The 70,886-nt window shown below is 48.3% G+C and overlaps 3 protein-coding genes across 4 annotated transcripts; 2 read left to right on the top strand and 1 right to left on the bottom strand.

Moving 5' to 3' along the window:
- The first annotated feature begins 41,693 nt into the window (after window positions 1-41,693).
- LOC109759148 (chloroplastic import inner membrane translocase subunit HP30-2) lies at window positions 41,694-45,514 on the top strand. Its single transcript, XM_020317982.4, has 6 exons — window positions 41,694-42,142; window positions 42,659-42,774; window positions 44,318-44,444; window positions 44,758-44,912; window positions 45,042-45,104; window positions 45,184-45,514. Exons 1-6 carry the CDS (start codon window positions 41,813-41,815, stop codon window positions 45,209-45,211), a joined length of 819 nt encoding a protein of 272 aa, XP_020173571.1. The 5' UTR covers window positions 41,694-41,812; the 3' UTR covers window positions 45,212-45,514.
- Window positions 45,515-49,837: 4,323 nt separating this feature from the next.
- On the bottom strand, window positions 49,838-55,215 carry LOC109759149 (chaperone protein ClpD2, chloroplastic). Its single transcript, XM_020317983.4, has 12 exons — window positions 54,071-55,215; window positions 53,609-53,778; window positions 53,287-53,516; window positions 53,074-53,182; window positions 52,855-52,985; window positions 52,473-52,574; window positions 52,110-52,391; window positions 51,896-52,017; window positions 51,510-51,804; window positions 51,185-51,418; window positions 50,684-50,917; window positions 49,838-50,376 (listed from the first exon to the last, which is right to left on the bottom strand). The coding sequence occupies exons 1-12, from the start codon at window positions 54,688-54,690 to the stop codon at window positions 50,065-50,067; spliced, it is 2,841 nt and encodes a 946-aa protein (XP_020173572.1). The 5' UTR covers window positions 54,691-55,215; the 3' UTR covers window positions 49,838-50,064.
- Window positions 55,216-57,344: 2,129 nt separating this feature from the next.
- Window positions 57,345-59,982, top strand: LOC109759150 (uncharacterized). 2 transcript variants are annotated; one of them, XM_073508607.1, is made up of 5 exons: window positions 57,345-57,501; window positions 57,589-57,808; window positions 58,059-58,268; window positions 58,380-59,095; window positions 59,279-59,982. In XM_073508607.1, exons 1-3 carry the CDS (start codon window positions 57,443-57,445, stop codon window positions 58,125-58,127), a joined length of 348 nt encoding a protein of 115 aa, XP_073364708.1. In that variant the 5' UTR covers window positions 57,345-57,442; the 3' UTR covers window positions 58,128-58,268; window positions 58,380-59,095; window positions 59,279-59,982. The 2 variants fall into 2 exon arrangements, with proteins under 2 accessions (XP_073364708.1, XP_073364707.1); XM_073508606.1 differs by having other exon boundaries at window positions 59,274-59,982.
- Window positions 59,983-70,886: the final 10,904 nt, after the last annotated feature.

Here is a 70,886-nt window from a genome sequence, read left to right as displayed (position 1 = left end):
CATATGAATGTGGAGAAGAAAGTCCTCAATCCACACGGTCGGGTTCGTAGTACCGTCGTATGGCTCGATATTTACGGGTTTAAACCCCTCTGGGAATTGGTGCTGCATCACCTTGTCTATGAAGCACATTGGGTGAGCGGCGCCCCTTCGGGCTACATCGCGTCGAACCTCGGAATCCATCCTTGCCCGGCGTTGATCACGAACTCTATCATTTCGGTCAAGCCATGCTTGGTATCCGTTTCTTCTTTTGGGAGGGTAATCTCTTGATCCGTAATGGACCTTGATTGACCCGCTCCAGCGGCCATGTCATGTCGCAGATCGTATTGATATGCTGGTTGTGCCGCCTCCTTGCCTTTATGGCGAGGGGGGCAGGTGGGTATTCAGGCTCTCCAGCCGGCCTGTCTCTTCCTCTAGGGGGGTGGTCGGGCTGGTCGCCTTGAGTTCGTCTAGGCGGTACGGGCTCGAGGGCCTCGTCGTCGAACTAAGGCAACAGTTTGTGCTTGGGGTAGCTCTTTGTCCGTCGTTCATAGCCGTACCCTTCTTCAGCTTCTAGGACTTTCGTCCATCTATCGTTGAGGGTGTCTTGTTCGGCATTTATTTGTTGCTGCTTCTTCTTCAAGCTTCGCGTGGTAGCTATTAGCTGTTGCTTAAATCGCTTTTGTCCCAATGGATCTTCTGGGACGATAACGCCCTCAGGTCCAAGGTTGGCCTCCTCTTCGGAGAGGGGCATATAATTGTTGTCTTTGGAATCATTGGGGGTCCTCGGGAGTATGCTGACTCTCATGCCCCTCTAAGCCATCTGATTGGTGTTCTGGGGTGGGGTCACCGAGGTCTTCTGCATTGTCTGGGGTGTCGCCGTCTACGGTGCCCGTGTTGCTTTCCCTGCTTCGTCGCCCCTTGGAACGTCGGCGTTGCCTCCGGCGCTTGCGGGGCTCCTCCCCAGGTTTATTATCCCTTTTGGGGGTGCCGTCCCCATTGGCGCCATCACCGTCGTCCTTGGGGGTGTCCACCATGTAGATGTTGTAGGTGGATGTGGCCGTCCATCAGCCAGTGACGGGAGGGGCCGTGGCCTCGCCGTCGTCGTCCATGTCACCAGCCTCCTCGGAGGCATAGTCCAGCATGTCAGTTAAGTCTTCGACCATGGCTATTAAGTGGGTGGTGGGTGGGGCGTAAAATTCCCTATGGCCTGCCTCAAGGCTCCGCTGAGCATGAGCCGAGGACTGGCCATCGATAATTGTCATCATCTAGATCCGGTCCAGCGCCTTGTTGAATAAGGCTAGGTTGGCCGGATCGGAGTATGAGGCCTCTTTGGAGTTGACCTTTGTTGTGACGGTGGAGCGGGGCACGAGTCCGGCCAAGGTCGAACCCTGGTCTTTGGACACCACACCAGTGTCAGGGCTCGAAGCCGAATCCATAGTGAGGAGGGCGAATCCAGCTAGGGTTGGCTCCCCATCTTCGGACACCGAAATCCCCTGAAGTCTTGTGACCAAATCTGAAATAGGGAGGAAGGGTTCGGACGGGATCGACTCCTGGTCTTCGGACGTAGGTAGTGCTTCTGAGCTCGAAGCCGGTAGCGCGGTAGGGGCTGATCCGGAGATTGGACCAGCAAGAGGCCCCAAAGTCAATGCTTCAGAGGCCACGGTTGTTAGAGGTATGGCTGAGAAGCCAGTGAAGATCAGATCGCCCCGAGCGTCAGTGACATACTCGAGGTTACCAAACCTGATCCGTTGCTTAGGGGCGAAATTATCGACCTGGTTGAGATGACCGGTCGAATCAGCGTGTAGGACAATGTTGCCGAACGCGAAAAGTTGCCCGGGGACGAAGATATCCCTGGTGTTGATGCCATCTTCGATGATCAGGCAAGCCATCGGCCTTTCAACGATCCGACAATGGTACTCTCAATGAAAGCACCAATGTCGGTGTCAAAACCGGCAGATCTCGGGTAGGGGGTCCCGAACTGTGGACCTTAGATTGATGGGGAACAAGGGATGCAGAACACAAGATTTACCCAGGTTTGGGCCCCCTCTAAGAGGTAATACCCTACGTCCTGCTTGATTATATTGCTTGTGTATATGGGGGTTATAGAGTTGATCTACCTCAAGCAAGGTTGTCAGAATCGCGATTCTATTGTACGATTCTATGACTTTACGATCCAAACTAACCCCTCTGATTCTATGATTTTGGTCTCTAGAATTTACATTTCTATGATCCTGATAGTGAAGATTCTACGATTTGCGATCCTTGTTGGGGAACGCAGTATTTCAAAAAAAATCCTACGATCACGCAAGATCTATCTAGGAGATGCATAGCAACAAGCGGGGAGAGTGTTGAAGGAAATATGCCCTAGAGGCAATAATAAAGTTGTTATTTATATTTCCTTATATCATGATAAATGTTTATTATTCATGCTAGAATTGTATTAACCGGAAACTTGGTACATGTGTGAATACATAGACAAAACAAAGTGTCCCTAGTATGCCTCTACTTGACTAGCTCGTTAATCAAAGAAGGTTAAGTTTCCTGACCATAGACATGTGTTGTCATTTGAGGAACGGGATCACATCATTAGAGAATGATGTGATGGACAAGACCCATCCGTTAGCTTAGCATAATGATCGTATAGTTTTATTGCTATTGCTTTCTTCATGACTTATACATGTTCCTCTGACTATGAGATTATGCAACTCCCGAATACCGGAGGAACACCTTGTGTGCTATCAAACGTCACAACATAACTGGGTGATTATAAAGATGCTCTACAGGTGTCTCCGATGGTGTTTGTTGAGTTGGCATAGATCGAGATTAGGATTTGTCACTCCGTGTATCAGAGAGGTATCTCTGGGCCCTCTCGGTAATGATCATCACTATAAGCCTTGCACGCAATGTGACTAATGAGTTAGTTGCGGGATGATGCATTACGGAATGAGTAAAGAGACTTGTTGGTAACGAGATTGAACTAGGTATGAGGATACCGACGATCGAATCTCGGGCAAGTAACATACCGATGACAAAGGGAACAACATGTGTTGTTATGCGGTTTCACCGATAAAGATCTTCGTAGAATATGTAGGAGGCAATATCAGCATCCAGGTTCCGCTGTTGGTTATTGACCGGAGATGTGGCTCGGTCATGTCTACATAGTTCTCGAACCCTTAGGGTCCGCACGCTTAACGTTCGATGATGATTTGTATTATGAGTTATGTGATTTGATGTACCGAAGGTTGTTCGGAGTCCCGGATGAGATCACAGACATGACGAGGAGTCTCGAAATGGTCGAGATGTAAAGATCGATATATTGGAAGGCTATATTCGGACATCGCAAAGGTTCCCAGTGATTCGGGTATTTTTTGGAGTACCAGAGAGTTACGGGAATTCGCTGGGGGGAGTAGTGGGCCTTAATGGGCCATACGGGAAAGGAGAGAAGGGCCTCAAGGGGTGGCCGCGTGCCCCCCCATGGCAAGTCCGAATTGGACTAGGGAGGGGGCGGCACCCCCCCCCTCTCTTTCCTTCTCCCTCTCCTACTCCTTCCCTCTCTCCCCTCTTAGAAAAGGAAGGGGACTCCAACTAGGATTGGGAATCCTAGTTGGACTCCCCCTATAGGCGCGCCCCTCCTAGGCCGGCCTCCTCTTCCTCCCTCCTTTATATACGTGGCCAGGGGGCACCCCAATAGCACAACAGACAATCTGTTAGCCGTGTGCGGTGCCCCCCTCCACAGTTACACACCTCGGTCATATCGTCATAGTGCTTAGGCGAAGCCCTGCGCCGGTAGCTTCATCATCATCGTCGCCACGCTGTCGTGCTGACAGAACTCTCCCTCGGCCTCAACTGGATCAAGAGTACGAGGGACGTCATCGAGCTGAACGTGTGCTGAACACGGAGGTGCCGTACGTTCGGTGCTAGGATCGGTCGGATTGTGAAGACGTACGACTACATCAACCACGTTGATATAACGCTTCCGCTTTCGGTCTACGAGGGTATGTGGACCCAAACTTTAAGAAACAACAACTTGGGTTTCTTGCCAAACCACAGTTCATAAGGTGTCGTCTCAACGGATTTAGATGATGCCCTATTTAACGTGAATGCAGCCATCTCTAAAGCATAACCCCAAAACGATAGCGGTAAATCAGTAAGAGGCATCATAGATCGCACCATATCTAATAAAATGCGATTACGCCGTTCGGACACACCATTACGCTCTAGTGTTCCGGGTGGCATGAGTTGCGAAACTATTCCGCATTGTTTCAAATGAAGACCAAATTTGTGACTCAAATATTCTCCTCCACGATCAGATCGCAGAAACTTTATATTCTTGTTACGATGATTTTCCACCTCACTCTGAAATTCTTTGAACTTTTCAAATGTTTCAGACTTATGTTTTATCAAGTAGATATACCCATATCTGCTCAAATCATCTGTGAAGGTCAGAAAATAACGATACCCGCCGCGAGCCTCAATATTCATCAGACCGCATACATTAGTATGTATTATTTCCAATAAATCTGTTGCTCGCTCCATTGTTCCGGAGAACGGAGTTTTATTCATCTTTCCCATGAGGCATGGTTCGCAAGTACTAAGTGATTCATAATCAAGTGATTCCAAAAGTCCATCAGTATGGAGTTTCTTCATGCGCTTTACACCAATATGACCCAAACGGCAGTGCCACAAATAAGTTGCACTATCATTATCAACTCTGCATCTTTTGGCTTCAATATTATGAATATGTGTATCACTACTATCGAGATTCAACAAAAATAGACCACTCTTCAAGGGTGCATGACCATAAAAGATATTACTCATATAAATAGAACAACCATTATTCTCACATTTAAATGAATAACCGTCTTGCATCAAACAAGATCCAGATATAATGTTCATGCTTAACGCAGGCACCAAATAACAATTATTCAGGTCTAAAACTAACCCCAAAGGTAGATGTAGAGATAGCGTGCTGACGGCGATCACATCGACTTTGGAACCATTTCCCACGCGCATCGTCACCTCGTCCTTAGCCAATCTTCGCTTAATCTGTAGTCCCTATTTCGAGTTGCAAATATTAGCAATAGAACCAGTATCAAATACCCAGGTACTACTGCGAGCATTAGTAAGGTACGCATCAATAACATGTATATCACATATACCTTTGTTCACCTTGCCATCCTTCTTATCCCCCAAATACTTGGGGCAGTTCCGCTTCCAGTGATAAGTCCCTTTGCAGTAGAAGCACTCAGTCTCAGGCTTAGGTCCAGACTTGGGCTTCTTCACTTGAGCAGCAAATTGCTTGTCGCTCTTCTTGAAGTTCCCCTTCTTCTTGAAACTGGTGGTCTTGTTGACCATCAACACTTGATGCTCCTTCTTGATTTCTACCTCCACAGCCTTTAGCATTGCGAAGAGATCGGGAATTGTCTTATCCATCCCTTGCATATTATAGTTCATCATGAAGCTTTTATAGCTTGGTGGCAGTGATTGAAGAACTCTGTCAATGACACTATCAACCGGAAGATTAACTCCCAGCTGAGTCAAGTGATTATGATACCCAGACATTTTGAGTATATGTTCACTGACAAAACTATTCTCCTCCATTTTGCAGCTGTAGAACTTATTGGAGACATCATATCTCTCAATCCGGGCATTTGCTTGAAATATTAACTTCAACTCCTGGAACATCTCATATGCTCCATGACGTCCGAAACGTCGTTGAAGTCCCGGTTCTAAGCCGTAAAGCATGGCACACTGAACTATCGAGTAGTCATCAGCTTTGCTCTGCCAGGCGTTCACAACGTCCGGCGTTGCTCCTGTAGCGGGTCTTGCACCTAGCGGTGCTTCCAGGACGTAATTCTTCTGTGCAGCAATGAGGATAATCCTCAAGTTACGGACCCAGTCCGTGTAGTTTCTACCATCATCTTTCAACTTAGCTTTCTCTAGGAACGCATTAAAATTCAAAGGAACAGTAGCACGGGCCATTGATCTACAATAACATAGACATGCAAATTACTATCAGGTACAAAGCTCATGATAAATTAAAGTTCAATTAATCATATTACTTAAGAACTCCCACTTAGATAGACATCCCTCTAATCATCTAAGTGATCACGTGATCCAAATCAACTAAACCATGTCCGATCATCACGTGAGATGGAGTAGTTTTCAATGGTGAACATCACTATGATGATCATATCTACTATATGATTCACGCTCGACCTTTCGGTCTCAGTGTTCCGAGGCCATATCTGCATATGCTAGGCTCGTTAAGTTTAACCCGGGTATTCTGCATGTGCAAAACTGGCTTGCACCCGTTGTATGTGAACGTAGAGCTTATCACACCCGATCATCACGTGGTGTCTCGGCATGACGAACTGTCGCAACGGTGCGTACTCAGGGAGAACACTTATACCTTGAAATTTAGTGAGAGATCATCTTATAATGCTACCGCCGAACTAAGCAAAATAAGATGCATAAAGGATAAACATCACATGCAATCAATATAAGTGATATGATATGGCCATCATCATCTTGTGCCTTTGATCTCCATCTCCAAAGCACCGTCATGATCACCATCGTCACAGGCTTGACACCTTGATCTCCATCGAAGCATCGTTGTCATCTTGCCAACTATTACTATCACGACTATCGCTACCGCTTAGTGATAAAGTAAAGCAATTACATGGCGATTGCATTTCATACAATAAAGCAACAACCAAAAGGCTCCTGCCAGTTGTTGATAACTGTTACAAAACATGATCATCTCATACAACAATTTATATATCATCACGTCTTGACCATATCACATCATAACATACCCTGCAAAAACAAGTTAGAGGTCCTCTACTTGTGTTATACTCGTGCAGTATGACTATTATCGCCCACAACTCTTTGTGTTCTTCTTGTGCATATAACATCTACGCATAGACCTGGCTCGGATGCCACTGTTGGGGAACACAGTATTTCAAAAAAAATCCTACGATCACGCAAGATCTATCTAGGAGATGCATAGCAGTTTTTTACTAAGTGTGGTGAAAACAAGTTTCACAGATCGCGGTGAATATTTTGGATCAAAATGGTCGACTAAAAGGAAAAGTTTCTAGACCTAAAACAGATGCAGAAGAAGTTCATAAGTTCGAATGGAGCCTTTATGCAATGAGAAGGGATCTATGTACATTGGAAACGGGCGTGAAACAACTACCGCAACAGCTCTATAGTCTAAAGATCAAGAAAGGTGGTAAAAATGAAATCTACCGAGAACTCGCAAGGAATGGCGACAAACATGGGAAGAACAGCAAGAACCCTAACACGGATCTATTCTACGGAGTAACAACGGCTTACAGGTACTGGAGAGTTGCGGAGGTCGCCGCCGTTTATCTGGTCACGTCAGGTTGATGCAGCGGCCTGAGTCGGTGAAGACAGTAAGACCCGCGGCGGCGGTGGCGGCGGCGATGGAGCTCGAGCGGGAGAACAGTGGCGAGAGGAGGAAGACGAGTGGCTGGAGGCTCATCGGGCCGGGCTATTTATAAGGTGAGGCTCATAAGTGGGCGCGAGAAACGAGGAGGTCACGGCGCGGTTATCTCACCATAAAAACGCCTCGATTTTCGGGACGGCAATTAAAGATAAGATCCGTTGCGGATATGGTGGAGTAAAAAATGGACTTAATGGAAGATGACGTCACGGCGGGTTACCCGGAATCCAGAAGATGACGTCACGACGGGTTATAGCCGTCACGCAATTGTAAGCCGGAGATTTTCTGTCGAAAGGATTGAAGATTGACATGAGCCGGCTCAAATCAATCTGGGGCCTAATGTTGAGGATATAAACCTTAGAGTCACCCGCCCAGAGGGGCCGGGTTACTCATAATGGTCATCGCCTGAAGCCCGGCGCCAAGCTTGAAGACGGCGGGCCAAAGATGGGCTTAAGACCCGGAGATGGCTTAAGGCCCGTAATTACAACCGCCATTATGGTAGAACTTGTAGTGTAAGGCAAGAATAGTTGAGAGTCCGAGCCGGACACTCTTATGAGCCGGCCGGGACTCTGAGAGCTGCAGGGCGTCAACCTCTCTATATAAAGGGACGACCCAGCGGCAGTTTAAGGACAAGTAAGATCTCATCGAGAGCCAGGCATAGCAATCAAGCTACCTGGCCATCGAAATCATAAGCAATACCACCTCAACTGGACGTAGGCTTTTACCTTCACCGTAAGGGGCCGAACCAGTATAACCCTCGTGTTCCTTGTCCCGTTTAACCCCTTCTAGCTTCCTAGTTGCGATGGCTCCACGATTAAGTCCTAGCTCAAGGACATCTGCCGTGACAATTCCACGACCGTTGGCGCCCACCGTGGGGCCAACGCACGATGGATTTGAGTTCTTGAAGGGAAGCTTCGAAGGGCTCAAGGGATACGCTGTGGGCCGGATGACCAAGAGTCATCGCGGCAAGCTCTACATCGACGATGCAAACTGGGGCCCCGACGCCGGCTCAATTGAGTACGGCTACCGGGTCCCCTTCGGCGGAATTCATGTCTTCATTGGCAAGATTGGTGAGTCGGACCCTGAGCCGGATCTCTGCGCCGATCTCATCGAGACGGCTCAGCGTGCACGATCCGCCCGGGCCCTACCTGCCTTGAAGCATGCTTTTGTGGGATGTATCCATGGAGGGCTCTCTGATGGATCTGGATCTGGTGATGAGATGGCCGCCGGCTCTGACGGCGAGTCGTCCACAGATGAATCAAACTCATTGTATCAACTTCAAGATGGCAGGCTCATGGGTTGTTCCGATGGTGACAGTATTCCGGACCCGTTTGAGCCGCCGAGCCAGGTTGGAATCTTCATGGCTGGTGCACAGCCTGTTCAGAACCCTACCGCTGGGTCAGGAAACCCGGTACCCTCGCTGGCTCAGGTGGTGATGGATCTCACGGATAAGATGACGGCCCTGTTGACCGCCACGGTTGACCCGGCGGATCAAGCTCAGCATGACGCGGAGGTGGCGCAGTTAAAGTTAGATCTAGTGAAAGCCAAGGAGGATCTGGCGGCGGAAGGGATCAGGATGGCTGCGGAGAGGGCGGCTCTCGACGCCCAGACTCAGTTGATTCAGGCGCAGTCCTTCCGGCTCACGATGGATCAGAACGCGTCCAATGAGGTCATGAGGAGGAGGCATCAAAAGGCCCAATCTCGACTCCCTCCGGTCTATGATCCTCGAAACCTCTTCAACACGCCAGGTGCAGGGTCTAGTAACCCGCCGGGAATCATAGGGCCCGGGCCTGGGACCCCTGTTCAGCCACAAGTGATGGGGCCTCCCCGGGTGAACCCTGCCCCGCCTCAGTATGTGCCAATACCATCGGGTCATTATGCTAACCCGCTGGAGAACATGGTCGCCGCAGCAGCACGGCTGGCGGCTCTCCCAATTGACGGCGACTCTCCAATGGCTATTGAAACCCGCCGGGTCAGAGAGCTCCTTCAGACAGCACTGGCGCAGCAAGAGGCGTACTCTTACAGCTGGGACAGGATCCACTCAATCCCTCATCCAGGCCGGAGCCCGAGTTATAGCAGACACATGGTCTCAGCGACCGGCTCAAGTAATATCCGACGCCATGACCCGCCCCCTGGCCATGGCCCGGCTCATAACAGAGCCTTTCACGCAACAGACTAAGACAGAGCGCGGCAAGAGGTAGAGCAGGTGCCTCAGTTGACAGCTTACCAGACACCCCCGGCTTATCCAACGACTTCCGTCGACGTAGGTATCCCTACAAGGACTGGAGGTGTCCCTTGTTTAGTGCCGGCTCTCCGCAATGAACGTCTACCCAAGGACTTCAAAGGGCCTAGGAAAGTGCCTAATTACACGGCTGATCTACAACCCGGAGCCTGGATCGAGAGTTACGAGATGGCCATGGAATTGCTGGAGGTCAGTGAAGCGGCAATGGCCAAATACTTCACCATGATGTTAGATGGGACTGCCCGCACTTGGTTGAAAGGGCTACCACCGAATTCCATCGGGTCTTGGGCTGAGCTGAAAGCCCGGTTCATCCAAAACTTCAAAGATACCTGTAGGCAGTCTATGTCAATTGTGGATTTGACTAACTGTAAACAGCAGGAGGGTGAGTCTACGACACGTTGGGTTCGCCGGGTCAAAGAGATCATACATTCATCGGATAAGATGGATGCCGGCTCTGCAGTTTTAATGTTGGAGCAGAATTGTCGTTTCCTGCCCCTGAAGATGAAACTCGGGCGGCTTAAGCGCGACTGCAATGATATGGGTACGCTGATGGCGGCCCTCGTCAAGTACGCCGATTCTGATAGTACCAAGGACCCCGCTTCAGATGATGAAAGGACAGGGAAGGGAAAGAAGAACGGCAATGGCAAGGGTCCTCAGCATAACCCGGGGAACCAAGGAGGTGGCAAGCGTAAGGCCGACGGCAGCCTAGAGTTCGTGGCCAACGCCAGCTCACAGGGTAATAACCAGCGACGCAAGGGGAGGCCACCTCCCCGAGCCGGCGGGTCAGGCCCGACGCTGGAGCAGCTGTTGAATGAGCCTTGTCCGAGGCATGGCTCTAGGGAGAAGCCAGCTACTCATCTATGGAAGGATTGCGCAATCATGAAGGCCTTCAAAAATTCCAATGCCTTTAATGAAAACAATGGCCCGGGCGGCGGCTCAGGCGCTGGCGGTTTTCATGGCCCGGGCGGCGGCTCAAATTCTAATCCACAGAACGGTCAAGGGGGCTTTAATCAGCAGTCTGGCCAGGGTCATCAATAGCAGCAGGGGGGTTATCAAACCAATCCAAAGCAGCTTAATGGTGGACAGTATCATGTATTTACCACCAGCCTGTGTAAGCGAGATCAGAAGCTTCATAAGAGGGCTGTGAATGCTGTTGAGCCGGCGGTTCCACGCTATTTAAGATGGTCTGAGCAGCCTATCGTGTGGAGTAGGGAGGATCACCCTCCCCAGGTTGATAATCCGGGTCACTTGGCCTTGGTGGTGGCTCCTCAGGTGGGAGGATATAAGTTCACTAAGGTGCTCATGGATGGAGGCAGCAGCATCAACATCCTCTATTATGAGACTTTCCGTCGTATGGGGTTGATTGATAAGAACCTCAGCCAGTCAAACACTATTTTCCATGGTGTGGTGCCTGGTAAGTCGGCTTATCCAGTTGGCAAGATCGAGTTGGAAGTGGCCTTTGGAGACGAGTACAACTACAGGGTGGAAAAATTGACCTTTGAGGTGGTCAAGATAAGAAGTCCGTATCATGCCATATTTGGGCGGCCGGCTTACGCCAAGTTCATGGCACGGCCGTGTTACATGTATTTACAACTCAAAATGCCGGGTCATAATGGGACCATTACGATTCATGGCAGCCGCAAGGTGGCCTTGGAGTGTGAGGAAGGCGATGCGGCTTATGCAGAATCTGTTTGTGCAATAGAGGAGTTGAAATTTTACAAGGACAATGTTGACCCAACAAATATGACCTCTCTGAAAAAGCCAACTACGGAGCATGAGCCGGCAATGAAATTTAAGTCGGCTGATGAGACTAAACTTGTTGATTTCGTTCCGGGTGATTCATCTCAGCAGTTTAGCATCAGTGCCAATCTGGATCCAAAATAGGAAAGCGCGCTCATCGAGTTCATCCGTGAGAATAGGGACATTTTTGCATGGAAACCTTGTGACATGCCAGGTGTACCTAGAAAACTCGCTGAGCACACTCTCAATGTTGATCCGAAATTTAAGCCGGTCAGGCAATTCTTTCGGCGGTTTAATGAAGAGAGGCGGAAAGCCATTGGTGAAGAGGTGGCCCGGCTCTTGGCGGCCGGGTTTATTGTTGAAGTCTTTCACCCAGAGTGGTTAGCGAACCCGGTGCTCGTGCTCAAGAAGAATGGCACCTGGCGGATGTGTGTGGACTACACGAACTTAAACAAGGCATGCCCGGCTGATCCTTTTGCCCTTCCCCGTATTGATCAAATCATTGATGCTACGGCGGGTTGCGAGCGCTTAAGTTTCTTGGATGCTTATTCTGGATACCATCAGATTAAAATGGCAGTTAAGGACCAGGAGAAGACGGCGTTCATCACTCCCTTTGGAGCCTTCTGCTATGTGTCTATGCCCTTTGGACTCAAGAGTGCACAGGCGACTTATCAGCGTTGCGTGCAGAATTGTCTTCATAACCAGATTGGGCGCAATGTTCATGCCTATGTGGATGATATTGTGGTTAAATCCAGAGAGAAGGAAACCTTGATAGATGATCTGAGAGAAACCTTTGATAATCTCCGGGTCTACAAGATGATGCTTAACCCGGCCAAGTGTGTTTTTGGTGTTCCTGCAGGCAAGCTCTTGGGTTTCCTGGTTTCTAACAGAGGCATTGAAGCTAACCCGGAGAAGATCAAGGCAATCACCTCTCTGGCTAAGCCGGCATGCATAAACGACGTCCAGCGCCTGGCGGGTCGTATTGCTGCTTTAAGACGGTTTATAAGCCGTTTGGGTGAGAAGGCCATGCCCTTGTACCAGTTGATGAAGAAAACTGATGACTTTGTATGGAATAATGCTGCTAATACTGCTTTTGAGGATTTGAAGAGACAGCTGGCAGAGCCCCCAGTCCTTGCTGCTCCGGTTGACAAGGAGCCTTTATTACTGTATGTAGCTGCTAACACACGGGCCGTCAGTGTGGCTGTGGTGGTGGAGCGCAAGGAAGAGGGTAAGGAGCATCTGGTTCAGCGGCCGGTTTACTACGTCAGTGAAGTGCTCATCGTGTCCAAACAGCGGTATCCTCATTGGCAGAAGCTTGTTTATGGTGTGTTCATGGCAAGCCGGAAGCTTAAGCACTATTTTCAGGGTCACCCTATCACTGTGGTTAGTTCTGCCCCCCTTGGAGATATCATCCAAAACAAAGAGGCTACAGGGAGAGTGGCTAAGTGGGCTATAGAACTTGGGCCTCATGGTCTAAAATATGTGCCACGCACTGCTGTTAAATCTCAAGCTTTGGTGGATTTCATCAACGATTGGATAGAGTTACAAGTACCCGAGGAAAATCCGGATAATACATATTGGACTATTCACTTCGATGGGTCCAGGCAATTGGAGGGCTCGGGGGCTGGAGTTGTATTGGCTTCCCCTAAAGGTGACAAGTTTCATTATGTGCTACGGTTGATGTTTCCTTGCACTAACAATGCGGCTGAGTATGAAGCCTTGCTCCATGGTCTTCGGATGGCTAAGCAGATGAGCCTGAGCCAGGTAAGGTGCTTCGGCGACTCAGATTTAGTGGCTCAACAAGTATCAGGCAAGTGGGATTCCAAGGACCCCCTCATGGCGGCTTATCGCCGTGAAGTTGATGCCATTGCTGGACACTTTCAGGGTTACCAAGTAGAGCACATCGATCGCAGGAAGAACGAGGCGGCTGATGCTTTAAGCCGGCTGGGCTCTCAGCGAAAACTGGTGCCGCCTAATACTTTTCTGGACGTCCTGCATAACCCTTCTGTTAAGTTGCCTACAGAGGAAGATTTGGCCGTCCCTGACCCGGAGGCACAATTGGTGGCGGCTCTCCACATCATCCCGGACTGGACAGTGCCCTATCTGGCTTACATGACCCGGGGAGACTTGCCTGAGGATGAAACTTTGGCCAGACAATAACCCGGCGATCTAAGTCAATGGTTGTTATCAATGGTGAGCTGCATCGCCGCAGTGTTACGGGAGCGTTCCAGCGTTGTGTTTCCCCTGAGGAAGGTCAAGAAATCTTGTGTGAGATTCACGAAGGGGATTGTGGCCATCATGTCGGCTCAAAATCTCTTGTGGCCAAGGCTTTTCGTCATGGTTTTTACTGGCTGACGGCTCATGCTGATGCGGAGGACTTGGTCAGTAAATGTGATGGTTGCTAGAGGTTCTCGCGACGGGCTCATGTGCCGGCTCAGGAGCTGAGGATGATCCCAATTACTTGGCCATTTGCGGTCTGGGGGCTTGATATGGTTGGGCCTTTTAAAAGGTCCAAGGATAAGAAGACTCACCTTTTGGTGGCAGTTGACAAGTTCACAAAGTGGGTTGAAGCAGAGCCAGTTAGTAAGTGTGACGCAGCCACGGCGGTTCAGTTCATGAAAAAGGTGATCTTCCGCTTTGGCTTTTCGCACAGCATTATAACTGACAATGGCACCAATCTCTCCAAAGGCGCCATGGAAGAGTTTTGTCAACGCGAGCATATCCGACTTGATGTTTCCTCAGTGGCTCATCCTCAATCCAATGGTCAAGCTGAGAGAGCTAATCAGGAGATTCTGAAGGGTATCAAGCCCCGGCTTTTGGTCCCTTTGCAACGGACGCCGGGTTGTTGGGTGGAGGAGTTGCCCTCCGTGTTATGGAGCATCAACACTACTCCTAACAGGTCTACAGGTTTTACGCCTTTCTTCATGGTTTATGGAGCAGAAGCAGTCCTCCCCAGTGACATCCGTCATGACTCACCTCGCGTGGCGGCTTACGTTGAGGCGGATAATGAACAGGCGCGCCAAGATGCTCTTGACTTGTTGGATGAACAGCGTGATGTGGCAGCAGCCCGTTCAGCGATTTACCAACAAGACCTGCGTCGTTATCATAGCCGCCGGGTTAAATCCCGGGTCTTCCAGGAAGGCGATCTCGTGCTCCGGCTCATCCAGGATCAAACAGATGCACACAAGTTGTCCCCGCCTTGGGAAGGACCCTTTGTGGTCAGCAAGAACTTGCTCAACGGGTCATATTACCTCATTGACATTCGTGAGCACAAAGATTCACCTAAGTCGGAGGAGGAGACCCGTCGGCCGTGGAACATAGCTCAGCTTCGGCCTTATTACACTTGAGCCACTGGCTCTCATAATGTACATATTTCTATAAGCCATGTATATATTATGATAAGCAATAAAGCAGGACCTCTGTCCTTTTTCTCCTCCAAAGGTAAATGTGTTGTTTCCATTACAAGATCACATGGTAACTTGGAGGTGGATCCGGCTTATGATCGTATTCGAATCTAGCCGTACGCAATATAATCACTTGGGGGCTTCCTGTTCAAACATAGGTCGTATTCGAACCAAAGAGAACATAGCTGTCGATACCCATTTGATTGGCAAAGTGCCGAGCTCATTGGGGAGTTTTCTTTGATCATATTTGAATCAGGGCTCAACCCCCTTTGGGAACCGACGTGGATCGTATTCGAATCAGCGTCGTTAAACAACTCTCAAGGTCATTTGGGGGCTTCCTGTTCAAACATGGGTCGTATTCGAACCAAAGAGAACATAGCTGTCGGTACCCTCTTGATCGGCATCGCCAAACCCGCTGGGGATTATATGATCGCATTCGAATCTTAGCTTAACCCCTTTGGGACGGGTCTCTGGTCATATTCGAACCAGAAGCCCCTGAGTTTTGATTTTCTGATTTACAACAAGTTCTTCTGGTTATATCAGCAGTGTACACGGCGGTTCTTATTCCGCCGGCTTAATTTTGATTCACAGTGCGAGTCGTGCACAATCAGCATTGTCAAGACTGGTAAGCCGGAGTTGAGGTATCAACCTTATTATCCGGATTATATAAACCGGATGTGTTCTTGAAGGCATGTAAGTGTGTTATTACGGTTATATCAAGGATATAATTGAGGACCGGTCTTTCATGACTTAGATTCGTATTCCGGGTTATATATATGAGACTATGCTTCTCAGTGCGGTAAGCCGCCTAGAGACTTGTGATTTGTTTTTCTATGCAGGATAGTTAAAGACAGCTATTTGAGCTTAAGGAAAATGAATGATCAATTATGACCCGGAAGAATATAAGGATGCAACTTCAATGGACTTAAGCATTCAACACGTGCACGATGGCACGACAAAGTTAAAATGTTGGTCCTATTCTATTACAAGACTCCCCGAGTCCAAAAGGGTGAAGCATTGTTTAACAAGCCGCCTAAAGAGTCAAGATGCTTGCCGGGTCGAAGCTTCCGGCTCATCCCTCTCCGCTCCTCCGGCTGTTCCCAAGACCTGGAAGGTTGACGATTTCCAGTCAATGCCGCTCAAAGCTTCAAACTGAGCTTCCTCGTCAATAACCCGGCCGGGTCAATTTCCGGGGCAAAGGTGTGCTTACGAGTCGGCGGGACTAAGCTGATGGCTTCATAACGCGGAGTGGGGATCCTCTGATTCTCTGCATCGTAGCCCGGCTGGTACTTGGTCAGATCAGTATCATTCCCAATCAGGGTGGCCACCGGGCGCATGATCTTCACACAGGCAGCAAAGTCTTTTTGGTCGAAAGGGGTGCCGTCTTCCTTCAAGCTGGGGTAACCAAGTGCAATGTCCGCCGGGTCTAGCTCTGGAAGGAAAGCCTTGGCCCGGCTCAGAGCAGCTATGGCTCCGGCTCTTGCAGAGGCTCGTCGCAGCTCTTGGACACGCTGAGGAAGAACGGCAAGCCGGCGAAGAACTTCCGCCAGGTGAGTCGGAACCTCATTGGATAGGGCCACCACGGCCAAAGCACGCTGTGACCCGGTGTAGAGTTGCTCCACCAGGGTGTACACGGCCTTCAGCTTGGTCAGCACGTTCTGATTGAGGTTGGCGCTTCTAGGGCCTGTTTAACAGAGTAAGATAAGCCGCCGACAATGATGGGACTTATAAGACAAAGATTATAAACTTGACGAAAGCCGGTGGAATGACTTACCGAAGATTGCGGCGACCATCTGTGACACGTGGCGCTTTAAGCCGGAGAGTTCGGCGGTTCTCTCCGTCAGAGCCTTCTCCGCCTGTTCGGCCCGGCTCACCAGAGTAGCCTTCTCTTCGGCCCAAGTCTTCCTTTCAGCTTCAAAGTTCTTCTTCAGCTTCTCTTGAGCAGCAATACTGGACTCAAATTTGGCGTTGGCCTTTCGGGTCTCAGTTTCCTGCGTCCTCAGGCGGTTCTTCAGATTAGAGATATCAGCCTCAAATTTCTTGCAAGCAGCTTGCACAGTTTCAGGGTTATAGTATGAACAGTTATTATGCAATTTTAAAGTCCCAAGCGCTTTCCAAGCAAAGACACTTGGCACTTGGGGGCTAATGCATGTCGAAAGTCTCTATCTACAAATTACAGGTTCATGGAAGTAAGCCGGAAGTTAAGTCTACAACATATTCTATCATAAGTAGTAGACTTGGGGGCTAGAGTATGGTAAAGAGGATTATGTAGTAAGCAGTAGAGTGGTACCTCAGACTTATGTTGTATCTGCTTCACCATGTCAATCTCCAAGTCCCGGCTGCTGTGCACTTGATTGACATAGCTGGAGATGATCTCTCCAATGCTCAGGTTGGCGTAGTTGGTGATGTCCAGCTTGGCTCGGTGGCACTCTAGCAATTCTTCCTTTGCAGAGCACTTAGCCAGCGCAGTGGGTCTCCCCGGCTCGACAAACTCCGTCTGGGTCGTCGGCCGGCTGAGCCGGGCTGGAGATATCCGGGTTGGTGGAAGTCTCCATGGCTGGCTCATCAGTTAGAGTGGTGGCTTCAGGAGCAGAGGCAGCTGGCGGCTCTTGAGCTGAAACCTCCGGCTCAGGCAAGACCGTCTCTTCAACCGGCTTATTCTTCTTTGCTCTTTTACTGAGCTTTGCTTGAGCGCTGAAAGGACACAAGGTTAGTACAAAAGTATGAGTAAAGATAAGCACAACAAGGGAAGATCATCATTACCCGGGTACGGTCTTGAAAGCCGGCAGGTTCGATTGCATAGAGTCGCCAGAGGAGGGTGAAGTTTCCTGATAATTCGAATCGGAAGAATTGAGCGGTTGACGTATAACACCCGCCAAAGGATGAAAATGATATAAGTTGGAGATAACCTCGGTCCGGCGCTTCCTTGACGCCTCAGGTAAACCGGAGGAGAGATCAGCATCCTTGTTAGTCCGGGTGTGCCGCCGGCTCTCATGAATCTGTCGCTTCAAAAGAAATTGAGGATCTTGATAAGCTAAAGGATGTGAAAATCTTACTTTCCGGGTTACTCTTCGGACTTTCAGCCTTGGCAAGGGCTCCGAGTTGGAGGAAAGTGTCATTACCTCTTCGGTCACCGGATTACTTGCTCCGGTGTCATCCTGCTGATGATCAGTGTCAATGAGGTGGACAGGAATAAACAAGAAATGCAACAAGAGCTTACAGGTTCAGGAGTTACCTCTGACTCGGAGCTGTCACTTAGTTGAAGCAGCTCTGAGGCAGTAGGCCTGCTTCCCTTCTTGTGGGGAGTGGCTCTCCTGGCGGCTTTCTTAGCCTTCCTGGCCTTCTTGGCCGCCTCATGGTCATACTTGACCTTCCAGAATTTTTCATCAGCCTGAAACATACAATGAAGATTTCTTAAGGTTCAGATGAAAGCTATCTAAAGGAGAAAATAAGATGTTCAGATCAGCGGCTCACCGCTGGGGCCGGGTTGGTCTTGCAGAAGGGGCTTAAGCCGGTCCTCCCGCAGTCTGCCAAGCTCTCATTCAAGAGGGCCTTGGTCATATCTTCAACAACGTCTTCAGGAAGATCGTTGCGGCTATGTCGCAGGGGGTCATCTTTCCGGCCCGTGTAATCACACATTAAGCCGGGGCGGCGGCTCAAGGGGATCACCCGCCACGAGATCCAGACCCGGACCAGATCGATGCCGTTGAGGCCGTTGCCCAGGAGAGCCTTGATCTTGTTGATGGTGGGGATCAGAGGTTGATGCTCCGCCTGAGATAGTTTGTCGGGCAGAGGGTGGTTTGGTTCCAGACGCACGGCACGAAAGCCGGGCAGAGGGCTCTCGTCAGCCGGAGACGTGTCCTGGCAGTAAAACCACGTCTGGTTCCAGTCCTTTGGATGGCTGGGCGGCTCAGCGTAAGGAAAGAGGCAGTCTCTCCGGCGTTGGATGGAGATTCCACCAAGTTCCAGGCTCGGTCCGTTGGCGCACTCATTCTGGCGGTTCAAATAGAATAGCTCTCTAAAGAGCAGAAGGCTGGGCTCTTCTCCAAGGTAGACTTCGCAGAACACTTGGAAGTTGCATATATTGGATACAGAGTTGGGTCCTATGTCTTGTGGCCGCAGATCAAAGAAACTCAACACATCTCTAAAGAACTTTGAGCCGGGCGGTGCGAAGCCCTGGCTCATGTGATCCGCAAATATTACCACCTCCCCGTCCCTTGGCTGTGGTCTCTCCTCTGACGGGTCAGGGGCGCGGTAAGACATGACATCCTTCTTGGGCAGGTAACCCGTTTTCACAAAGTCTGCTAAGGTTTCATCAGTGACGTTGGACCTCATCCAGTTGCACGTGATGGGTGCTTTGGGAGCTTTGGGAGGCATGGTGAAAGTCGGAAGCCTATGATAAAAGGAAATGTCCGGTTTAATTATAAGCCGGAGGAAATTTACAGTTCAATGTTTAAAATGGCGGCTTATGAAGGGGCCTAATGACATATAGCTAAGTGCATCGGGTTATCTAAGCCGTTGCAGGTAGCGAGAGTAATTCAAATTGTCTACAGCTTTATCATAAATGAGCCGGCTAATTTTACGGCGTGTGGCTTCTTTTGAGCCGGAAAGTTTTACGGCGCGTGGCTTCTTTGAGCCGGAAATGTAAGCCGCCATAGCTCAGCAGATGCAGTTTTTTACTAAGTGTGGTGAAAACAAGTTTCACAGATCGCGGTGAATATTTTGGATCAAAATGGTCGACTAAAAGGAAGAGTTTCTAGACCTAAAACAGATGCAGAAGAAGTTCATAAGTTCGAATGGAGCCTTTATGCAATGAGAAGGGATCTATGTACATTGGAAACGGGCGTGAAACAACTACCGCAACAGCTCTATAGTATAAAGATCAAGAAAGGTGGTAAAAATGAAATCTACCGAGAACTCGCAAGGAATGGCGACGAACACGGGAAGAACAGCAAGAACCCTAACACGGATCTATTCTACGGAGTAACAACGGCTTACAGGTACTGGAGAGTTGCGGAGGTCGCCGCCGTTTATCTGGTCACGTCAGGTTGATGCAGCGGCCTGAGTCGGTGAAGACAGGAAGACCCGCGGCAGCGGCGGCGATGGAGCTCGAGCGGGAGAACAGTGGCGAGAGGAGGAAGACGAGTGGCTGGAGGCTCATCGGGCCGGGCTATTTATAAGGTGAGGCTCATAAGTGGGCGCGAGAAACGAGGAGGTCACGGCGCGGTTATCTCACCATAAAAATGCCTCGATTTTCGGGACGGCAATTAAAGATAAGATCCGTTGCGGATATGGTGGAGTAAAAATGGACTTAATGGAAGATGACGTCACGGCGGGTTACCCGGAATCCAGAAGATGACGTCACGACGAGTTATAGCCGCCACGCAATTGTAAGCCGGAGATTTTCTGTCGAAAGGATTGAAGATTGACATGAGCCGGCTCAAATCAATCTGGGGCCTAATGTTGAGGATATAAACCTTAGAGTCACCCGCCCGGAGGGGCCGGGTTACTCATAATGGTCATCGCCTGAAGCCCGGCGCCAAGCTTAAAGACGGCGGGCCAAAGATGGGCTTAAGACCCGGAGATGGCTTAAGGCCCGTAATTACAACCGCCATTATGGTAGAACTTGTAGTGTAAGGCAAGAATAGTTGAGAGTCCGAGCCGGACACTCTTATGAGCCGGCCGGGACTCTGAGAGCTGCAGGGCGTCAACCTCTCTATATAAAGGGACGACCCGGCGGCGGTTTAAGGACAAGTAAGATCTCATCGAGAGCCAGGCATAGCAATCAAGCTCCCTGGCCATCGAAATCATAACCAATACCACCTCAACTGGACGTAGGCTTTTACCTTCACCGTAAGGGGCCGAACCAGTATAACCCTCGTGTTCCTTGTCCCGTTTAACCCCTTCTAGCTTCCTAGTTGCGATGGCTCCACGATTAAGTCCTAGCTCAAGGACATCTGCCGTGACAATTCCACGACATGAAACCTGCTCTCATAATGTCTGTTTCTGCCATGCTCTGTTTCTGCTAAGTCTGAAACCTGTTAACGAAACTTGCTATGTTTACATGGTTGTCATCATATCTTCTGTGCCGTTTTGGCTCATGTTCAGTAAGGGACATTTGTTATATGCTTTGAGTAGATTCATTCCATGCCTTGTTTTGCCATGTTAAGTTCCTATAGCATGTTGATTTCATGCTCTGAACATCGCTACCTGATGTTATTTCTGTCATGTCCAGTAATTTCTGCCAAGTCTGTGAACCTGTTATTATTTGCAATCTTGCCATGTCCTTTTGAGCATGTTCTAGTGATTTCTGGAGATAGCTCAGTGTTCATGTTTTGTTGTGCTTTACCTGTACATCATGTCCATGCCTTTTGTTTTCATGTTGAGTTGCTGTAGCATATTGTTTTGATGCTTGCATTATGCCTAGTTGCTGTTTTGGACAGATTGTTGCTATGTCTTGTTTGGAGTGTATGTGTTGCACCGTTGCTCCGTTTCGAGCATGCTCTATATGAAACTTGTCGTGGAATTGTCACGGCAGATGTCCTCGAGCTAGGACTTAGTCGTGGAGCCATCGCAGCTAGGAAGCTTGAAGGGGTTAATGCGGGACAAGGAACACGAGGGTTTATACTGGTTCGGCCCCTTACGGTGAAGGTAAAAGCCTACGTCCAGTTTGCGGTGGTATTGATTAGGGTTTCGATGACCAGGGAGCTTAACTGCTATGCCTGGCTCTCGATCAGATTGTTCTTCTCCTAAACCGCTGCCGGGTCGTCCCTTTATATAGGGAGGCTGACGCCCAGCAGCTCTCAGAGTCCCGGCCGGCTCATAAAAGTGTCCGGCTCGGACTCTCAACTATTCTTGCCTTACACTACAAGTTCTACCATAATAATGATTGTAACTACGGGCTTTAAGCCATATCCGGGTCTTAAGCCCATCTTTGGCCCACCGTCTTTAAGCTTGGCGCCGGGCTTCTGGCAATGACCTTACGAGTAACCCAGCCCCTCCTGGCGGGTGACTCTAAGGTCTATATCCTCAACATTAGGCCCCAGATTGATTTGAGCCGGCTCATGTCAATCTTTCATTCCTTCGACAGAAAAACTCCGGCTTACAATTGTGTGAAAGCCATAACCCGGCATGACGTCATCCTCTGGACTCCGGATAATCCGCCGTGACGTCATCTTCCATTAAGCCCGTTTTTTACTCCGCCAGATTCGCAATGGATCTTTACATTTACTGTCATCCCGAAAATCGAGGCGTTTCGTGGGGAGATAACCATGCCGTGGTATCCTTGATTCTCGCGCCCGCTTTATGAATTCGCCTTATAAATAGGCCGGCCCGACGGGCTCTTCTCACTCTCCTTCCTCTGTCGTCTCCTTCCTCTCACTGTCCCGTGCTGCTCGAGCTCCGCCGCCGTCGCCGCCGCGGGTCTCCTCGTCGTCACTAGCTCAGGCCGCTGCATCACCCTGATCGGACCAGAGAAACGCGACAACCTCCGCAGCTCTCCAGCTCCTGTAAGTCCTGCTTGTCCTGTAGAATAGATCTGCTGTAGGGTTCGTCCGCGTTCTTCGTGTTCGTCGCCATTGCCACAAACTCCGGTAGTTTTCTTTCTTACTGCCCCTTTTTGATTTTAGCCCTGTACAAACTCACTGCGGTAGATGTTTAAGACCCATTCACATGCAAACAACCCTCTGTTTTACTGCATAAGAACCTTGTTCGAGCTCAAGAGCCTCCTCGCATCTGCTTCTAGGTCTAGAATTTTTTTCTTTTACCCGACCATTTTGATCCGAAATTTTTACTGCAATGTGTGAAACCTGTTTTACCTCACTTAGTAAAAATTGCAATCATTGAATCTCGGCGGTTTACAGTTCCGGTTTAAAGAAACCACGCGCCGTAGAACCTTCCGGCTTAAAGAAAATCATGTGCCACAAAAATTTCCGGCTTAGCTGTGATAAGGCCTGTAGACAATCAAATTATTCTCAATCCCTCGGCGGCTTAAATAGCCCGATGCACTTAAGTGTATACCATTAGTCCCCTTATAAGCCGCCACCTTGATATGGAACTGTAGATTGCTTCCGGCTCATAATTAACCCGGACGTTTTTCCTTTTATCATAGACTGTCGACTTTCACCATGCCTCCCAAAGCTCCCAAAGCCTCCATTACTTGCAAATGGATGAGGTCCAATGTCACCAACGAGACCCTAGCGGATTTTGTTAAGTCTGGATATCTGCCCAAGAAGGACATCATGTCCTACCGTGCCCCTGACCCGTCAGAAGAGAGACCACAGCCAAAGGATGGGGAGGTAGTGATTTTTGCGGATCACATGAGCCGGGGCTTCGCACCGCCCGACTCAAAGTTTTTTAGAGATGTTCTAAACTTCTTCGATTTGCGGCCTCAAGATATAGGACCCAACTCAGTGTCCAACATCTGCAATTTCCAAGTCTTCTGCGAGGTTTACCTTGGTGAAGAACCTAGTCTGCTGCTCTTCAGAGAGCTTTTTTACTTGAACCGTCAGAATGAGTGCGCCAATGGGCCAAGTCTGGAATTAGGTGGCATCTCCATCCAGCGGCGTAGGGACTGCCTTTTCCCTTACGCAGAGCCGCCCAGCCACCCCAAGGACTGGAATCTGACGTGGTTTTACTGCCAAGACACGTCGCCGGCTGACGAGAGTCCATTGCCCGGCTTTCGCCCCTCGCATCTGGAGCCGACTCACCCACTGTCGGACAAGCTGACTCAAGCGGAGCGCTAGCCTCTGCTCCCCACTATCAACAAAATCAAGGCTCTCCTGGGCAATGGTCTGAATGGAATCGACTTGGTCCGGGTCTGGATCTCATGGCGGGTGATCCCATTGAGCCGCCGCCCCGGCTTAATGTGCGAGTACACAGGACGAAAAGAGGACCCTCAGAGACATAGCCGCAATGATCTTCCTGAAGACGTTGCAGAGGAAATGACCAAGGCTCTTTTAAACGAGAGCCTGGCAGACCGCGGAAGGACTGGGTTAGCCCCCTTCTGCAAGACCAATCCAGCCCCAGCGGTAAGCCACTAATCTGAACATCTTATCTGTACATACCTTTCATCTGAATCATTTTAAGAAAACCTCATTGTACTTTTCAGGCTGATGATAAATTCTGGCGGGTCAAGTATGACCATGAAGCGGCCAAGAAGGCCAGAAAGGCGAAGAAAGCCGCCAAGAAAGCCGCCCCTCACAAGAAAGGAAGCAAGCCTACTGCTTCAGAGCTGATGCAATTAAGCGACAGCTCCGAGTCAGAGGTAACCCCTGAGATTTTAAGTCCTTGCTGTATTTGTTGTTTGTTGCTGTCCGCCTTATCAATACTTGCTCATTGATAGGATGACACCGGCGCAAGTAACCCGGTGGTTGAAGAGGTAATGTCACTTTCCTCCGACTCGGAGCCCTTGCCAAAGCTGAAAGTCCGAAGGGTAACCCGGAAAGTAAGCTTTTCACATCCTTTAGCTTATCAAGATCCTCAATTTATTTTGAAGCGACAGGTTCATGAGAGCCAGCGTCACACCCGGACCAACAAGGACACCGACCTCTCCTCCGGGTTACCTGACACATCAAGGAAGCGCCGAACTGAGGTTATTTCCCACTTGTACCTTTTTCATCCGTTGGCGGGTGTTATCCGTCAGCCACTCAATTCCTCTGACTCAAATTATCAGGAGACCTCCCCTCTTCGGGCGACTCTATGCAGTCGAGTCTTCCGGCTTTCAAGACCGCGCCCGGGTAATGACAACCATCTCATATTATACTTGTCTTTACTTACCCTTTTTGTGCTTAACGTTTCTGTCCTTTCAGTGCCCAGGCAAAGCTCACCAAGAGAGCGAAGAAGACCAAGTCAGCCGGAGTGCCGGACTTACCTGAATCGGAGGTGACGGCTCAAGAACCGCCAGCTGCCTCCGCCCCCGAAGCCACCATTCCAACCGACAAGGCACCTGAGGCCGCTGCCCCAACTACCAAGGCAACTACAGAAGCTTCTGTTAACCCGGAGGCCTCCAGCTCGGCTCCACCAGCAGACGACCCAGACGTGGTAATCACCCGGACGGAGTTCGTTGAGCCGGGGAGACCTACCGTGCTGGCCAAGTGCTCCGCTAAGGGGGAGTTGCTGCAGCCCCACCGGGTGAATCTGGACCTCTCCGACTACACCAACCTGAGCATTGGAGAGCTCGTCTCTGGCTACATCAGCCAAGTGCACAAGAGCCGGGACGCAGAGGTCGCCATGGTGAACCAGATCCAGCAAAAATCTGAGGTATCATTCTGCTGTCCTCTTACTTACTGCATAGTTACCTTTACCATGCTAGCCCCCAAGTCAACGACTTATGATTGAATATGTTGTAGACTTAGGTTCCGGCTTACTCCATTGAGCCGGCAGTTTGTAGATAGATACGTTCAATATGCATTAGCCCCCAAGTGCCAAGTGTCTTTGCTTGGAAAACGCTTGGGACTTATATAGTAACTGTTCATGCCATAACCCGGAAACTTATACAGGCTGCTGGCAAAAAGCTTGAGGCTAACCTTGCTAATGTCAAGAGCCGGCTGAAGATGCAAGAAATGGAGACCCGGAAGGCAAACGCCAAGTTCGTGTCCAGCATCGCCGCGCAAGAGAAGCTGAAGACAGAATTCGACGCTGAGCGGAAGGCATGGGCCGAAGAAAAGGCCGCATTGGTGACCCGCGCTGAACAGGCGGAGAAGACTCTCTCCGAGAAGACCGCCGAGCTCTCCGGCCTAAAGCGCCAGGTTTCCCAGATGGTGGCCGCCATCTTCGGTAAGTCGCCTCACCGGCTTTCATCAAGTTTAGAATGTTTATATCTCATAATTCATCCTTGTTGCCGGCTTATCTGATTCTGTTAAACAGGTCCCAGAAGCGCCAACCTCAACCAGAGCGTGGTCACCAAGCTGAAGGCCGTGTATACCCTGGTGGAGCAGCTCTACACCGGGTCACATCGTGCCTTAGCTGTGGTGGCCTTATCCAACGAGGTGCCGACTCACTTGGCAGAAGTCCTTCGCCGGCTCGCTGTACTGCCTCAACGGATTCAAGAGCTGCGACGGGCCTCTGCAAGAGCCGGAGCAATCGCCGCGCTGAGCCGGGCCAAGGCATTCCTGCCGGAGTGAGACCCGGCGGACATCGCCCTTGGCTATCCAAGCCTGAAGGAAGACGGCTCCGCTTTCGATCAGAAGGACTTCGCAGCTTGCGTGAAGGCCGTACGCCCGGTGGCTACTCTTATCGGCAACGATACAGATCTGACCAAGTACCAGCCGGGTTACAATGCGGAGAATCAGAGGATCCCGACCCCTCGCTATGAAGCTCTCAACTTGATCCCGCCGGTTCGTCAGCACACTTTCGCCCCGGAGATTGACCTGGCCGGGTTAATTGACGAGGAAGCCCAATTCGAAGCCCTCAGCGGCATCGACTGGAAGTCATCAACTTTCCAGGTCTTGGGAGCAGCCGGAGGAGAAGATAGGAACGAGCCGGAGACTTCAACTCCGCAAGCGTCATAACTCGGCTGGCGGTTTACTAAACAATGCTCCACCCTTTTGGACTTGATGAGTTTTGTAATAAAGTAGGTGCAACAGTTTATCTCTGCCGTGCCATCGTGCACGTATTGAATGCTGAAGTCTTTTGAAGTTCTCTTTGATGTTTCTCCGGGTCATAATCAATCCTTTGTTTTTCTTAACCTCAAAAAGAGGTGCCTTTAATTATCCTGCATAGAAGGGCAAATCACAAGTCTCGAGGCGGCTTACCGCCCTGAGAATCATAAGCTTTAGATAACCCAGAATATGAATCAAAAAGGACTTGTCTCCAATGATATCCTGAATACAGCCGTAAGAACATACTTAACGGCCTGCAAGCATACTTCCGTTTTAAATAACCCGGATAAGAAGGTTGGTACCACAACTCCGGTTTACCTGCCTTATAACACCCATTGCGTTCAGCAATACTGTAAACCAAAGGTAAGCCGGCAAAGTGAGACCCGGCTGTACACACCTTGACATAATCAGAGAAAACTTGTGATAAAACGGAAGAACTTAGGGGCTTCCGGTTCGAATACGACCAGAGACCCGGCCCAAAGGGGTTAAGCTAAGATTCGGATACGATCATATAGCCCCCAGTGGGTGTGGCGATGCCAATCAAGAGGGTACCGACAGCTATGTTCTCTTTGGTTCGAATACGACCCATGTTTGAACAGGAAGCCCCCAAGTGATTTTAAGAATTGTTTAATGACGCTGATTCGAATACGATCCATGTCGGTTCTCAGAGGGGTTAAACTATGATTCAAATATGACCAAAAGGTAACCTCCCAATGAGCTCGGCACTTTGCCAATCAAATGGGTATCGACAGCTATGTTCTCTTTGGTTCGAATACGACCCATGTTTGAACAGGAAGCCCCCAAGTGACCTTATTGCTTACGGCTAGACTCGAATACGATCATAAGCCGGATCCTCCTTTAAGTCATCATGTAATCTTGCAATGAAAACAACACGTGCATATTTGGAGGAGAAAAAAGGACAGAGGTCCTGCTTTATTGCTTATCATAATATATACATGGCTGAGAGAAATATGTACACCACGAGAGCCGGTGGCTCAAGTGTAGTAAGGCCGAAGCTGAGCTATGTTCCACGGCCGACGGGTCTCTTCCTCCGACTTACGTGAATCTTTGTGCTCCCGAATGTCAATGAGGTAATATGACCCGTTGTGCAAGTTCTTGCTGACCACAAAGGGTCCTTCCCAAGGCGGGGACAACTTGTGTGCATCTGTTTGATCCTGGATGAGCCGGAGCACGAGATCGCCTTCCTGGAAGACCCGGGATTTAACCCGGCGGCTATGATAACGGCGCAGGTCTTGTTGGTAAATCGCTGAACGGGCTGCTGCCACATCACGCTGTTCGTCCAACAAGTCAAGAGCATCTTGGCGCGCCTGTTCATTATCCGCCTCAACGTCAGCCGCCACGCGAGGTGAGTCATGACGGATGTCACTGGGGAGGACTGCTTCTGCTCCATAAACCATGAAGAAAGGCGTAAAACCTGTAGACCTGTTAGGAGTAGTGTTGATGCTCCATAACACGGAGGGCAACTCCTCCACCCAACAACCCGGCGTCCGTTGCAAAGGGACCAAAAGCCGGGGCTTGATACCCTTCAGAATCTCCTGATTAGCTCTCTCAGCTTGACCATTGGATTGAGGATGAGCCACTGAGGAAACATCAAGTCGGATATGCTCGCGTTGACAAAACTCTTCCATGGCGCCTTTGGAGAGATTGGTGCCATTGTCAGTTATAATGCTGTGCGGAAAGCCAAAGCGGAAGATCACCTTTTTCATAAATTGAACCGCCGTGGCTGCATCGCACTTGCTAACTGGCTCAGCTTCCACCCACTTTGTGAATTTGTCAACTGCCACGAAAAGGTGGGTCTTCTTATCCTTGGACCTTTTAAAAGGCCCAACCATATCAAGCCCCCAGACCGCAAAGGGCCAAGTGATTGGGATCATCCTCAGCTCCTGAGCCGGCACATGAGCCCGTCGTGAGAACCTCTGGCAACCATCACATTTACTGACCAAGTCCTCCGCATCAGCATGAGCCGTCAGCCAATAAAAACCATGGCGAAAAGCCTTGGCCACAAGAGACTTTGAGCCGGCGTGATGGCCACAATCCCCTTCATGGATCTCACGCAAGATCTCTCGACCTTCCTCAGGGGAAACACAACGCTGAAACGCCCCCGTAACACTGCGGTGATGCAACTCTCCATTGATAACAATCATTGACTTAGCCCGCCGGGTTATTTGCCTGGCCAAAGATTCATCCTCAGGCAACTCGCCCCGGGTCATGTAAGCCAGATATGGCATTGTCCAGTCTGGTATGATATGGAGAGCCGCCACCAGTCGTGCCTCCGGGTCAGGGACAGCCAAGTCCTCCTCTGTAGGAAAGTTAACAGAAGGGCTATACAGGACGTCCAGGAAAGTGTTAGGCGGCACCGGTTTTCGCTGAGAGCCCAGCCGGCTTAAAGCATCCGCCGCCTCGTTCTTCCTGCGGTCGATGTGTTCCACTTGGTAACCCTGAAAGTGCCCAACAATGGCATCAACCTCGCGGCGATAAGCCGCCATAAGAGGGTCCTTGGAATCCCACTTTCCTGACACTTGTTGAGCCACCAAGTCTGAGTCGCCGAAGCACCTTACCCGGCTTAAGCTCATCTCTTTAGCCATCCGAAGACCATGGAGTAAAGCCTCGTACTCAGCCGCGTTATTAGTGCAAGGAAACAGCAACTGCAGCACATAATGGAACTTGTCACCTTTAGGGGAAGCCAACACGACTCCAGCCCCCGAGCCCTCCAACTGCCTGGACCCATCGAAGTGGATAGTCCAATATGTGTTATCCGGCTTCTGCTCGGGCACTTGTGACTCTGTCCAGTCATTGATGAAATCCACCAAGGCCTGAGATTTAACAGCAGTGCGTGGCACGTACTTGAGACCATGAGGTCCAAGCTCTATAGCCCACTTAGCTACTCTCCCTGTGGCCTCTCTGTTTTGAATGATATCACCAAGAGGGGCAGAACTGACCACAGTGATGGGATGACCCTGAAAATAATGCTTAAGTTTCCGGCTCGCCATGAACACACCATAAACAAGCTTCTGCCAATGCGGATATCGCTGCTTGGACTCAATGAGCACTTCACTGACATAATAAACCGGCCGTTGAACCGGATGCTCCTTACCCTCCTCCTTGCGCTCCACCACCATAGCCACACTGACGGCTCGTGTGTTCGCCGCCACATATAATAATAAGGGCTCCTTATCAACCGGAGCAGCAAGGACTGGAGGCTCTGCCAGCTGCTTCTTCAAATCCTCAAAGGCAGTATTAGCTGCATCATTCCAGATAAAGTTATCAGTTTTCTTCATCAACTGATATAATGGCATGGCCTTCTCACCCAAACGGCTTATAAACCGGCTTAAAGCAGCGATGCGACCCGCCAAGCGCTGAACATCATTTATACACGCCGGCTTAGCCAGGGAGGTGATGGCCTTGATCTTCTCCGGGTTAGCTTCAATGCCTCTGTCAGAAACCAAAAAACCCAATAGTTTGCCTGCAGGAACACCAAAGACACACTTGGCTGGGTTAAGCATCATCTTGTAGACCCGGGATTATCAAAGGTTTCTCTCAAATCATCTATCAAGGTTTCCTCCTTTATGGATTTAACCACAATGTCGTCCACATAAGCATGAACATTACGCCCAATCTGTTTATGAAGACAGTTCTGCACGCAACGCTGATAAGTCGCCTGTGCACACTTGAGTCCAAAGGGCATAGACACATAGCAGAAGGCTCCAAAGGGAGTGATGAACGCCCTCTTCTCCTGGTCCTTAACTGCCATCTTAATCTGATGATATCCGGAATAAGCATCCAAGAAACTTAAGCGCGCACAACCTGCCGTAGCATCAATGATTTGATCAATACGGGGGAGGGCAAAAGGATCAGCCGGACACGCCTTGTTTAAGTCCGTATAATCCACACACAACCGCCAAGTGCCGTTCTTCTTGAGTACGAGCACCGGGTTAGCTAACCACTCTGGGTGAAAGACTTCAACGATAAACCCGGCCGCCAAGAGCCGGGCCACCTCTTCACCAATAGCTTTTCGCCTCTCTTCATTAAACCGCCGAAGGAACTGCCGGACCGGCTTAAATTTCGGATCAACATTGAGAGTATGCTCAGCGAGTTCTCTAGGTACACCTGGCATATCTGAAGGTTTCCATGCGAAGATGTCCCTATTCTCACGGATGAACTCGATGAGCGCGCCTTCCTATTTTGGATCCAGATTGGCACTGATGCTAAATTGCTGAGATGAGTCTCCTGGAACGAAATCAACAAGTTTAGTCTCATCAGCTGACTTAAATTTCATCGCCGGCTCATGCTCCGTAGTCGGCTTTTTCAGAGAGGTCATATCAGTTGGGTCAACATTGTCCTTGTAGAACTTCAACTCCTTTGTTGCACAAACAGATTCTACATAAGCTGCATCGCCCTCCTCACACTCCAGGGCCACTTTCCGGCTGCCGTGAACCGTAATGGTCCCGTTGTGACCCGGCATCTTGAGCTGTAAGTACACATAACACGGCCGAGCCATGAACTTGGCGTAAGCCGGCCGCCCAAATATTGCATGGTACGGGCTTCGTATCTTAACCACTTCGAAGGTCAATTTCTCCACCATGTAGTTGTTCTCATCTCCAAAGGCCACTTCCAATTCGATCTTGCCGACTGGATAAGCCGACTTACCAGGTACCACACCGTGGAAAATAGTGTTGGACTGGCTGAGGTTCTTATCAATCAACCCCATACGACGGAACGTCTCATAATAGAGGATGTTGTTGCTGCTGCCTCCATCCATGAGCACCTTAGTGAACTTATATCCTCCCACTTGAGGAGCCACCACTAGGGCCAAGTGGCCCGGGTTATCCACCCGGGGAGGGTGATCCTCCCTACTCCACACTATAGGCTGCTCAGACCACCGCAAGTAGCGTGGGACCGCCGGCTCAACAGCATTCACAGCCCTCTTATGAAGCTTCTGATCTCGCTTACACAGACTGGTGGTAAACACATGATACTGTCCACCGCTAAGCTACTTCGGATTGGTCTGATAACCCCCCTGCTGCTGTTGATGACCCTGGCCAGACTGCTGATTAAAGCCCCCTTGACCGTTCTGAGGATTAGAATTTGAGCCGCCGCCCGGGCCATGAAAGCCGTCGGCGCCTGAGCCGCCACCCGGGCCATTGTAATTCTTAAAGGCCTTCATGATTGCACAATCCTTCCACAGATGAGTCGATGGCTTCTCTCTAGAGCCATACCTTGGACAAGGCTCATTCAACAGCTGCTCCAGCGTCGGACCTGACCCGCCGCCTCGGGGAGGGGGGCTCCCCTTACGTCTCTGGTTATTCCCTTGTGAGCTGGCGTTGGCCACAAACTCTAGGCTGCCATCCGCCTTGCGCTTGCCTCCTCCTTGGTTCCCCGGGTTATGCTGAGGACCCTTGCCATTGCCATTCCTCTTTCCCTTCCCTGTCCTTTCATCATCTGAAGGGGGATCCTTGGTACCATCAGAATCGACGTACTTGACAAGAGCCGCCATTAGCGTACCCATATCACTGCAGTCACGCTTAAGCCGCCCGAGTTTCATCTTCAGGGGCACAAAACGACAATTCTGCTCCAGCATTAAAACTGCTGAGCCGGCATCCATCTTGTCTGACGAGTGTATGATCTCCTTAACCCGGCGAACCCAATGTGTCGTAGACTCACCTTCATGCTGCTTACAGTTAGTCAAATCCACAATTGACATAGACTGCCTACAGGTATCTTTGAAATTTTGGATGAACCGGGCTTTCAGCTCAGCCCAAGACCCGATGGAATTCGGTGGTAGCCCTTTTAACCAAGTGCGGCAGTCCCATCCAGCATCATGGTGAAGTACTTGGCCATGGCCGCCTCACTGACCTCCAGCAGCTCCATAGCCATCTCATAACTCTCGATCCAGGCTGCAGGCTGTAAGTCTGCTGTGTAATTAGGCACCTTCCTAGGGCCCTTGAAGTCCTTGGGTAAACGCTCATTGCGGATAGCTGGTACTAAACAAGGGACACCCCCAGTCCTGGTAGGGATACCCACGTCGACGGAAGTCGTCGGATAAACCGGGGGGTCTGGTAAGCCGTCAATTGAGGCACTTGCTCCGCCTCTTGCCGCGCTCTGTCCTGGTCTGCTGCGTGAAAGGCTCCATTATGAGCCGGGCCATGGCCAGAAGGCGGGTCATGGCGTCGGACGTTACTTGAGCCGGTCGCTGAGACCATGTGTCTGCTATAACTCGGGCTCTGGCCTGGACGAGGGGTCGAGTGGATCCTGTCCCGGCTGTAGGAGTACGCCTCTTGCTGCGCCAGTGCTGTCTGAAGGAGTTCCCTGACCCGGCGGGTTTCAATAGCCGTCGGAGAGTCGCCGTCAACTGGGAGAGCCGCCAGCCGTGCTGCCGCAGCGACCATGTTCTCCAGCGGGTTATTATAATGACCCGGGGGTATTGGCACGTACTGAGGCGGGGCAGGGGGCACCTGGGGAGGCCCCATCACCCGTGGCTGAATAGGGGTTCCAGACCCGGGCACTATGACCCCTGGCGGGTTACTAGACCCTGCACCTGGCGTGTTGAAGAGGTTACGTGGATCGTAAACCGGAGGGAGTCGAGATTGGGTCTTTTGATGCCTCCTTCTCATGACCTCATTGGACGCGTTCTGATCCATCGTGAGTTGGAAGGACTGCGCCTGGATCAGCTGAGTTTGGGCATCTGGAGCCGCCCTCTCGGCAGCCATCCTAATCCCTTCCGCTGCAAGCTCCTCCTTAGCTTTCACTAGATCCAATTTTAACTGTGCCACCTCCGCATCATGCTGAGCTTGATCCGCGGGTCAACCGTGGCGGTTAACAGGGCCATCATCTTGTCCGTGAAATCCATCAGCACCTGAGCCGGAGAAGGCACCGGGTTTCCTGCTCCAGCAGCGGGGTTCTGAACAGGCTGCGCGCCAGCCATAAAGACTCCAACCTGACTTGGCGGCTCAAACGGGTCCGGAATACTGTCACCATCGGAACAACCCATGAGCCTGCCATCTTGAAGTTGATACAACGAGTTTGACTCATCGGTGGCCGACTCGCCGTCAGAGCCGGCGGCCGCCTCATCACCAGACCCAGACAGATCAGAGGCCCCTCCATGGATACATCCCACAAACGCGCGCCTTAAGACAGGCCGGGCCCGGGCGGGTCGTGCACGCTGAGCCGTCTCGATGAGATCGGCGCAGAGATCCGGCTCAGGGCCCGGCTCACCAATCTTGCCAATGAAAACATGAATTCCGCCGAAGGGGACCCGGTACCCGTACTCAATTGAGCCGGCGTCGGGGCCCCAGTTTGCATCGTCGATGTAGAGCTTGCCGCGACGACTCTTGGTCATCCGGCCCACAGCGTATCCCTTGAGCCCTTCGAAGCTGCCCTTCAAGAACTCAAATCCACCGTGCGCTGGCCCCACGGTGGGCGCCAACTGTCATGGAATTGTCACGGCAGATGTCCTCGAGCTAGGACTTAGTCGTGGAGCCATCGCAGCTAGGAAGCTTGAAGGGGTTAATGCGGGACAAGGAACACGAGGGTTTATACTGGTTCGGCCCCTTACGGTGAAGGTAAAAGCCTACGTCCAGTTTGCGGTGGTATTGATTAGGGTTTCGATGACCAGGGAGCTTAACTGCTATGCCTGGCTCTCGATCAGATTGTTCTTCTCCTAAACCGCTGCCGGGTCGTCCCTTTATATAGGGAGGCTGACGCCCAGCAGCTCTCAGAGTCCCGGCCGGCTCATAAAAGTGTCCGGCTCGGACTCTCAACTATTCTTGCCTTACACTACAAGTTCTACCATAATAATGATTGTAACTACGGGCTTTAAGCCATATCCGGGTCTTAAGCCCATCTTTGGCCCACCGTCTTTAAGCTTGGCGCCGGGCTTCTGGCAATGACCTTACGAGTAACCCGGCCCCTCCTGGCGGGTGACTCTAAGGTCTATATCCTCAACAAAACTTGCTTAGTTTTGCTTGTAGTTCCATATTATCTTGTTGCATTCTTTGATTTGAGGTGTTTGCTTGATGTTTGTATGCATTTTGCATCAATGCCATGTTTACCTTGTTTTGCTCATATCTTCTAGGCCGTAGCTCCGAATCTAATGAACTTTATATGTAACTTGACTAGAATTTCGTGTAGATCATCATGGTGCTCTTTAACTTGCTGTTTAACAACTTCAACTTAATGCTTGTTCAGTTCTGGACCAATTTTGAAATTTTCATATGAGGACTTACCGGAATTGTTATATGTTGTTTCCGGCCTCATTTAAACTTGCTTTGATGTGTTGTTCTTGTATGCATCATCTTTTGTCATGAGTAGCTTCATATAGCCTTGTCATGCATCATACTTGGTTGAGCATCATGCCTTATTCATGTGTGGTGTGTTTACCTTGTTGTGTGCTTCTTCTCGATAGTTCCCGTGTCGTTGCGATCATGAGGATTCGTGCGTCTTCGTGGCTTCATCTTCTTCATGGACTCGTTCTTCTTCCTAGAGGGATTTCAGGCAAGATGACCGTCACCTTGGAACTCATTACTATCATTGCTATGCTAGTTGCTTCGTTCTATCGCTATGCTGCGCTACCTATTCACTTGCTTTTCAAGCCTCCCAAATTGCCATGAACCCCTAACCTTTGTCACCCTTCCTAGCAAACCGTTGTTTGGCTATGTTACCGCTTTGCTCAGCCCCTCTTATAGCGTTGTTAGTTGCAGGTGAAGATGAAGATTGCTCCATGTTGGATTATGTTTATGTTGGGATATCACAATATCTCTTATATTATTAATGCATCTATATACTTGGTAAAGGATGGAAGGCTCGGCTTTATGCCTGGTGTTTTGTTCCACTCTTGCCGCCCTAGTTTCCGTCATACCGGTGTTATGTTCCTTGATTTTGCGTCCCTTACGCGGTTGGGTGATTTATGGGACCCCCTTGACAGTTCGCTTTGAATAAAACTCTTCCAGCAAGTGCTGGAACTGGAAGAGTTTTATTCAAAGCGAACTGTCAAGGGGGTCCCATAAATCACCCAACCGCGTAAGGGACGCAAAATCAAGGAACATAACACCGGTATGACGGAAACTAGGGCGGCAAGAGTGGAACAAAACACCAGGCATAAAGCCGAGCCTTCCATCCTTTACCAAGTATATAGATGCATTAATAATATAAGAGCTATTGTGATATCCCAACATAAACATAATCCAACATGGAGCAATCTTCATCTTCACCTGCAACTAACAATGCTATAAGAGGGGCTGAGCAAAGCGGTAACATAGCCAAACAACGGTTTGCTAGGAAGGGTGACAAAGGTTAGGGGTTCATGGCAATTTGGGAGGCTTGAAAAGCAAGTGAATATGTAGCGCAGCATAGCGATAGAATGAAGCAACTAGCATAGCAATGATAGTAATGAGATCCAAGGTGACGGTCATCTTGCCTGAAATCCCGCTAGGAAGAAGAACGAGTCCATGAAGAAGATGAAGCCACGAAGACGGACGAATCCGCACGATCGCAACGACACGGGAACTATCGAGAAGAAGCACACAACAAGATAAACACACCACACATGAACAACGCATGATGCTCAACCAAGTATGATGCATGACAACGCTATATGAAGCTACTCATGACAAAAGATGATGCATACAAGAACAACACATCAAAGCAAGTTTAAATGAGGCCGGAAACAACATATAACAATTCCGGTAAGTCCTCATATGCAAATTTCGAAATTGGTCCAGAACTGAACAAGTATTAAGTTGAAGTTGTTAAACAGCAAGTTAAAGAGCACCATGATGATCTACACGAAATTCTAGTCAAGTTACATATAAAGTTCATTAGATTCGGAGCTACGGCCTAGAAGATATGAGCAAAACAAGGTAAACATGGCATTGATGCAAAATGCATACAAACATCAAGCAAACACCTCAAATCAAAGAATGCAACAAGATAATATGGAACTACAAGCAAAACTAAGCAAGTTTCATATAGAGCATGCTCGAAACGGAGCAACGGTGCAACACATACACTCCAAACAAGACATAGCAACAATCTGTCCAAAACAGCAACTAGGCATAATGCAAGCATCAAAACAATATGCTACAGCAACTCAACATGAAAAAAAAGGCATGGACATGATTTACAGGTAAAGCACAACAAAACATGAACACTGAGCTATCTCCAGAAATCAATAGAACATGCTCAAAAGGACATGGCAAGATTGCAAATAATAACATGTTCACAGACTTAGCAGAAATTACTGGACATGACAGAAATAACATCAGGTAGCGATGTTCAGAGCACGAAATCAACATGCTACAGGAACTTAACATGGCAAAACAAGGGATGGCATAAATCTACTAAAAGCATATAACAAAGGTCCCTTAATGAACATGAGCCAAAAAGGCACAGAAGATATGATGACAACCATGTAAACATAGCAAGTTTTGTTAACAGGTTTCAGACTTAGCAGAAAACAGAGCATGGCAGAAATAGATATTATGAGGGCATATTTGTGAGCTTGGTGCACTCATCACAAAGCAATGAATGACAAAACAAACATACCTACAGCAAGATGGCAATTTTATAAAGCTATCCATGGCAAGATCAAATACATAGCATGAAAGGATCAACTACAACAAGCTTGGCAAAATTGAATAACACGTAAACAATCTGCCAGGAACATTTTATAGCAAAAGTAGAGCAAGATTAAGACATGCTATGGCACTCCATAATTGCAAACAAGGGCATGGATGATTCAATTACAATAATATCTACAAAACATCCTTAGTAATATCTCCAAAATAAGCATGGATCTCTCTGTAGCCACATGGATATATAGCAACAAAATAACAACAGCCACAGACAGTAAAATTACCAAGTCCCTGAAATCAGAAACATTACGGAGCCTAGTTTGCATGCTTGTGCTAGTCACCACAGAGATCCAAAAACTACATGGCATACACCTCTGTAAAGATGGCATGGCATAAAACAAAACACATGTAGAGCTCATGCCCATAAGATGCACAGATTAAAAGCAACAAAAATAACAAATCCTCATGTTCTGATAAGTAACAGCAGATAACAGCAACTAGCACTCTTGCATCAGAGATTTGGGCATCAAGATGGACTCAAATGAACATGGTGCAATGGAACAAAATGAAGAGCATCTCATAATGAACATTTTGATATATCACACGCATAAATCGGAGCAGTATGCATGAAGTTATGGCATCACGAACAGAGCAAAATAATGACAAGTTTTCGGGACTTAGAAGGAAAAACCACCTCCGGATCTAGGGTTGACCCGGGCGCGAATCCCGAGGTTCGCCGGCATCTTCGCCGGAGTTGAGGGAGAGGACGGGGAAGGCCGGAGGAAGGCGGATCCGGGCCGGATCTCGCCGGATCCGGCGCCGGCGGGGGCGAGGGCGAGGCCGGGCGGCGGAGCTGCTCCGGGGCGGCGGCGGCGAGCAAGGCCGCCGGCGAGAGGCGGCGCTGGCGGGAGGATGAGGGGCGGCGGCGCGGCCGGATCGGGCCGGGCGCTGGTGGCCGCCGGCGCGGACAACGGCGTCGCCGGCGAGGAGGCGGGGTCGGAGCGGTCCGGCGCCGGGCGGAGGCGGCACCGGCGGGCGCTGCGGCGGCGGAGGGCGCACGGCGGCGCGGGCGGAGCCCGGCAGCGGCGGGGGGCGGAGCCCGCGGCGGCGGAGGGCGGAGATCCCGGGCAGCGGCGGCGAAGCTGGGCCCGCGGGGCCGGACGCGGGCCTGGCGGGCCGCGGTGGGCGCGGGGGAGAGAGAGGGTGGCGGCGCGCTGACGTGGCGGGCGGTGATTGGGCGAGGGGGCGGCGGCGGACATGTCCGATGGCGGAGGATGAAACGTCCGGCGGCGCGGAGGGAAAAAATACTAGGGTTAGGGTGGAATTGATCAAAAAATTCGGGGGAGGGGGTGTTTATATAGGTAGAGGGAGCTAGGAGAGTCCAAATGAGGTGCGGTTTTCGCCCACACGATCGTGATCGAACGACCGAGAGCATGGAGGGGGTTTGGATGGGTTATTGGGCCACTTTGGAGGGGTGTTGGGCTGCACACAAAAAAGGCCTTTGCGGTTACCCGGTTAACCGTTGGAGCATCAAACGACCTCCAAATGGCACGAAACTTGACAGGCGGTCTACTGGTGGTGTGCCAAGGCCGCTTGGCGAACCTCGGGCCATTCCGAGAAAGTTTAACACCCGCGCATGAAAAGAGGCAAAAGGGGGCACCGGAGGACATAGGAGTGCCGGATTACAAAACGGACAACAGGGAAAATGCTCGGATGCAAGTTTCGAAAAACATGATGATGCAATGCAGATGATGACATGGCAAAATGCAACACGCAAGCAGATGACAAGGCAAGGACGGCGAATAACTGGCAGACACCTGGCACATCAAATCCGGGGCGTTAAAGGCGTGATGACGGTGATGATGAAGTTACCAACGCAGGGCTTCGCCTAAGCACTACAACGATATGACCAAGGTGGAAATCTATGGAGGGGGCACCGCACACGGCTAAACAATCAACTTGTATGTCTATGGGGTGCCCCCTCCCCCGTATATAAAGGAGTGGAGGAGGGGGAGGGCCAGCCTCATGGGGCGCGCCCAAGGGGGTTTCCTACTCCTAGTAGGAGTAGGTTCCCCCCTTCCCTAGTTGGAGTAGGAAAAGAAGGAAGAGGAAGAGGGAGAGAAGGAAAGCCCCCCCCCCCCAATTCAGATTGGGCTTGGGGGGCGCGCGCCTCCCACTTGGACGCCTCCTCCTCTCTTCCACGATGGCCCATTAAGGCCCATTAACTCCCCGGGGGGTTCCGGTAACCCCCCGGTACTTCAAAAAATGCCCGAACTCATCTGAAACTTTTTGGTGTCCAAACATAGCCTTCCAATATATCAATATTCATGTCCCAGGCAAATACTTGACATGTTCCCCCTCGGCCAGGCCCATCGCAAGGAAAGCGAAAACCTAGATTTGCTTTATCGGGCAACCCTTGCTCTTGCCTTGGCTTCGCCTTCCACCTTTAGCCTCGACCACTTTGAGACTCCTCGTCATGTCCGTGATCACATCCGGGACTCCGAACAACCTTCGGTACATCAAAACACATAAACTCATAATATCGATCGTCATCGAACGTTAAGCGTGCGGACCCTACGGGTTCGAGAACTATGTAGACATGACCGAGACTCATCTCCGGTCAATAACCAATAGCGGAACCTGGATGCTCATATTGGCCCCCACATATTCTATGAAGATCTTTATCGGCCAAACCGCATAACAACATACGTTGTTCCCTTTGTCATCGGTATGTTACTTGCCCGAGATTCGATCATCAGTATCTCAATACCTAGTTCAATCTCGTTACCAGCAAGTCTCTTTACTCGTTTCGTAATGCATCATCCCGCAACTAACTCATTAGTCACATTGCTTGCAAGGCTTATAGTGATGTGCATTACCGAGAGGGCCCAGAGATACCTCTCCGACAATTGGAGTGACAAATCCTAATCTTGATCTATGCCAACTCAACAAACACCATCGGAGACACCTGTAGAGCATCTTTATAATCACCCAGTTACGTTGTGACGTTTGGTAGCACACTAAGTGTTCCTTCGGTATTTGGGAGTTGCATAATCTCATAGTCATAGGAACATGTATAAGTCATGAAGAAAGCAATAGCAACAAACTAAACGATCATCGTGCTAAGCTAACGGATGGGTCTTGTCAATCACATCATTCTCTAATGATGTGATCCCATTAATCAAATGGCAACTCATGTCTATGGTTAGGAAACTTAACCGTCTTTGATTAACAAGCTAGTCAAGTAGAGGCATACTAATGACACTCTGTTTGTCTATGTATTCACACATGTACTAAGTTTCTGGTTAATACAATTCTAGAATGAATAATAAACATTTATCATGATATAAGGAAATATAAATAACAACTTCATTATTGCCTCTAGGGCATATTTCCTTCAATCCTACCATCGGAGCTACGATCCGATTCAGAATCATGATTCTGACAACCTTGACCTCGAGATCAGAGGAACTAAACCCTAACTAGTAGGATGGTGATTGTTCTCCTAGCCTCTACGGACTAATCCCTCTAGTTTATATAGACACCAAGGGTACTATGGTATACAGATAGTCGGTTACATCAAGGAAACGCCGGATCTTCCTTCTTGACTTGGGATACACACCAAGGCACAAAAGGTCTTCGGTCCGGATATTGTGCGGCCCATCTGAGATGAGCCGGTACCTCGAGGACCCCCTAGTCCAGGACTCCCTCACATGTGTCCCCTTCCACCGAAGCCCTCATGAACAAGATACTATCATCTGTGAAAAGAAGGTGATTAACACAGGTGCCGCCGGAGCCACTTTCATTCCAACGGAGATCTCCTCCTCTCTCTTCAAAAGACATGAGACCCTCAGCTGCGAGCAGGAACAAATAGTGGGGGATGGGATCCCCTTGTCTAATGCCTCGAGTTGGGGTAAACTCTCTCGATGCAACACCATTAAACAAAAAAGAGAACGAGGCCATCGTGACTCCCTTCTTAATCAATCGTACAAAACCCGTGGCCAAACCAATTTTCTTCATAATAGCTTCTAAGTAACTCCACCCGACTCGATCATATGCTTTCATCATATCCAACTTGAGGGCAAAATGAGAATTAGATTTACCCTTCTTTGTTTTCATGAAGTGAAGGAGAGTTCCCTGACTAGTGCAAAGAGGCCTGGCAAGGTCGATGCGTCAGTATCTAATTTCAGGATGGATTGATGGATGAAGGAGGTGACGACCCTTGAAGTGTACGCATGTGTTGCCCACTGAAAGTGCGCCGGACTGGTGTGTAACCCAGTCCAGGTATTGTGGCTTGGATATGGCATCCGGCATTAGATGTTAGGTGTTGATGCGATGTATGTTTGGTATTAGGCTCGGATATTCGGCACCCCTTCATCACGGGGATACGAGTAGCGACAGGTGTTCCCAAGATGGTGGCTTCAGCCTTACTGATATATTACGTTGTAAGAGCTTCGTGAATAATTAATAAAATAGTTGCATGTATCGGCCAGATGCAGAGGCCGGGGTACATCCTCCTTTAAAAAAAACTAGCGAATTTCGGCGAGCATCTTTTTCGTGAATAATTAATGAAATAGGCTTGGCGAGTTTACATGTACTCGTGTTTTGCGCAGATCTCGACGAAGCGACGGCCCAGAAAAACCGGCCCATATGATCCACGAGAGGGGGTTTGGGGTTGGTGGTCGATCCTGGAGCAACTGGAGAGAAATATTAGCGGAGCATCCGAGGGAGGGGATAAACAAACCCTCCGCTATCTCTTCCTCCTCTCGAAACACTCGAACGGCCGGATGGAAGGGATGGGGCAGAAGAGGCGCCCGCTGGTGGTGATGGCCTCCTCGTCGACTACGGCGCCGCAGTCGGCGTCGCGGGGCGGGGCCAACCCGCTGGCCGAGCTGACCGACCGTTTCAGGTCGCTGGAGGTCGGGGTGCGCGAGTGGATGGCGAAGCAGCCCACCCACATCGAGGCCGCCGTCACCACGGCGTTTGGGGCTGTGCAGGGCGGCGCGCTCGGCGGGCTCATGGGCACGTTTGCGCCGGAAGGAGGGGCGGGGCTCCCCGTGCCGCAGCCGCCTCCCGGTCTCGACCCCAAGGCCATGGCCACCTTCAAGCAAGCGCAGGTCTCCTCCTCCCCCATGTATACCAATCCTTTCGCTACAGATTTATCTGGAGACCATCATTTTTGGTAATTTTCTGGGATATTTACTTAGAACATAAAGCAAGTGACCCCTTGCTCATATAATACTTAAAACATCAACAGTATCAAGGTTCTTTTGTTCGACTTTAGACTTGAGATTGGTGGATTTGTCATTTGGAATAAAGCCAACTTTGTTAAAGATCAAATCAAGATAGCTAGTACGTAGTACTTACTATACGCATGTGATGGCGTTTCCTTTTCGTAGACATGGCTTTTCCTTTCTCGTTTCTTAAAGCAATCATCACTCCTCCTTTAGTCTTAGTGCAGCAAAGTCTTTACTGGTCCTTAAGGATGTCTGGCATATACTTAGAAACTAAGAATATGCAAAGACAACGATTACATTCTGTCGACCATGTACCAAGTACAACATTATCCTGGTTAATGCAAATCCAGTCATCCTCTAATCCTTCAGGTTAATGGTATCTTCTTTGGATTATAGGCTTTGGCAGGTGGGCCACTGGTGCAAGCTAGAAATTTTGCAGTCATGACTGGTGCAAACGCAGGCATATCTTGTGTTATGAGAAGGGTACGAGGAGTGGAGGATGTCCAGGGCAGGTGAGGGTTCATAACTTCCTGTTTCTTGTTATTTGAATATTTGCGAGTAACAGGGAGCCAGCAATACATTCGACAGAATAGGTGCATCTTATTGTGTTCACATAAGATGTTCTCCTTTCTTTCTTAGCTACTGGTCAGTTGCATATCAGCTGGCTAGTATATAAAGAATGTTTGGTTCCGAAGAGTATTTGTTCTACCTGATGTTTATGTAAGCCATTAAAGATAATATCTGTACTAAACCATTATCTGGTAGTGTTGCTGCTAAATTATCAGTTAAATGAAACCCCCAAAATCTAAGAGAAAAGACCTATAATTGCAACACCACAGTATGTTCACAAAAACAACAAAGCCTTTCAGTCCCAAACAAGTTGGGGTAGGCTAGAGCTGAAAGCCTGAAACCCACAAGATATCGAAACCAAGTCATGGTCCTGGCACATGGATAGCTAACTTCCACGCACCCCTGTTCATGGTTAAATTTTTGGTGATATTCCAGTCCTTCAGATCTCTCTTTACGGACTCCTCCCATGCCATGTTTCCTCAATATGGAAGCCTAATGTAATATTTTGAGAAAATTAACCTATCAGTGGCATTGCCTAGACTGAATAAAATAAAACAAATGTCGTGTCTAATACGAACATGGCAAGAGGCGCCCCTAGCTTAACCGATTCATGATCTTCTGTATTCTCTTCCTGCCAAGAGATGCGCTGTTAATGTGCACATGTTGGCTGTTCCTACTTCTACGTTGAAAACCTCGAAGTTTCATGGCATGACCCAGCAACATGCACAATTATTTGCAGAACATAGTATATTGTGCAACTGCCGTAGAATGAACGGATAAAAGTGCAATTTTACTCACTCTCACTCTCTCTTTGCAAAGAGAGAACATACCATTACAACCACTAGCCGGATCCTTTTGAAGTAGTAAAAATAATATGTTTCCAGACTTATGTGTCACTATTTGTATATGATGAAAAAATCAGGGTGTACTTTGTTAGACAATTGATAACTAATTATTTTAATGTGGTGTTATATTGACTAAGAGCAAATAATATCCTTACAATCATGCTGGACAGCCACCTCCATGCAGGGTAGGATTGAACTCAGCAAAACACCACTACTCGACTCTTCCCTACAGAATCTAGCCAAAGAATGTGCCACTTCATTTCCATTTCGGTTGCCTTTTACCACCCTTAAGTTTGGTAATTGCTGAAGCAACGTCATGGTCTCTTAAGTGATCCCCACCGATAGTTGATAACTATTTTCTACATGATGGATCTCATATGGTTGCTCTAATATGTTCATGATTATCTTCTGAGCTATAAACAGCAAAACAACGACAAATCGTAAGATGGACTTGACATCCTAGGGACTTAAGCAATAGTAAAACATATAATACAAGGAAAACGGAAAGTGATATCACACCCTTCATCCTTTCAGTCAATCATGTTGGGCGTTACAAATTCAGGGGACCAATTGTTAATAAGATGAACATATTTCGTCTATATTTCCAACTGCATGATTGACCTAACACTCTTTTATATAGCATGGCAGCAGCTTTTGGTTCTGGCGCTCTATTCTCCATCGTGAGTGGAATGGGAACCCCAAATCCAGTTGTTAATGCAATTACAACTGGTATGGCTTTTGCAGTATTTCAAGGTGGCTTTTTCATTGTAAGTAAGCTGTGCATGTTTCCTGCAAGTGAAAGTCATTTGGTTCGACTTGAATTATGTCTCTAGGTTTTAGTACTGAATGTGTTGGTGAGCCTTCACGTTGCATTGCAACTTCACTGTTATATACTCCCTCCGTTCCAAAATAAGTGACTCAAGTTTGTACTAACTTTAGTACAAAGTTAATACAAACTTGAGTCACTTATTTTGGGACGGAGGGAGTATATCAGTAGGATAGGGCAATGTATTTATCCATGGTTGTTATACTGTTTAAATTCTTACGATCAGTCCTATGGTCAATCTATCTCGATTGTAGGTTGGACAGAAATTCTCGAAGACGAAGACACATAATGAAGATATGAACTATTCTCGTGCAAGAAATATGTTGAGCCAATTAGGCCTCCAAAACTATGAGAAGAATTTCAAGAAGGGTCTTCTGACTGATGAAACATTGCCTCTTCTCAATGAAAGGTACATATCTTTAATATTCAATTGAGTCCTGCAACTACGGAAAAGAAGTAATCTTTAAAAATTAGTTATATGCTTGAAATTTACCATTCGGTTGATGAAAAATCACGTTTGTCTTGCACTATCCTCCAGCGCACTCAGGGATGTGAATATCCCCCCTGGTCCAAGACTTGTCATACTTGAGCACATTAAGAGGTTTGGAATTATTGCAGACATTTCCGGTTTCTGGTGCGTCAGTGTTCTTCATCTAATATCTTATTTTGCAATTTTGCAGAGAACCTGGGTTGACGAAATCAAACTGAGGTGATTGCCTTGGCACCAGTTTTTTCTCAAGTTGCATAAACTATGGTCTGGGAAGTCCGTCCAGTCCAGTCCAGCTCTTTCAACGATGATGAGCTCTTTAGGCCGCAGTATGATTGTAAAAGATAACTAGTAAATGTTTTGTAGTAATTAGGCTGATTAAGTTATATGGATTCATCTGTATTGAAGTTTCAGTCGAGCTACTATCTGCTGTTGTCATGGCAGAAATTTTATTTCCAGAACACTTGAACTTGTTCAGAGTTATTTTTTTGAAAAGTATTCAAGAGTTATTTGTGTAAAGACAAGATGGAATGTCTCGGTCTGGCTAGAACATGTTAATACCCCTTTTTCCTTTTGCCAATCAGACAGTTAAACGCTGGTAGTTAGCAAAGAAGTAAAGGATTCCTGTACGCTTCAACCTGGAGAAATGGCTTTTACAAGAATGTAACTTAAGGTGCAATACAATACCAAAATAGTTGAGAAATCCAGGAAATTTACATAATGTGCCCTAAAAGAATTGGGGCCTGCTATGCGTCGGCCGGCAGATCTTTTTAAAAGATCCGGATCTTTTTAAAAGATCCACTGGCTTAGACAGTCGTTAGATCTGGCGCCATCCAGCGGCCCAGCCCCGTCCTCATCATTGCAACAAAAATAGTGTTGCGAAAACATTTGCAACAGTGTTTTCGCAACAGAGATTGCATTGCGGATCTTTGCAATAGAGCTCGTGTTGCGGAAACATTAGCAACAAAGATTGTGTTGCGGTTTTTTTTCATAGTCTCATGGACTTCTACAACATAGGCCATGTTACAGAAACATCCCGCCACAGCGGTTACCTTGTCTTGTAGCTCCGCCGTTCTTGTTGAAGCACGAGGGATGTTTTTGAAGCAACTATGTTTCTGCAACATTGACTATGTTTCCGCAACACCGGTTATGTTGCAAACCTATTGAGCGGCGCGCCTGATGTATTTGAGGATTTACCGATGAAGCACGCGGGCTATGGCGATGACACACAAGGCGCTTGCTCCATCCCCAACGCGTCCATCGCAGCAGCGCGGGTGCCCCCTGAGCACCTAGGTGCCCCTCGTATCCCCTCTAGCAGCGCCAATCGAGGTACGCCCTAAGTAGCAGCGAAGAGCTTGACAATTGGGGAGAGATGTAGGTGAAGGAGAAAGGTAGGAGACATAATGGAGAGACAAGGTTGGAGGCGAGCGGCTCTCAAGAGGTGCATAGTCCACACCAGGACGCGTGGCACCTTGCGAGGCGGATTTCTTTCGAGAAATCGGCCGGCTGAAGCCAAGCATTTTCCAAAAGAATTACATATTGAAAATAATTGCGAAAACCAGAAAATTTACATATTGGAAAACCTGATTCAGAAAAAAGAAAACAGAAATACTGAAATTTGAATTTTTTTAGGAAAAATCCTGATTCAGAAAATTGTAAAATACCGATTTCACACAAAAGTAAAACAGAAAATTTAGATTGTGTCAAAAACTACATATTGAAAACCCCGATTCAGAAAAAGGAAAACAGAAATTTGAAAAAAGTAGGGAAAATCCTGATTCAGAAAATTGTAAAATACCGATTTCACACAAAAGTAAACAGAAAATTTAGATTGTGTCAAAAACTACATATTGAAAACCCCGATTCAGAAAAAGGAAAACAGAAATTTGAAAAAAAGTAGGGAAAATCCTGATTCAGAAAATTGTAAAATACCGATTTCACACAAAAGTAAAACAGTAAATTTAGATTGTGTGAAAAAAAACAGAAAATTTAGAAGTATCATAAAAATTATGATTTCGAAAATAAGAAAAAAAATCGCTAGACCAAAAGTACAACAGAAAATTTAGATTGTGTCAAAAACTACATATTGAAAACCCCGATTCAGAAAAAGGAAAACAGAAATTTGAAAAATAGTAGGGAAAATCCTGATTCAGAAAATTGTAAAATACCGATTTCACACAAAAGTAAAACAGAAAATTTAGATTGTGTGAAAAAAAAAGAAAATTAAGAAGTATCATAAGAATTATGATTTCGAAAATAAGAAAAAAAATTGCTAGAGCAAAAGTAAAACCGAGAATTTAGATTGTGTGAAAAACTACATATTGAAAACCCCGATTCAAACAAAGGGAAACCAAAATTTGAACAAAAAGTAGGGAAAATCCTGATTCAGAAAATTGTAAAATACCGATTTCGCACAAAAGTAAAACAGAGAATTTAGATTGTGTGAAAAAAATTTAGAAGTATCATAAAAATTGTGTTTTTGTAAATAAGGAAAAATCGCAAAAATCGCTAGAAGGAGGGCTCAAACCTCCGACCTTGTGGTTAACAGCCACACGCTCTAGCCAACTGAGCTATTCCAGCTTTGTTGGTGTAGATATATTTGAGGCCTATATACATATAGTAAGCAAGAGCAATACACCTCTCTACTACTCCATGAATATTACCGTTTAATTTGGCAACTGAATAATCAATATACCTGTACAGGGTACAGGTTAAATCCATTCGGTGTATTATCTGTCAATATGATGGTAAATGCAGTGAAATACGATATAAAGTTTACCTTACAAAAAAAAAGCCATATAAAGTTTGACGCCTAATTATACGTATATTCCAAGCCTTGTCATACCATATCACATACTCACGTTACAAGATTTAAAATATGTTTCTGGTTCCGAGTGTTTAGTCTAGTTGACAAATATTGTATTCTTCACAAAATTGGCACCGAGCCTGATTGACGAAATCAAACTGAAGTGATTCACTGCCTGTTGGCGACAGTATTTCTCATGTTGAGTGAACTGTGTTCCCGGAAGTCTGCCAGTCTAGGGCAAAATCTGTTGCTCAGAACGCTTGAGATTTTTCCTCTGAGCAAGTAGATGTTTATTCAGAAAGCTTACTCAGGGTGCATCTGGAAATAACCAGCAGGTGTTCAGCAGGATATGCTGAAGCACGGCACAATCACATTGTGTACATTCCATTCTGACGTAAACACTGTACATATGTTAGAACGTCTCAGTCGACGAGTTAGCCGTTGGATGTTTTGTTCGCTTTAAGATTCATGCCAGGTGTGTTTGTCTTTGTTTCAGCCTGTATAAGGCGATCAGCCCGTTTCCTTGTTTTGTTGGGCCTTTTTGTAGCGTGCGTGTGTTGCTTTTGTGTTGGGCGGGTGTTCAGCCGGGCCTTTTTCATTGTTTTTTGCTTTTTTTGTCATTGCTTCCTGCTGCTTTCGCTCTGGATTGTTTACCTGCTTTGCTCCCATTTTTTCTTTTCCCATTTCTTTTTCTGTTTTTCTATTAGTTTTTGTTTTTTCATAAATATTACCACACGGTTTGTTTTTGTGCGTAATTACATGTCAACTATCGATATGCAACCTTTTCTTTTCTTTTCAAGAGTATTGTCATCGGTCACATCCATCGATCATACGGAGTTGCATGCGCATCAGCCACATGCTATTGTATATGTATGCATCCGCGTGCAACTTACCTTTCTTTTTTCCCTTTTAAAAGTATTTTCTTGCATGTTTTGTCGAGGGGGGGGGGGGGGGACAATTGCATGTTTTGTACTACAAACGCAACTGAAAGTGTTGCCCTCGACTGCGATTGCATGTCTTCAACGCGACTGCAACTCCCTGGTGTTTTTTTGTCGGGGAAGGGGTAGTTGCATGTCTGCCACTAGGCACGCGACTGCAAGTGTCTCCTCCGACTGCAATTGCATGTCTTCAACACGATTGCAACTTAGTGTTGGTTTGTCGAGGGGGGGGGGGGGCGCAATTGCATGTCTTGTTCTACACACGCAACTGCAAGTGTTGCCCTCGATTGCAATTGCATGTCTTCAACGTGACTGCAACTTTGTGGTGTTTTTGTCGGGGAGGGGGTAGTTGCATGTCTGCCACTAGGCACGCAACTGCAAGTGTCTCCTCCGACTGCAATTGCATGTCTTCAACGCGACTGCAACTCAGTGATGTTTTTTGTCAGGAGGGGGGCAGTTGCATATCTTTTCACTAGACACATTGTCGCCATGACTACAACTGCATGTTGTTGCTGTTGTTCTTGTGGTGGTGGTTGTTGTTGTTGTTGTTACTATTATTATTAGTAGTAGTACTACTACTACTAGTACTATTATTATTATTATTATTATTATTATTATCATATTTTATATTTTTATGCTTATTTTATTTTGTTGTTGCATTTTGAGTTTTTCTTTTTGAAAACACACGTGAACATTTTCAAAATACATGATGTTTTTTAGGAACATTTTTTCCAACACATGATGAATAATTTTAAGAATAAACGAGCAATTTTTCCAAAATATCATGATAAATGTAAACAAAATGCTTCCATTTCTTTTTTACAGTGAGCTGATAACTAATTTTTCAAAGGAAATGAGCGTTTAACAAACAATAGGAAAAAACAGAGAAACTAAACTTAAACAAAAAAACGGATGGAAGGAAAATCATGCAAACTTACTACTGGCCCGGCCTGTGTGCCAGAACGAGCAGTATCTCTAGAAACTCTCGATGGACTCAAAAAAACGCTGGCCTAAAGGCACAGAGCAACGTGAGAAACTGACAGAGGCATTAGACGCAATAGCAGGGCCGACCCAACAATACTAGAAAAGTAGCAGACTAAATGAGAAATTAAAAATGGGCTGGGCTATTGTTAGATGATGTTAGAAATGCAGCATTATGTACAGGTGATGTAAGACTTCAATTTACATTATATTCACGGAGAAACTCCAGCATCTGGAGACTATGTACATGAACTACGGAACCTATACCGCTATGCACGAAAGAATCAGCAAGTTTATCAACAGCGACGAATAACGCAGTAAGCTTCACTATAAACTGGTGCTCAAGCCTTCAAAGCGTTGGTGTTGGATCAGAAACTTGAACAGTCTGATCATTCAACCGGCTCAAGCAAGGTTTTCCCTTGTCATCAGTGTCCATCATTATGGTATCGCCAGGTTTGTACTGCCCAGAGAGAATTGCTTCGCTGATGACATCCTCAACCAACTGAGTGACCGCCCTTCTAAGTGGCCGCGCACCATAGCTCTTGTCGTATCCTTGCTGAGAAATCATGTTCTTCATGGCATCAGACACTACTAAGCCGATACCGAGCGCCAACAGCCTACCGTTCACCTCTTCCAGAATTATATTAAGAATAGCCAGCATCTGAAAAATGTCGGAGACTGTTAGTGCGCCATTTGCGATACGTAGCATGATTTCGTAAATGACATGTTAGAAGGTGTAATACAACATTTTTCAACATAGACAGAAAAAAGATCTGATGTACTCCCTTCATAAACTAATATAAGATCTTTTACAGAGGGAGTACGTAGGTGCAACGAGGAAAGGGGTTGCAGCACAGGTATTGTGTGATGGCATACAAATGGACCGGTGATTTTAGTTTTATAATAAACTGATATGATATCTAGAATCACATGATAATAACCAAGCAACCTAAAATGAAATAACAGACCTGAGTCTTCTCAAGTGGACGGAACACAACCACCTCATCCATTCTATTGAGCAATTCAGGTCGAAAAAATGCCTTCAACTCTTCCATTACCAAGGATTTTATTACAGCATATGTGTTCTCTTCTGTATCATTCTGCGTCTGGAAACCCATGCTCATCGTTCCTTTGGAAATCGATGTAGAACCAACATTCGATGTCATGACAATTAATGTATTCTTGAAGGAAACCCTGCGGCCCTGTAGTTCAGAAAAAGATAATGATGGTTTCATTTCACTAAGATGAATCCAGGATCATGCCTAAGAAAAGTTCACACAAGATTCAGCAATGCACATCAGACTGAGTCTCGTCAATAGGATCGCCCTTCTAGGACAAAGTCATAACAAGGAACAATTAGCTTGTTGAGTTTGCAAAAATAGCTAGCCTGACTTTTGAGGTGCAAAGTACAGTATGAATTTTATTTATCAACTGCAGAAAGTAATATCACGTATGTAAGGATCTAGCACCTGTGAGTCCGTCAAATGACCATCTTCAAACACTTGGAGAAGAATATTGAAAATATCAGGATGAGCTTTCTCTATTTCATCAAACAATACCACAGTGAATGGTTTTCTTCTGACTGCTTCTGTCAAAGTACCACCTTCACCAAATCCCATGTACCCTGGAGGAGAGCCTATCAGCTTGCTCACAGCATGCCGCTCCATGTACTCACTCATATCCAATCTAACCATAGCCGACTCCTGTTATACGAAAAAAATAACCTTTTAAGACAAATTTGATGTAACATGTTCTGTAAGTTGAGTCAGATATAACCAGGAAAGAGTGACCTACAGATCCAAAATAAGTTGATGCTAGAGCTTTAGTTAATTCAGTCTTTCCAACTCCTGTTGGACCACAGAAAAGTAGAGTAGCAATAGGTCTGTCAGGATCACTCATGCCAGTGCGTGATCTCTTCACAGCTCTTGATATAGCCACAACAGCATCATCTTGACCTATGACACGCTTTCTGAGTTCATCGTCTAGTCCTACTAGAAGCTTTCTTTCATCTGCAGTCAACTGCTGGACTGGTATGCCGGACCACAATGATGTCACTCTTGCAATTTCCTCTAACCCAACCACAGATGGTCTGCATCATTAATAGTGTTTTAAAATTTTGGATGCTTATATTGTGAAATGTGAAGTCTACTCGGGATGAGATCATGAATGAGAAAACCTACTCATCAGCTGAAGCTGAGGGTGTTGTTGTCGGGCTTGTCTTGCTATCATCCAGTACTTCAACATTAACCTCATTCTCTTGGTCATTTTCATTTAGAGAATATTTCAACCTGTTAGTCAGTGCCTGAAACGTGTTGTGAAATGAATTGAACATCTACCAGCAGATGGACATGCAAAAATGTTACTTGGAACAGCTCTATTTAAATATTCTATTACCACTTCATGCATGGCCTGGACAGCTCTAATCTCTTGCCAATATTCATCTGGTGACTTCAAAATAATAGAGCACTGCTCTTCCTTCTTCTTTTTAAATGATTCCATCCGAGCTCTGCTACCAGCCTCATCAATTAGGTCAATAGCCTTGTCAGGAAGATGCCTGTCAGGGATATACCTCACTGATAAATAAACTGCTGCATTGATGCCTTCTAAGGTGTATTTGCATTTGTGATAAGTCTCATATTTTTCACGCAGACCAAGTAATATCTTCACAGCATCCTCCTGCAGAGAGCACAAGAGAAATTAAAAGAAGCTGATAATGAAGAGTCCCAAGAGGTTTTGAGAATTGAAATTCTGCACTACCTGACTGGGCTCATTTACATATACTGGCTGGAATCGGCGGGCCAAAGCCTTATCCTTTTCGAAATGCAAACGGTGCTCATCCAGAGTTGTAGATGCAATGCACTGTGAGTTCAGACAAGTATCAACACATGCAAAAGAAAAATAAGAAAATATGATATGTTGCAGTATGTCGCAGACGAGATATAATATACTACTTAGTAGCATGGAAATGGTCCATGTGGATCATGACTGCTGATTAACACAAATACTTCACAGGTATTTATAAAGGGACGTCACTCAAGTGACAAACTACACAGTACAACATCAGGAATATGTGCAGCAGTAAAAATCAGTACAACATCAGGAATAGCCATAGAAGGAGTTCCTTGTGTGGAAACAATACCTGCAATTCACCTCTAGCAAGTGCAGGTTTCAGCAGATTAGCGATATCAAGACCAGCTCCCTTATTTCCTCTTCCAGCAATTCCAGAGCCAATAAGAGTATGAACCTCGTCGATAAAAAGAATAACATCATCTGCATGAAATTTGGAGCTATTTGTAAGATCAAGAAACGGAAAAAAATTGTTTAAGTGTTCCATTTATACTGTACAAAACAGATAAACCTGCTTTGCGCACTTCACGTATTAAGCTTGTAACCCTGGCTTCCAATTCGCCCCTCTCTTTTGCACCAGCCATCAGTAAAGCAACATCTAGTGACAATATACGTTTTCCCTACATAAACAATGTGAATTAGTCGTAAGTATTAACTACTGTTTGCGAGCAACTTTTTCACATCAAGCGTGGCTGTTTATCTAGAATTGGCTGCCGAAACTCACCACAAGAAAAATAGGTACATCTCCATTAGCAATTTTAAGAGCCAACCCTTCAGCAATGGCAGTTTTGCCAACACCTGCTTCACCCAAAAGAATTGGATTGTTCTTTGTGCGCCGGCATATAATCTGAACTACTCTTTCAATCTCCTTCGTGCGACCAATAACAGGATCGATAAACCCTCCACTGGCTCGCATAGTCAAATCTATACAGAATTGAGCTAGTGCGCTCTTCTCTGAAATGACAAGTAAATAAGCTCATTCTTTCCACACTCAGTGTCATAAAGAAAATTAGCACAAGCACCTGCAGAGCAGCTTAATCCCTGACCTTTCTTTTTATTGGAGTATTTGGCAATGGCAGTCCTCCCATTTCCAGCAGTAGACTTATCACGCAATTTGAAAGAAGACAAACCCAGAGGCTCTCTGCCATCCTTTGCTAGCTCCCCTTTGACTCGGGTAAGAGCCTGCTTTGCTAGCTGAGTGGGAACTACTCCTAAGCTAGAATGAACATCATTAATTAGCTAGAAAATAATTAGAAGTGCGAGAAGGCCAACATTTTATTTAATTTTCAGTTAATTTGATTCCCATTTCTTTCGAGAGTCCACATAAATTCACTTGCATTTCCCGTTTTGATGACAGTTCAAAAAAATAAAAAATCTAATGTTGCTTATTGCTCAGACGATCAATAGATAGTTTGATGCATTATTTAGCTGTTCACGTTTTTGCTGACATGAAACTACAAATTGCAAGCTCTTCGGGAGAAATGGAGAAGGAGAACATCAGCACCAACCTCTTGAGGATGCTGTTGGTTGTCGGATCGTCCAGGTCGAAGAGGCCGAGCGCAATGTGGTCCGGGGAGATAAAGTTGCACCCCATATTCCTGGAGAACTCGACGGCCGCGACGAACACGCGCTTGCTGGCCCCAGAGAAGGGCACGTCCGTGGCCAGCCCCGTCGCGGCCTGAGCAGGCCCGCCCTTCCCGACGGCGGCGCGGCACGCCTCGCGGGCGCGCTCGATTCGGACGCCCGACGCGAGGAACCCCGCGGCGGACCGGTCCTCGGCGACGAGGCCCAGCAGCAGGTGGTGCGGCGCCACCACCTCGTCCCCCATCCCGCGGGCCTCCCGCTGCGAGAGCACCACCGCCTTGACCGCCCGCTCGGTGAACCGCTCGAACACCGCCCTGACGACGAGGCCCGCGGCCCCGCGCCGCTGCTGCCCCCGCCGAGGCGCCGCCGCCAGCAGAGCCGCGGAGGAGGCGCGGAGCGGGGGCGCAAGCGCGAGCGCCACCGCCCTCCCGCCCGACGCCGCGGCCGCAACCGCTGCCGGGGAGAAGCGGCGGCGGAGGCCGGCGCCCGTGGCGAGGATGGAGGCGGGCGGGGCCGACGACGAGGAGCAGCAGCACGCCTCCATCGTCGTCGGTTGTTCGGTGTGTGATTGGATGCTTCCTCCTCCCTCCCCCTCTGGGATTAAACTATGGGCTCGTACCCGCTGTAAGGTGCGACCTTAAAGTTGCACGAGACGGAATAGAGTTAGCTTCAGCGGTTAGCTGTGTCTGCGTGCCACCGCTGCTGGGGAATCGAGTGATTGCATGGGGAGGAAGTGACCCGCGGGCGGCACGCAAGGAAGGAGGGCAGGGTGGGGAGACCGGCGCGGCGGCGCCGTGGTGGATGGAGATGCGATGCGATGCGGTGCGGTGGAGGAGGAAGGAAAGGAATCTGCTTGTGTCTGGAGGCGAGGAATGGTGTTCTACCGCGCGGCGCGGGGTTGGTGTTCTTCGGTGGCGCGCGCGTGACGCGGGTTTATCCGATCGGGATGGCCGGTCGGGGATGGAGGATGGGCGCCGGTGGCCAATGTGTGCGGCTTTGGGCACAGGTTTGCGTCGCGCGCCGGTTGGCGAAATGTGCAGTCCGGGGCATCGTAATTCGCACTTCACACAACAGAGTGGCTAGTTCGCAACGTGTTTCATGAGGAGAAGTGGTTGGATAGTTTTTTTTTCCCGAGAATATGTAACCTTTATTATTAAGTATAAGTATCAATGGTCATAGGGATACAAATTAAATCGGACAAAAAAGAAAGCCACACATGGCGCCCAAAAGGAGGGAACAACTAGGATAGAATCTGAGCTTACGTTGCAAAAATAGAAAAAGCAAGGCTCAACAGTTGTGTAGATTTTACGAAATTCTAATGGATGGAATCTGGATGGACAATGGATGGCACAAATTCTAATGGAGGATGGCAAGCCACTTAAGTGTAGATTTTACAAAAAAAAAACTACTAACAGTTAGATATAAAACATAATGTTTGCATTAACTGCCTCAACTGTCTCATCTTTCTCTACAATTGTCCCGTCCAACAACCATTTATAGATCTGCACAGTCATGACGCCTCATTCCCTGTTAGTTTTACTAAATCTTTGCACATATCTATTTCATCAAATACATGTGTATTTCAGTACATCATAATTATGCAAGGAAACTGAAGATATTTGTGTCACGAAAAAGTATGCAAGTATCTATCACAAATATGCTGAGTACATAGAGAAAATTATACCATACCCTTCAGGCATAACTAAATGTACATTTCAAACCGGGCCATCATACATGGAACACAATACAAGAGGCATACATACATATCGAGTGATACATGGGAGGACATTTGTAGTACATGACTGGCAAGACTGAGTCGTAAGGACTAATACGATCACCACTCAACAAGCATTGCTATTAAAAAATGCATCAGGAACTGTAAGTAAGGGAGGTCTGGACTATCTTGATGGCACATGACATGAAAGCTCTGTCATTTCCTCCAGTTCGAGCTTCAGTTCACAAGCATGCGTAGGTGTATGCTCAACAAAAGAATTAAAGTTATCCTGCTGAGAAATTCTCGCAGCTATAAGGGAAGTCTTCGGTAAACACCTCTTCTCTCCATTTGCAGTCCCGATGCTTCTGCTTTTCAGAGCATCATAATAAATCTACAAATAAAAGAACAATTTTATAGTTCATATTACAAGGCAAGAAATAGGAAATAATTATGTTCTCTGGTGACTAAAAGTTTGTAAAGACTTGAATTATAATTCAGTCACGTGCATACATTTCTATATTGCTTGCTGAGTACTAGCTCGCACATAATAGTTATATGAACCATGATAATTCTATTAATTTCGACCCAGTTTACCACTACCTTTTCTACTTTCTACACAACTGTAACAAAAATATAGTAGCTGTAAGTATACAAGCAGAGTGTTATTGCATAATCTAGGAAAATATTATGTTTGTTTTCCACAAAGAAAAGAGATGTAATGTGGTCTGATTTATGGATCGGAGTAGAATGCAATGATACCCGGTACCAACGAATGTCATCTGAAAACAACAATTTATACTTACTGAAGCTCTAAAATCTCAAACAGAAATCCTATTCTTCGGTGCCCCTTTTACAAAAAATCTACATACTGTGGGAGGGATAATAATAACCTAGAGAAAAACGTGAGAATAACCACCATCAGATTGAACTAGTATGTAAGATTTTCGCAATATTAGCATGTAAGAATAGCATCGCTCAATCTAAAGTCATAGTTGTCTTGCAACAGCAACATCTCAGTCAATAATATTAGACATGAATAATGTTGACACGTGCATATCTATTGCTCTTCAATGATTTACTGAACTTGTTCAAGAACACATATATGAACAGTCTATTTTTGGCCTTACAAGAATATTTCCAGAGAATCAGAGAGTATACTTACAGCAGGTACAATTACTTTTCCTATTTACAGCAAACAATAGAGAGTTGGATAAGGAGAATGGCGATAGAGCGGACGAGCTCGCTTGCTCCCGCTACATTGACCAACCGGACAATGACGCGTCGCTATGTGTATTAACTGCAATCGTACAAAACAAGGAAGGATAGGCAGCGTCGAGTAGTATGATACGGTGACGGTTCCATTCGATAAGACGGCACGCTGACGGCAGAACATGCACATGTCCCGTTGGTACAGGAAAAATGAAACGCGGTACGTAATGATTGCCGACTGAAAAGCCAATACTTTTTTCACCAAAGGAAAAGCCTATATGACACCGCGGGTTCACCCCGCCCCGCCGCTTAGGGAAAAGAAAAAGGAAAATCTATCCCTTTGGGCGCCGCACGGGTCGAGAAGCTCAGAGCTATGGCGATGGCGGAGGCGGAAGATCATGGATTCGAGTTCCTATCAGATCCGGCTGCCAGGTATGTTTGCTGGCATCGATTTTGGTTTGTAGTGACCACCGCTGTTACTAGATGCGCCGCTGAATAGACCGTTCCTTGTTTGAGCAGGTTCCCGCTGCCGGATCTTGGAGGTGGCGACTCCAAACTGCACATCGAACACACCCAAATTCTGGTATGCACGGCCGCTGAGTTCAGCATTGGTGATGTTGGCTATGTGGCGCTGACAGTCCAAGTAGACCTAAACAGCACTTGCGAGGGGCTGAGTTTGTGGGAAAAGATCTCAGAGGAATCATCGGCAAAGATCTCAAGCCCCGGGCTGGACGAAGAGGTATATGGCTTATATGATGCTATCGTTGTATTAGTTGTTCGGTTATCGCCTAGTTTTGAGTAGTCTGACAAAAAATGTGTACTGAATCATATTAGTCTATGTTGCTATGCCTCGCTGATGCCGTGCAACTGTAGTTCACAAAGTGTTCTTTGATTATTATTTTTCTGATTCAGTGTTATTAAATCATTTCTGAATTATACGGGGTTCATGTTGGGCACGCACCTGCTGAGCGTCCATCTTGTGCTGGCAGAATAAGTGCCCTGAAGAAAACAGTGAGAGTCTATGCCGAGAAGAAGACTGGCACCGTTATAGTTCCTGAAGTAGGGAGCAATTTTTATTCATCCAAAGAAGCATATGACTATTACAATCCAGAGAAATTGGGTTCGGAATTAGATACGGGAAGAGCAGGCTAAACGTCCAGAGAACAAAATGACTGCAGGAGATAGTTCGTGGATGCTCGGTGAGCATTATTTTTCATTTTTCGTCAGTATAAGAAATTAGCTGATGTAGCACACTTGTACTTGCCAAAAGTACTATAACTAACCTTGTTATTTGTTACAAACATTCCCAGGGCAAACCAAAAGGAAGTAACACACGGTCTTGCCAGTGCAGGTGCCCCGCAATGATACGGTTGCTGCGGTCAAACGACAGCGGCTGGTATATAAGCAAGCATAGGCCGTCACACAATCACTATATACACACGTGACCTTGCAGCTCCGCGAAAATAATATTAGCATCGGCAAGGTGTACAACATAATTGGTAGTTTCTTTATGGTTCAATGAGCAATGTACCTTTCAGCAAAAGGGCGTTGAGGCATACGATGACGTCCGAAAGACAATGGAGGTTTTTTTCGGGAACACGCCTTGGGCCTCGTTTCATTGATAGAAAGGAGTGGTGAACAGTACAAGGGGTGCCACTCCTACTGTCGTGCGCTAACAGGCGTCAGTAGGAGGAGAATGGAGGTTTTTGCAGAATTGGGATCAAAAGATTCTGGGTTTTACTACAGGGTACAACCCGACGAACATAGCTGCATACCGAACTTGATCTATACGGGAGCAAGCAGGGCATAGTACCATGACTTCGGAGACGCAATAACATTTGATACGACATACCGCACAAACCTGTATGATATACGTTTGGACTGTTTGTGGGGGTGAGCAATTACTTTCAAAGCATGATCTTCGGCAGCGCTCTTGTAAGGGATGAGACAGTAGAAACATTTGAGTGGGTGTTCACTGAATTTATCTGCATGATGGGCGGCAAGCATCCGCGGACCTTGCTCATAGGTGTGTGAATGTTGTGTTCAATATTCCAAATTTTGTTAACTTTCGGTTGCATACGGCATCCCTTTCATGATTGCTGAGATGAGTGGTTTTGTTTTGGCATTCTTGCTAGCACTCTGCTTCTGATATTTCTGTTTTTTAATATGCTGCTTCAGTAAGGTGTGTGGTTGCATGCCTGTAGATCAGTCCAGGGCAATGGAGGTAGCAATCAAGAAGGTGATGCCAGAAACCACCCGCCATTGGTGCAAGTTGCACGTGCTTAAGAAGGCAAATGAATTTCTTGGTCCATATTACACAAACTGGAGCAACTTCAAATTAGAATTCCCAAGACAATACATCACATGCTGACGATTCATGAGTTCAAGACTGCATGGAAGGAGCTGACAGAGGCATGTGGTCTGAAAAACAACCTTACCTAAACAGCTATGAAACAAGATCAAAATGGGAGTAACCGTACTTCAATGGTAAATTCTATGCACCTGTAAAAAAATGGTGAATTCTGTGCAAAAATGAGCACCACACAACGTAGTGAGAGTCCCAACCATATGCTCAGGGCTTGTTTGCCAATACATGAGATTTCTGTAGTATATGCCACGAGCCAGGTCACAAGAGCACCACCTGTCCATAGAAAGGCGATCTTCCTCAGAAGGAAAGAGAAGAAGCTAAATGCCCAAACTATGTTGTCGGTGGTCACAGGAAGAACACCTGCAACAAGCTAAGGTTGTGCTGCATATTGTTGAAAATGCTACTTTAGAGGAAAAGAGATGTGCGGGTGACCTGATTAGATTCAGCATTTTTATTTATGTGTTGTTGAGGGCTCCGTAGCCGTTTGCCAGAACATTGTGTTCTGTCTCATAATAGTTGTTTATGAGCATGTGCTCTTGCCTTTCTATGCATGTTTATCATAATTATTATCTGTGAAAATTCAGTGACATCTCATTTGGGGTGTGCGTGTTCCGGGAGATTTCAGTACTTTTTAGGCTAGTCATAGTGGGGAGTAACTTAGACTAGTAACATGCATATGTTACTAGTCTATGTTACTACCTTCATAGTGGGAAGTAACATGTACGTGATATCATGCAAGCCATCATTTATTAAGATGTAGACTCATTTTGCCTCGTGATGTGTTATGTTACAGTAACATATTATGTTACTCCAACCATCCCTCTCCTCATTAAATACATGCCATGTAAGCAAACTTTTCTTGAAGTGTATTATGTTACTTGCTAAGTTACTCCCACTATGACCAGCCTTAGTTGGAGTAAATTGCATAAAACCACCAGTTTGAAGGTTAGGTTTGCGAAAAACACTAGGATACAGTTTCTCTACGGAAAACACCACATCTTGCGTAATTGTTTTGCAAAAACCACTGATCGGCGGATTAGAGCACTTTGAGCAAGTTTATGACAGGTGGGCCCTGTTCGTCAGGCTGACTTGGCAAAAAGAATGCCACCTGGGCACTTTGACTAGTCAAAATGCCCTTCCTGGCCAATCCACGTCGTCCCTCCCCATCTCCCACGCCAACTCCCTCACGGCGGGCAGCCAGACACAAGCCCGACTACATCTTCCCCCGCCGGCGTGGTCCCTGCTCGTCCCCATGCTCCGCCTTCTTCCCTCGCCCCCGAATCCGGCCCAACCGTGACGCTCCGTCACCGCGCCGTCCTCAATCTGGTTCGAGCGGCAATCACGTCGTCCTCGATCTGGATCGAGCCACCACCGTGCCGTCCTCGATTTGGATCGAGACGTCGCGGGTCCTCTCCTCTTCTCCGCCCCACGACGACGGCAAACAGCGGGGAGGCCCAAGAACGACTAATGCACGCATGGATGAAGGGGCGGACGGCAACTACCCCGCCTTCTCGGAGAGCCCGCCGCCGAAGTAGACCAGTAGACCCGCCCGTCGTTAGCGGCGCGTGCGCCATGGCTCGCTTCCACACCACCAGCGGCAGGCCAAAGAGAGCCAGCTGGGGCGAGCCCCACGCCGCGGAGCAAGTGGTGCCCTGCCGTGGGCGGGAGCCGTTGGTTCGCCAAGTTCTGCAGCGGGGCGGCGTCTCCAGCCACCGGTGCGAAGTTCCACGGCGAGGACGGCGTCTTCGGCCACCAGCGCGAAGTTCTGCAGCGGTGAAAGCATCTCCGGCACCGGCGCGAAGTTGCCAGCGAGCTGCATTGCTGGGTCAACGCAGTTGGGCAGCGGCCTGCTCGTGTCCACATGGCGTTTTTGACTAGTCAAAGTGTCCAGGGGGCGTTTTTCTTGCCAAGTCAGCCTGACAAGCGGGACCCACCTGTCATAAACGTGCTCAAACGAGGCTTATCCGCCGATCAGTGGTTTTTGCAAAACAATTACGCAAGATGTGGTGTTTTCCACAGAGAAACTGTATCCTAGTGTTTTTCGCAAACCTAACCCTCAAACTGGTGGTTTTATGCAATTTACTCGCCTTAGTTGCAAGCCAATTTGGTCTAATTGCTGTTGAAAGCAAAAAAATCAGTTGGTCTTCTCCGTTCCCTTCTTGCAAAATTGCTTTACATCAACCGTGGTGACAGTCATTCAGTTTGAGTACGGCCTAATAGGTGTCAACACGGTCTTGCTGTATTCCATGGGCGGGAATCCATCCAATTTGTTTTTTCAACTGCTTGAGAGGGCTCCCCAAGGAGAGTTGTACTTAATCAGTGGTTGCATCCTTCCAGTTCCGAACCTACTGTTGTTTCATCAGGAGGCTCCTTGGGATTAGACGACGTGTGTGCGAGTCGAGGTCTCTACACCTGCTTCCGACAGGAGTTCTGTTATCCATGTGTGACGTCCCCGATTCAATCGTACACTAATCATACACGCAAACGTGTACGATCAAGTTCAGGAACTCACGGGAAGATATCACAACACAACTCTAAAAATAAAATAAATCATACCAACATCATAATACAAGCCAGGGGCCTCGAGGGTTCGAATACAAGTGCTCGATCATAGACGAGTCAGCGGAAACAACAATATCTGAGTACAGACATAAGTTAAACAAGGTTGCCTTAAGAAGGCTAGTACAAACTGGGATACAGATCAAAAGAGGCATAGGCCTCCTGCCTGGGATACTCCTAAACTACTCCTGGTCGTCGTCAGCGGCCTGCACGTAGTAGTAGGCACCTCTGGTGTAGTAGGAGTCGTCGTCGACGGTGGCGTCTGGCCCCTGGGCTCCAGCATCTGGTAGAATGGAAAGGGGGAAAAGAGGGAGAAAAGCAGCCGTGAGTACTCATCCAAAGTACTCGCAAGCAAGGATCTACACTACATATGCATGGGTATCTGTGTAAAGGGGCAATATCGGTGGACTGAACTACAGAATGCCAGAATAAGAGGGATAGCTAATCCTGTCGAAGACTACGCTTCTGGCAGCCTCCATCTTGCAGCATGTAGAAGAGAGTAGATGGTAAGTTCACCAAGTAGCATTGCATATCATAATCCTACCCGGCGATCCCCTCCTCGTCGCCCTGTTAGAGAGCGATCACCGGGTTGTATCTGACACTTGGAAGGGTGTGTTTTATTAAGTATCCGGTTCTAGTTGTCATAAGGTCAAGGTACAACTCCAAGTCGTCCTGTTACCGAAGATCACGACTTTTCGAATAGATAAACTTCCCTGCAGGGGTGCACCACATAACCCAACATGCTCGATCCCATTTGGCCGGACACACTTTCCTGGGTCATGCCCGGCCTCGGAAGATCAACACGTCGCAGCCCTACCTAGGCACAACAGAGAGGTCAGCACGCCGGTCTAAATCCTATGGCGCAGGGGTATGGGCCCATCGCCCATTGCACACCTGCACGTTGCGAGGGCGCCCGGAAGCAGACCTAGCCTAGCAGGCGTTCCAGTCCAATCCGGCGTGCGCCGCTCAGTCGTTGACGTCAAGAAGACTTCGGCTGATATCACGACGTCGAGTGCCCATATCTTTCCCACGTAGTTGGTTAGTGCGTATAGACCAAATGACCAGACTCAGATCAAATACCAAGAACTCGTTAAGCGTGTTATTATGAAGTAACCACGGACGCCGACCAGGGCCAGGCCCACCTCTCTCCTAGGTGGTCTCAACCTGCCATGTCGCTCCGCCACAAAGTAACAGTCGGGGGCCGTCGGGAACCCAGGCCCACCTCTACCGGGATGGAGCCACCTGCCCCTTCAGCCCCCATCTCCGAACAGTATCATAAGTAATGTAACAGTATAAAGTATATAGCATATGCCCGTGATCACCTCCCGAAGTGATCACGGCCCAGTAGTATAGCATGGCAGATGGACAAGAGTGTAGGGCCACTAATGGAATACTAGCATCCTATACTAAGCATTTAGGGTTGCAGGTAAAGGTAACAACAGTAGTGGCAAAGACAGGCTATGCTGTAGAATAGGATTAACCGAAAGCAGTAACATGCTACACTATTCTAATGCAAGCAGTAGAGAGAAGGAATAGGCGATATCTGGTGATCAAGGGGGGGGGGGGGGCTTGCCTGGTTGCCCTGGCAAGAAGGAGGGGTCGTTAACACCGTAGTTGATCGGGGTACCAGCAGCAACGTCAGTCTCGTAGTCTACCGGAGAGAAGAGGGGGAAGAAACAATGAATACAATGCAAACATAAGCATGACGATGTATGACATGACAATGAGCGGTGCTAGGTGTACCCTAACGCGGTAAGAGGTGATACCGGTGAAGGGGAGAAACATCCGGGAAAGTATCCCCGGTGTTTCCCATTTTCGGGCAGATGAAACGGAGGGGGAAAATTGCGTGTTCGATATGCTAGGGGTGTGTGGCGGACGAACGTGCTATGTATTCGGATTCGTCTCATTGTTCTGAGCAACTTTCATGTACAAAGTTTTTTCATCCGAGCTACGGTTTATTTTATATTAATTTTAAAAGATTTAATCGTTTTTAGAATTTACTTAATTATTTTAAATCAACATTATCCAGAATAGTGCATGCTGACATCAGCAGTCAACAGAGGTGTTGACTGGGTCGCTGACATGTGGGTCCCGCATGTCATAGGTACAATAATCTAATTAACCTATTAATCAGTTTAATTAGTTAATTAGGTAACTAATGTTTTTAGTTTAATTAAACAAGATTAATTAAGTTAATTAATTTAGTTAATTAAAAACTTAATTAGTTAACATTTTTATTTACTTATTATTTATTTATTTATTTTTAAAATTCTTTTTTATTAAACGTTCCAGGGGCTGGGCCCCAGGTGTCATTGGCACTGGGCCAAAGCGGGCGCAGGGTGGCGATTACGGGCATGGCCCGATTGGGCGCACGTCCAGGGGCGCACGGCGGTCGTGGCCGTGGCCAAAGCAGCGGCGCGGCGAGGCTAGGCGGGCAGCGCGGTGGAGCACGCGCGTGGGACGAGCTCCGGCGCCCAGCGGCGTCGCGCGCGAGCACGGAGTGGCTGCGGGTGGAAGCGGGCGCAGTCGCGGGCGGCGGCGAGCATTGTCGGGCCATGCGGGGAGGAGGCCAGGGTGTGCGGGGCACGGACGGAGCGCAGCCGTGGACGCGGTGACCGCGGCCGCGAGCGGGGGCTCAACGACGGGAGAGAGAGAGGGAGTGAGGAGGGGAGGCGGCAGCTCACATGGGTGTTGCAGGGGTTCGGGCAGCGAGGGTCGAGGAGGTGGACGGGGACGACCGGGCGATGGGGAGGAGATCCGGCGACGGGGCGGTGGTCGGCGACGAGCGTCGACGCAGTGGCTCCGGGCGGCAGGGGGCGTGCGGCAGGGGCGGCGCCGGTGATGAAGCTGTAGCCAACATGGGGCCGTTGGCGGCGACGGCGCAGGGCGGCGGCCTGCTGGTGGTCGCCGGTAACGGAGGGAGGCGGGGCACCGATGCACGCGAGGGGATCGGGCGCGGGGAGCTCCTCTCCCCGGCACGATGCGTGCGTGCGTGCGTGCGTGTGTGTGTGTTGTGTGGTGGCGGCGGGTGAGGGAGACGAGGGGGAGGTGGGGATCGTGAGGGGAGTGGGGCGTTCGGGGGTTAGGTCATGAGGGAGGGGCCATATAGGCCAGGAGAGGTGCGGTTGGGCCAGCCATATTGGCCCCGAGGCCATCTGGGCCGTGGCCCAGCGAGGGGGGGGGGGTGTTCTCTTTTTTTTTTTGTATTTTGTTTTTCTTAATTTTTCTTTTACCGTTTTACTTTTAGTTTCTCTTTATTTTAGTTTTTTTATAATTATGATCTTAGTTCCTAAAAATAGTATTACTACTTATTCTAATGCCACTATATCTTGGGCACCAAACTTAATTAGTTTAATATGTTATATTTTATAAAGGGCATTTAATTATTGGTTTTGGCTTCTGTTCTATTTAATTCGGAGTATTCAAACATTTCACAACAATGTGGTTTCACCACCATAATCATCTATGATTTATTTGCTACAATTTGAACATTTTCTATTTGACAATTGAAAACTTTAATTCTTTGACTTGTTTTTGAATTTGGATTTTGAATCGGTTTTGAACAAACGCGAGATTAGCAACAGTAACTGAAGTGACGTGGCATCATTAACAGAGGTTTATGTAGCTTAATTATCTGGGCGTCACAATTCTCCTCCACTACAAGAAATCTCGTCCCGAGATTTAAGAGGGGGACTAGGGGGTAAGGTCTGGTTACGAAATTCTAACGAATCTTCTCGGTCTTGGTTGGTCTTCTCGAAGTGGTCGATCCATTACATTGATGTCTTCATTTCTCTGCTTCAAGTTCTCATGATGAAGTTGGCATCCTTTCTTTGGGAACTCCATCGTACTTACGAAAGAATAAGGGGCTGGGAGAATAGACATCTGCAAGGTTGACTAACTTGTTGATAACATCAGGGAAGGTGGGGGAAGTAACTCTCGAATTAAAAACCTTTAGAAAATATTGAGAGCAAGGTAAGAAGGTGTCATGAGAAGTTTCAAGCGGCAGACAATCGTTCGATGCCTGAAACAGAGTGTGAAAGGGGTTCAAAGCAATCGGAATAAGTATTCTGTCTGATGCCAGCATAGATCAGTAGGACGGTGGTCCGTGAATTACATACGAGGCCACGCGCGAGGAATAAATTTGGGAATAGGGGGTGCACAGGAGAGTCAGGTTTCGATCCTGTGGAACTGTGGGTTATGGGCCCACCATGTGGTTAAAGTAGGAAGGGCGGTGACATCTTGCACGATCATGATAGCAAGGCATGTCAGAGGGTAGCCTGTCAGTTATATGTCAGCAACAACGTCGGTACCAAGGGCGAGGGACGAAGAGAACCATTTTCCTGCTCGTTGAAACGAGGCGGACCAATAGGCAAAGTTCTCGTCCATCTGTGGCTACCGGAATGTCATCAACAATAGTAATAGGGTCTTGCTGACTGTTGAGGATATAGACCTTAGAGTCACCCGCCAGGAGGGACCGGGTTACTCATATGGTCATTACCAGAAGCCCGGCGTCAAGCTTGAAGACGGTGGGCCAAAGATGGGCTTAAGACCCGGATATGGCTTAAGGCCCGTAGTTACAATCATTATCATGGTAGAACTTGTAGTGTAAGGCAAGAATAGTTGAGAGTCCGAGCCGGACACTCTTATGAGCCGGCCGGGACTCTGAGAGCTGCTGGGCATCAGCCTCCCTATATAAAGGGATGACCTGGCAGCAGTTTAGGGACAAGCAAGATCTCTTCGAGAACCAGGCATAGCGGTCTCGCTCCCTGGTCATCGAAACCCTAATCAATACCACCTCAAACTGGACGTAGGCTTTTACCTTCATCGTAAGGGGCCGAACCAGTATAAACCCTCGTGTTCCTTGTCCCACTTAACCCCTTCAAGCTTCCTAGTTGCGATGGCTCCACGACTAAGTCCTAGTTCGAGGACATCTGCCGTGACAATTCCACGACAGTTGGCGCCCACTGTGGGGCCAGCGCACGGTGGATTTGAGTTCTTGAAGGGCAGCTTTGAAGGGCTCAAGGGATACGCTGTGGGCCGGATGACCAAGAGTCGTCGCGGCAAGCTCTACATCGACGATGCAAACTGGGGCCCCAACGCCGGCTCAATTGAGTACGGGTACCGGGTCCCCTTTGGTGGAATTCATGTTTTCATTGGCAAGATTGGTGAGCCGGGCCCTGAGCCGGATCTCTGCGCCGATTTCATCGAGACGGCTCAGCGTGCACGACCCGCCCGGGCCCGGCCTGCCTTAAGGCATGCTTTTGTGGGATGCATTCATGGAGGGCCCTCTGATCGATCCGGATCTGGGGATGAGGCGGCCGCCGGCTCGGACGGCGAGTCGTCCACTGATGAGTCAAATTCGCTGTATCAACTTCAAGATGGCAGGCTCATGGGTTGTTCCGATGGTGACAGTATTCCGGACCCGTTTGAGCCGCCAAGTCAGGTCGGAGTCTTTATGGCCGGTGCACAGCCTGTTCAGAACCCTGCTGCTGGAGCGGGAACCCCGGTGCCTTCGCCGGCTCAGGTGCTAATGGATCTCACGGACAGGATGACGGCCCTGTTAACCACCACGGCTGACCCAGCGGATCAAGCTCAGCATGATGCGGAGGTGGCACAGTTAAAGTTGGATCTAGTGAAAGCTAAGGAGGATCTGGCAGCGGAAGGGATCAGGATGGCTGCGGAGAGGGCGGCTCTCGATGCCCAAACTCAGTTGATCCAGGCGCAGTCCTTCTGGCTCACGATGGATCAGAACGCGTCCAATGAGGTCATGAGAAGGAGGCATCAAAAGGCCCAATCTCGACTCCCTCCGGTTTACGATCCACACAACCTCTTCAACACGCCAGGTGCAGGGTCTAGTAACCCGCCAGGGGTCATAGTGCCCGGGTCTGGGACCCCTATTCAGCCAATAGCGATGGGGCCTCCCCAGGTGCCCCCTGCCCCGCCTCAGTACGTGCCAATACCCCCGGGTCATTATAATAACCCGCTGGAGAACATGGTCGCCGCGGCGGCATGGCTGGCGGCTCTCCCAGTTGACGGCGACTCCGACGGCTATTGAAACCCGCCGGGTCAGGGAACTCCTTCAGACAGCACTGGCGCAGCAAGAGGCGTACTCCTACAGCCGGGACAGGATCCACTCGACCCCTCGGCCAGGCCGGAGCCCGAGTTACAGCAGGCACATGGTATCAGCGACCGGCTCAAGTAACGTCCGACGCCATGACCCGCCCCCTGGCCATGGCCCGGCTCATAAAGGAGCCTTTCACGCAGCAGGCCAAGACAGAGCACGGCAAGAGGTGGAGCAGGTGCCTCAGTTGACGGCTTACCAGACTCCCCCGGCTTATCCAACTACTTCCGTCAACGTGGGTATCCCTACCAGGACTGGGGGTGTCCCTTTTTTAGTGCCAGCTATCCGCAATGAACGTCTACCCAAGGACTTCAAAGGTCCTAGGAAGGTGCCTAATTACACAGCAGACTTACAACCCGCAGCCTGGATCGAGAGTTATGAGATGGCTATGGAGCTGCTGGAGGTCAGTGAGGCGGCCATGGCTAAGTACTTCACCATGATGTTAGATGGGACTGCCCGCACTTGGTTGAAAGGGCTACCACCGAATTCCATTGGGTCTTGGGCTGAGCTGAAGGCCCGGTTCATCCAAAACTTCAAGGATACCTGTAGGCAGTCTATGTCAATTGTGGATTTGACTAACTGCAAACAGCAGGAGGGTGAGTCTACGACACATTGGGTTCGTCGGGTTAAGGAGATAATACATTCCTCGGATAAAATGGATGCCGGCTCTGCAGTCTTAATGTTGGAGCAGAATTGTCATTTTGTGCCCCTGAAGATGAAACTCGGGCGGCTTAAGCGCGACTGCAATGATATGGGTACACTGATGGCGGCTCTTGTCAAGTACGCCGATTCCGATGGTACCAAGGACCCCGCTTCAGATGATGAAAGGACAGGGAAGGGAAAGAAGAACGGCAATGACAAGGGTCCTCAGCATAACCCGGGGAACCAAGGAGGAGGCAAGCACAAGGCCGATGGCAGCCTAGAGTTTGTGGCCAACGCCAGCTCACAAGGTAATAACCAGCGACGTAAGGGGAGGCCCCCTCCCCGAGGCGGCGGGTCAGGCCCGACGCTGGAGCAGCTGCTGAATGAGCCTTGTCCAAGGCATGGCTCTAGAGAGAAGCCAGCAACTCATCTATGGAAGGATTGTGCAATCATGAAGGCCTTTAAGAATTACAATGGCCCGGGCGGCGGCTCAGGCGCCGGCGGCTTTCATGGCCCGGGCGCCGGCTCAAATTCTAATCCTCAGAACGGTCAAGGGGGCTTTAATCAGCAGTCTGGCCAGAGTCATCAACAGCAGCAGGGGGGTTATCAGACCAATCCAAAGCAGCTTAGCGGTGGACAGTACCATGTATTTACCACCAGTCTGTGTAAGCGAGATCAGAAGCTTCATAAGAGGGCTGTGAATGCTGTTGAGCCGGCGGTTCCACGCTACTTGCGGTGGTCTGAGCAGCCTATAGTATGGAGTAGAGAGGATCACCCTCCCCGGGTGGACAATCCGGGTCACTTGGCCTTACTGGTGGCTCCTCAGGTGGGAGGATATAAGTTCACTAAGGTACTCATGGATGGAGGCAGCAGCATCAACATCCTCTATTATGAGACTTTTCGCCGTATGGGGTTGGTTGATAAGAACCTCAGCCAGTCAAACACTATCTTCCATGGTGTGGTACCTGGTAAGTCGGCTTATCCAGTCGGCAAGATCGAGTTGGAAGTGGCCTTCGGAGACGAGAACAACTACAGGGTGGAAAAATTGACCTTTGAGGTAGTCAAGATAAGAAGTCCATACCATGCCATATTTGGGCGGCCGGCTTATGCCAAGTTCATGGCACGACCGTGTTACGTATATTTACAGCTCAAGATGCTGGGTCATAATGGGACCATTACGGTTCACGGCAGCCGGAAGGTGGCCTTGGAATGTGAGGAAGGCGATGCAGCTTATGCAGAATCTGTTTGTGCAACAGAGGAGTTGAAGTTTTACAAAGACAATGTTGACCCAACAGACATGACCTCTCTGAAAAAGCCGACTACGGAGCATGAGCCGGCAATGAAATTTAAGTCGGCTGATGAGACTAAGCTTGTTGATTTCGTTCCAGGAGATTCATCTCAGCAGTTTAGCATCAGTGCCAATCTGGATCCAAAATAGGAAAGCGCGCTCATCGAGTTCATCCGTGAGAATAGGGTCATCTTCACATGGAAACCTTCTGACATGCCAGGTGTACCTAGAGAACTCGCTGAGCACACTCTCAATGTTGATCCGAAATATAAGCCGGTCAGGCAGTTCCTTCGACGGTTCAATGAGGAGAGGCGGAAAGCCATTGGCGAAGAGGTGGCCCGGCTCTTGGCGGCCGGGTTTATTGTTGAAGTCTTTCACCCAGAATGGTTAGCTAACCCGGTGCTCGTACTCAAGAAGAACGACACTTGGCGGATGTGTGTGGATTATACGGACTTGAACAAGGCGTGTCCGACTGATCCTTTTGCCCTCCCCCGTATTGATCAAATTATTGATGCTACGGCAGGTTGTGCGCGTTTAAGTTTCTTGGATGCTTATTCCGGATATCATCAGATTAAAATGGCAGTTAAGGACCAGGAGAAGACGACGTTCATCACTCCCTTTGGAGCCTTCTGCTATGTGTCTATGCCCTTTGGACTCAAGTGTGCACAGGCGACTTACCAGCGTTGTGTGTAGAACTGTCTTCATAAACAGATTGGGCGCAATGTTCATGCTTATGTGGACTATATTGTGGTTAAATCTATAAAAGAGGAAACCCTGATAGATGATTTGAGAGAAACCTTTGATAATCTCCGGGTTTACAAGATGATGCTTAACCCGGC

Source organism: Aegilops tauschii, chromosome 2 (genome assembly GCF_002575655.3).
Source record: "Aegilops tauschii subsp. strangulata cultivar AL8/78 chromosome 2, Aet v6.0, whole genome shotgun sequence".
Lineage (NCBI taxonomy): Eukaryota > Viridiplantae > Streptophyta > Magnoliopsida > Poales > Poaceae > Aegilops > Aegilops tauschii.
Note: the sequence above shows the minus strand (reverse complement) of the source record. Positions and strands in the feature narration are given on the sequence as shown.

What these genes read in the sequence shown, in the direction of transcription:
- LOC109759150 (XM_073508607.1), top strand. Translation starts at nt 57,443, where the DNA reads ATGGCGATGGCGGAGGCGGAAGATCATGGATTCGAGTTCCTATCAGAT. An exon ending in CTATCAGATCCGGCTGCCAG is followed by an intron (nt 57,502 to 57,588) that starts GTATGTTTGCTG and finishes TTGTTTGAGCAG; the next exon opens with GTTCCCGCTGCCGGATCTTG. An exon ending in GCCCCGGGCTGGACGAAGAG is followed by an intron (nt 57,809 to 58,058) that starts GTATATGGCTTA and finishes TTGTGCTGGCAG; the next exon opens with AATAAGTGCCCTGAAGAAAA.
- LOC109759149 (XM_020317983.4), bottom strand. Translation starts at nt 54,690, where the DNA reads ATGGAGGCGTGCTGCTGCTCCTCGTCGTCGGCCCCGCCCGCCTCCATC. An exon ending in ATACTCCAATAAAAAGAAAG is followed by an intron (nt 53,517 to 53,608) that starts GTCAGGGATTAA and finishes TTGTCATTTCAG; the next exon opens with AGAAGAGCGCACTAGCTCAA. An exon ending in TCCAGGCCATGCATGAAGTG is followed by an intron (nt 52,018 to 52,109) that starts GTAATAGAATAT and finishes AACACGTTTCAG; the next exon opens with GCACTGACTAACAGGTTGAA.
- LOC109759148 (XM_020317982.4), top strand. Translation starts at nt 41,813, where the DNA reads ATGGAAGGGATGGGGCAGAAGAGGCGCCCGCTGGTGGTGATGGCCTCC. An exon ending in CCACCTTCAAGCAAGCGCAG is followed by an intron (nt 42,143 to 42,658) that starts GTCTCCTCCTCC and finishes TTTGGATTATAG; the next exon opens with GCTTTGGCAGGTGGGCCACT. An exon ending in ATACTTGAGCACATTAAGAG is followed by an intron (nt 45,105 to 45,183) that starts GTTTGGAATTAT and finishes GCAATTTTGCAG; the next exon opens with AGAACCTGGGTTGACGAAAT.